A 72,089-nucleotide genomic window follows, 5' to 3' on the forward strand; every position below is an offset into this window, starting at 1 on the left:
TGATAACCATCCTGGAATCTCTCTGCAATAAAGTCGCTCGATCTACTGACTGTCTTTCAACAGTGCTTTACATATGCTTTTTATTACATTAGTATTCTATTGGTTGATCACATTTCTTTCTTCTTCTAAAATTCTGGCTCTCTGGAGATAAAACATATGTGTTCATCTTTATATTTTCTCCAGAGACAAAGCATGGTGATAAAAGTTCAGATAAACTAGTTTTCATTAGGTGTATTAACAGGTGAAAAGATAGATAATAGAGAGATAGATAAAGACTAGATGAGAGAAACACAAATTGAGACTGGAAGTTTTGAGGGCAAATTGTTTCCGTAGATATGGGGAGCATAAGGAGAGTAATTAATCCTCTTATTGATTGGGAGAAGAAGGAGGGTAAGTTGTGAGAAAAGGAAAAGAATTAAAGTCTTTTATATGTGTCATCATTTGTTAGCCAATTTATATGTAAAATTTATATGTAATTTTATATAATACCAGGAAAAATTGATACAGATGTTTATTCTTCTATTTTAGAGAAAGGAAATGAAACTGGCAAGGCAAAATTGTACATACACATTCAAAATTCAAAGCCAAATTTACTAACTTCAAAATCCATTAAACCATTTTTTATTAAACCATAGACCATTCGAGAAATCAGGCTTATGAGAGAAGTTAAACACTGTGATATTCTTCCTTGAAAATGAAAGAACAGTTTCTATTATATACTAGTATGTGACTTAGAGAAAGTATAGAGATGAGAAATAAGTAAAACACAGAACAATGTCCTTATGGCTTATTTAAAGAATATTTGTGGAGTCAATCAGTATAAAAATATGAACGGATGTCCATACATATTAGTTTTGTGCATACCTCCATGTGCTGGTGGATGTAGAGAGGAGTTTTAGAATGGGAACGTAATCGAAAGATGACCAAAAATTAGATATCAACTATCTTCTCTTATTTGAAATGTATCTCATAAAGGACAAAAAGATAATATGGGATGATATGAGGGGTTAGGAGGAAAGGAAATTCATTTCAGTTCATTATGCTACTGGAAAAATTGTTTCCAATGGAATAGGGATATGTAGGCAGGAGAAGGAGAAGGCTTTCTCTCCAGCTCACATAAGCCCATGCACTCTGGAACAAGTTATCGGACAAAGCTCAGTGCCTAGTTTTATCAAGATTTTCTCCGTACTACCTACTAACGAGAAGAGTAGGCTAGTGCTTTATAGCACCAGTTGTCCACCTGACAGGTCAGGCAGAAGGTAACATCTATCAGTTCACATACAGAAAGCTAGATTGAATGACTTGGATAAGATCCACCCAACTAAATAATGTAGTGATCCAAAGGACAGGATCACTGCTTACTGGCATCAGTAAAGTATAGACCAATCTCCACCTTCTTCTATTCATTTCTCAACACTGAAATCTATTCTTTCCACAATCTGGAACCCTGTCACAACAGATCCAGGCCATATTAATCTGAAACTTCGCCTCCACTTTACGGCTGGATCTTAACATTTGACTCAATAATGAGGTATGGTTGATATAGATCAGTAAGTTACATATGCAAGCACCATCTCCTTTTTCTGCCTCGAGTGTGAGTTTCTTAAAGGTTTGGAAATGCCTGATTTTCTTCTCTTAGTACTAGCTACATAAAGGAGGATATGGAATAACACAAATCTTTAATTATTGTTGACTGATTTCTAAATGATCTTGACCACAGGCAGAGAGTTATGAGTTCTATCCCTTTTTCTCTTCCTTCCTCCCATTCCCTCATGTCCTCATTTTTCTGTCTCAATTTCTTCAAGGCTCCATCACACTCCTCTGTTTCTTCATCCTACCTTATTTTATAGTTTCCATCACTTCACTGATCTTCTCTTTCCCTCTTTCTCCTAGCATTTCTCACTTTAATCCCTTCCCTTCTGTCCCAACCCACTAATGTATTATTCTTACCTGCTCAAATCATCAGGAAATAGCACCGACTTCTCTTCAGTCCCACCACAGAGCAGGAACTAAGCCAGCTCCCAAGAGTGGGGGCTTTATAGGAAGATTAGTAGAGTCACCAGGCAACAGAGGGCTGGTGAACAAACTGGTTGGATCAAGAGTTATGGCGCCCATAAGACTATGTTCCTCTCCAACAGCTCAGACACATCTCCCTGACATGCTTCCAACCCTGCTCCCAGGCCCAGGCAAATTCCATATATCAGGGGCTGTAAGCAAATCCTTGGCCCTGGGGGCTGACAGTAATGGGTGTCTTCAAAATCTGCCTGCCTGGGTCAGAAAACTGCAACCATTCCTCTTCACTCTGCCTTAGGCTACAGATTCTTAGCCCGGGATGCTCCCTGATGTCAGAGCAGGCTCGGGAGAGTACAGAGTCATCTCTATGTTCTCAGCTCCTATACGTACTCTTTCTAACAAATCTTGTTGCCCTCCTTGTCATTCCTGTGTTCCTCCTCTTTCTCAGGATCCCTTTCAAAGAAGCCATCTTATTATCTGAATCACATCTACAGCCCACCTACCATTCTAAGCATAATTAAACTAGCATTTGATGAGCTCATAACACTTGCCAAAAATAATGCTAACACTTGAAACACATTGTTGTATTTATTTATTATCTTGCTTATGGGTTAAGTATTATTCCCTGTTATTCTGCAGTTGATGAAATTGAAACTCAAAGAGGTTTTGAATAACTGTAAAAGTTAGCTAGTTACAGAACTGGTATTCACCCATGTCTATCTTACTATAAAGCTGTTAATCTTAAACAATATGCTATACTGTCTTCTCTGGTCAACCGCTTCCACTGATATTTCAGAAAATGCGATTGTAATACATGGTTCTCGATCTATCCATTCAATAGATTGCTTGATTCTCAACTATGTGCTTATAGCTCATTATAGCCTCATTTTGACGAGAATCTGTTTCTCCATAGTAGGCAGTAAATTAATAATTCTTACCATATCTAACGGGCTTCCCAGGTGGTGCTAGTGGTAAAGAACCCACCTGACAATGTAGGATACTTAAAAGACATGGGTTTGATCCGTGGGTCAGGAAGATGCCCTGTAGGAGGGCTTGGCAACCCACTTCTTGCCTGGACAATTCCATGGACGGTGGAGCCTGGTGGGCTACAGTCCATAGGGTCCCTAAGAGTCAGGAACAACTGAAGTGACTTAGCATGTGTGCACCATATCTAATAATTCTTGACTTTTTATCCTTCTTGAAACATTTTTCCAACAATGACACACTGGGCAACGATGGAGATACCTACCCCCATGTATATCTAGAGAGATTAAGTTATAGCATAAACTTTTTATACAGCAAGTAATGTTTAGATTTATATGTAAATACCATCCTTTTCCACTGGCTCTTCTCAGCAAAAATGAGTGATTCTGGAAATTTCAAATGAGACTTACTAAAATTAAATGAGACAGAGAAGTTAGGCAGCATGAAATCAATCTTGATAAAACAGAGTTTTCACTCATTCATTAATTTACAAAGAAAATATCTTATGAACTATATTAGGTACATACTTGAGATAGACAGATGTAGTATAAAAAGGGTCTCTCATGGTATGGTTCTTATGAAGTATGTAGAATAGCAGGAACACATGCTATTAGGTAATTAGAACATAGATACTGTGAGAAATTCTAACATAATAAAGGGCATGTCAGAAAAGTCTTCTGGACAGAAATAAAGTTGAAATTTATATCAAAAATTTATACAGAGTTCCCTATTATTCTAGCTCATTGAATTCATCATACTTTTTACTTGCTATTTTATTTTTAATATATTTCTCTCCTGCTTCCAACCCATTATATATGCCTACACTGTTTTTATGAAATATATTTACAGAACATATAAATAAACACTAAAGACAAAAGAAGACATATCCTATATTCATATCATATATTCAATATATGTCAGCATGTTTACAATGGAGCAAAAACAATCTGAGAATTTTTCTTAAATTAGTTGTTAAAGATTGGCATGCAATGGAATACTAGTCAGCAATAAAAAGAAATAAACTACAAAGACCCACAACAACATGAGTGAATCTCAAATGCATTACACTATGAAGCCAGACATGGAAGACTATGTGCTGAAGGGCCCATGGCATTCTGGAAGAACAAGAATTATATGCATGGAAACAAATTAGAGCTTGTCAGGGTTGGGCATAGGTACAGGGGTTGACTAAAGGGGCAGCATGAGGTAGTTTGAGAGAGTGATATAATTTTTCTGTATCTAGGTATCAGTGGTGGTTGCATGACTATGCATCTTTGAAAACTTAATAGAACTATATACCAAAACCAGTAAATTTTATTGTATATAAATATTGAAAAGTTACTATACACCATTTTGAGAAAGAAACATTCATATTTGTATCAAGTTAAATTTTTGCTTTCATCAAAACTACTATGCAATGGCATATAAAACCTATTAGGTGCTTCTCACCACATGTGACTATTTAAATCTTCATTTCATTTATTAGAATTGAATATAACTTAAAAATTCAGCTCCTTGGTTGCACTAGCTAAGTATCAGGTGCTCAGTAGCCTTGTGTGGCTAGTGGTTACTATATTAGCAACAGAGACTTTTAACATCACTGCAGGAATTCCTATCGGACAGTGCTGTACTTGATAATCTTCTCTGACTCAATTGTGTTTGCACAAAAGTCCTAAGAGCCCACCCTACCCCCACGGAACACTTGGACAATCCACTGATGGGCCTGCTTGGTCCTAACACTGTATACAATCTGACTGAGCAGAGGAGGCAGTTGCAGGTAGGTACTGGCAATGACTGTGTGTACTATGGGTGACAAATGCTTCCCGAAGCAGTGAATCACAGTCATACCAATGAGAGGTACATAGAAGAGCCGCACGGCACAGATATGAGAGAGGCAGGTATTGAGAGCCTTGAGTGTCTCTTCCCAGGAAGCAATGTACAATACTGCCTGGAAGATTAGAAAGGAAGAGGCCAAGAGGAGCAAGGCATCTACCACAATGACGAAGATCACCTCCAGGAGGCCATAGATGCTGTTGACACGGGTGTCAGCACAGGCAAGCCTCATGGCATCCTGATGGAGGCAGTATGCATGGGAGAGGGTGTTGGAGTGGCAGAAAGGTAACTTTTGATGAGGAGAGTCACAGGGAGCACAATCCCCACACTCCGCAGCAGGACTGCTGCTCCAATCCTGTCAATGACTCCATGAGTGAGAACGGTAGCGTAGTGCAGAGGAAAGCGAATAGCCATAAAGCGGTCAAAGGCCATGGCCACTAGAACACCCGATTCCACTCCCCCAAAGGTGTGGATGAAGACAATTTCAGTGATGCAGGCATCAAGGGCTACTGAGCACCAGCTGAGCCAGTGAACACTGATCGTGGTGGGCACGGAAGACAATGGAGGCTGAGGTCAGTGGCAACTAGCATTGCCAGAAAATAATACATGGGCTCATGGAGATGTTGTTCAACTTTGATGACAGCTAGGATGGTGACATTACCCAGGAATGTGAAACTGTAAAGAAGACAGAGGGACAGGGCCAACCAGAAGTCCTTCTCTGGCATTCCTAGAATCCCAGTAAGGGTGAAGTTCTGATGGTTATTAATAGTTTGGTTGAATGATAGCATTGTGGATCAAAGGTTTGACTAGGCAAAAAGAGAAGAACTCATTAAGCCAATCAGCTTCAATTAGAATCACTAAGTTTTGAGATGGTAACATGAGAGGCAGTGATAAATATTTTATGTTCACAGTCTGATAAAGAAACTGATATCCCCACCCCCGTGAAGCAGTTCTATTACTGACCACCATATGCTAAAATATCTAGGAGAACAACAACAAAAAACTTTAATCAACACCTAAGCTAACTGGAATACAATTCACCTAGAAATATGGAGTAGTTGCTTGCCTCCTTCCTCAGGAAAAAATGATGCTGTTCATTTATCTGGGTCCTAAAAACTGATGCAAATAACCAGAAAAGAAATATTATCAGGCACAAACAAGACATAAACAGTGTTCATGAACACAAATATGAAGACCTGTATGTATCTTAATTATGATCTTAAATTGTTGTGATTTAGACAAAATCCTCATTGAGACTCAAGTTTTCCACTTGCATGACATGGGACAGAATAAGAAAGATAATCTTCAAGGACTAAACTTCTGACTATCTGCATTCCTAGTAGTGTATGGGTACTAAAAGGACCTGAGATTACAGCAGGTGATGAAGGAAGGAATTATTTGGCTTTCCTCAGAATTTTATAAGGACCCACTATGATAGACAGAATAACCGTCTCTAAGGATATTCACCTCCTAATTCTGGAAACCTGTGAACATAGTGGCTTGCATGGCCAAAGAAACTTTGAAGATGTCATTAAAGTTAATGGCTTCAGATGGAAGTTTATCCTGGATTACCCAGATAGGTCAAATTTGATCATATGAGTCCTCAAAAGTGAAGAAAATTCCCCAGCTGCAGAAAACCAGAGAGACAACTTGAGAAAGACTCAGCAGTACTTGTGAAGAAGAAGGAGGGGGACCAAGAGCCAAGGAATGTGAGTAGCCCCTAGATGCTGGAATAGGCAAGGGAGTGGAATTTTCCCTGGAGTCCTCTGAAAGGAATGCAGACTTGGTGACACCTTGATTTTAGCCCTGTAAGAACCGTGTTGTTCTTCTGACATGCAGAACTGTAAGATAATAAATATATGTATGCTGAGTCACTACATTCACGGTAATTTGTTGTGGGAGAAGAAGAAAACTAATATCCAGAGGAGCCAGAAGAGAGTTGCTTTAACCCCTTTTCAGAAATATTTGCAATCTTCCCATTCAGTCTCATTTACTCAGACTCTGTCCCTTTTTCTTCATGGAAGTTAGACTTCTCTGTCCTAAGGTATACTCGGAAAAGAATTCTGAGATCCATTTCTGTGTTACACCTAAGAGAACAGAATGTCGGATAGAACTTGCAATGAGTTTTACAGCCAACAACTGATCCAGTCAGGTGAAACCCATCTCTGGAGAATCTCCCAAAAGATAGATTCAAACATTACTCAGATTGATGAAGTCATTGGCCTTGGTGTTGAGAACACAGTTGGACTTAGTTTCCCTGTTCTTGCATTAAGATCTCTCATTCTATGCATTCTCACTACTGTGCAGCTACTTTAGTAATCTCCTTGAGTTTCCAGCAGCTCTATTTCCTATTGTAATTCTGAGTAAGACCTGCTGCTGCTGCTGCTAAGTCGCTTCAGTCGTGTCCGACTCTGTGCGACCACATAGACGGCAGCCCACCAGGCTCCCCCATCCCTGGGATTCTCTGGGCAAGAATACTGGAGTGGGTTGCCATTTCCTTCTCCAATGCATGAAAGTGAAAAGTGAAAGTGAAGTCATTCACTCGTGTCCGACTCTTAGAGACCCCATGGGGTGCAGCCCACCAGGCTCCTCCATCCATGGGGTTTTCCAGGCAAGAGTACTGTAGTGGGGTGCCATTGCCTTCTCCGGAGTAAGACCTAGATGAACTTAAAAATCATTCTAGATGTTAGTGTCTAACGGTTGCAGTAACAAAGATCAGTATTAAAATATTGGTGTCATACAATTAAATATCTTCTATTTCAATTACTTGTTATCTTTAGGAAGATGTATCCAAATGTACAGCTGAGATATCACTTTTGGGGGTCAGTCTAGCCACAAATGATAAGAATTCAAGATTGAACGAAAAAACAGTGCTATAATGGCTCTTAACCGTGTGTTATGATCCTTATTGAGCATCTCATAATAAGTTTCTCAAATAAAAGTGTTCATATATACACATAGTGGAGAAGGCAATGGCACCCCACTCCAGTACTCTTGCCTGGAAAATCCCATGGATGGAGGTGCCTGGTAGGCTGCAGTCCATGGGGTCGCTAAGAGTCAGATACGACTGAGCGACTTCACTTTCACTTTTCACTTTTATGCACTGGAGAAAGAAATGGCAACCCACTCCAGTGTTCTTGCCTGGAGAATCCCAGGGACAGGGGAGCCTGGTGAGCTGCCGTCTATGGGGTCGCACAGAGTCGGACATGACTGAAGTGACTTAACTTATATACACATACATGAATACAAGCAAAATTCTGCATAGAAATTAAGTGAATTCATGTATTACTGAAGCCAATCTCAGGATCCATATTAAAGAAAATGGAACAGAAGCCTGAGTCACAGAAAGAGCAAAGTCATTAGACAAAATCCAGGGTTGGCTACAAAGGGCAGAAAACTCTGGATGCTTGGGAATAAATGCAGACAGGAAAAAGTTGCTCCAAGTCGATAGCTTAGTGCTGCACTGTCCACTCTGGTAGCCACTAGAGACCTGTGGTCATTTATCTTTATATTAATTAAGCTAATTACATCATCAATACCTTAGTTACCCTTGCTGTGTTTCAAGTATTCAGTAGCTACATGTTGCCAGTGACTGCTGTATTTGAAAAGAACAGAGGCAGAATATTTTCATCATTCCAAAAAATTCTATTAAGATTTGAAAAATTAATGATGCAGACTGCAGATTTAGAGAATACCAACATTCTAGGTGACCTCTTGCCAAATCTTCGCTCCAAGTGGATTTAAGAGTCTTTCATACTGCATAACCTCTACCTCCCTTTACCTATCTCTCTGTCTTTGTCTCTTTTTGGGGGAAATTAAATAGGAAAGTACCACTAAATCTGAAGATTCTGGAGAGAAACCACCTGGGTTTGAATCAAAGTTCTATTTCCTTAGATAAGTTACTTAAGAATCTCTGTGATTTATTCCTCACCTTTTAAAAATGAGTGGGATAGTTAAGAGTATTCACTGGCGATATTGGGCATTTTGTTAAGCACCAGACAAATTAACACTCAAAATTTAGCTATAATTAATCAGCATCTTTTTTTCTCTGATCTTTGTCATATTTGGCTGTGAACATTAATCTCAAAAATATCAATAGGCTGTGGAATTTATTTACACACTGATAGATATATCTACCTACCCATATATTACTGATGCATTTTAATCAAATTCTATATTATCTAAATCTTTGTATCCATCAGTGAATTTAGTCCATCACTCAGTACCAGTGGCTTGCATGCAGTGACTGTTGCAGCGCTCAAGATCATGAACTCTACTGATCTGTGCTCAGTGACTCTTCACTTAATCATGAATGCTTATTGTGAAGAATTTATTGGAAGCAGATCCTAGATAAAATAGAGATGAAAGGATAATACACTAGTAGAAATCATAGGTAGTGAAAATCAGTAAGAGGAAGAGAGGAATAAAGAACATTGATTCTGAGGGACTAGGAGTACAAAACAAACTCTGCACTGACCATCCGAGGAGATTCATCACAGAGATTAACACAAAGTAAAAGTGAAGTCGCTCAGTCTTGTCCGACTCTTTGCGACCCCGTGGACTGTACCCCATCAAGCTCCTCCAGCCATGGGATTCTCCAGGCAAGAATACTGGAGTGGGTTGCCATTTCCTTCTCCAGGGGACCTTCCCAACCCAGGGATCGAACCCGGGTCTCCCACATTGCAGGCAGACGCTTTAACCTCTGAGCCACCAGGGAAGCAAAAAATTCAACATGAGGTTTGCACGTTAGTCTGCTGATTCCTTAAGATCTGATGAACCCAGGAAAAGTTTTCATGTTTAGCTAATTTACTGATAAATCACTTTGTTGAATGCCTACTAAGTTCTAGACAAGTCATCATAATCAGAGTCTCAAAATGAGATTTTTTTTTTTTTGCCTTCCAAGACCCTTAGCAAAGAACACATGAAAAACAAGATCAGAAAGAGGAGTAGAATGTGTGCCTGGGGTTGAATAAAAACAAGCTTTACAGATGGGTCAATATGTTCACCTTGTTCACCTATGTATCCTCAACTGGACTCAAATTAACTCTGCCTCCCTCAGTACTAGTGACAGACAATGAAGATCAAACATAAACTTTCCTCACAGCAAAAGGACAGAAACTTTATGGCTTAAGAAGAGTATGTGGGGAAGTGGAGGAGAAGAAGGAAATGAGATTTTTCCCTTTTCTACTCACAACATTGAAGAACGCTGAAGTAGCATTCAATGTTCTTTACCACCCAGGCAGTCAGGGAGAACTATTCCCTGAAAGACTGACTGAGAAATCTATACTCTTATAGTGTTTGAGCTGCAGGCTGAAACAGAGTTCTGGTACCTTGGAATTGTCTTCTGAAGAATCATAGATTAGTCTTTCACTTTGAGAAGAAATGTATTTGCTATTGGCCTTGAGCTGGAACTTAGAAGGGAAGGGCAAAATCTGGGGGGATCTTGTTACTTTTCTAATTGGCCTTTGGTAAAATGACACACTCTCCATCTAATTCTCTCATTTATAGATATGTGTTATTTCTATACTAATTATAAATATATCAGTTCAGTTCAGTTCAGTCTCTCAGTCGTGTCCGACTATTTGTGACCCCATGAATCACAGCACGCCAGGCCTCCCTGTCCATCACCAACTCCCAGAGTTCCTCAAACTCATGTACATTGTGTCAGTGATGCCATCCAGCCATCTCACCCTCTGTCGCCCCATCTCCTCCTGCCCCCAATCCTTCCCAGCGTCAGGGTCTTTTCCAATGAGTCAACTCTTCACATGAGCTGGCCAAAGTATTGGAGTTTCAGCTTTAGCATCAGTTCTTCCAAAGAAATCCCAGGGTTGATCTCCTTTAGGATAGACTGGTTGGATCTCTTTGTAGTCCAGGGGACTCTCAAGAGTCTTCTCCAACACCACAGTCCAAAAGCATCAATTCTTCAGCGCTCAGCCTTCTTCACAGTCCACCTCTCACATCCATACATGTCCACTGGAAAAACCATAGCCTTGACCAGATGGACATTTGTTGACAAAGTAATGTCTCTGCTTTTGAATATGCTATCTAGGTTGGTCATAACTTTTCTTCCAAGGAGTAAGCGTCTTTTAATTTCATGGCTGCAGTCACCACGTGCAGTGATTTTGGAGCCCAAAAAATAAAGTCTGACACTGTTTCCACTCTTTCCCCATCTACTTCCCATGAAGTGATTGGACTAGATGCCGTGATCTTTGTTTTCTGAATGTTGAGCTTTAAGCCAACTTTTCACTCTCCTCTTTCACTTTGAATCTGCCTTCTAATCCAAGGTATAAAGGTTTAATCCCTGGTCAGGGAATGAAGATCCCACATGCCACTGGGCAACTACTGAGCCCATGTGCCACAACTAGAGAGAAGTCCATGTGCCTCAACTAAGACCCAACAGCCAAAAAAAAAAAAAAACTTAAAAAAGAAGAAAAAAAATAGAAGGAAGTGAAATAGATAATTCTTGCTGAGACTCTTGATTCTAGGCTTTTTATAGAAATAGACATCACAAGCAATAGATTTATAGTGTAGACAGACAACAGACAATGGAAGGGATAATGGGCAGACATTTTAAATTAAATCATTTAATAATAAAAGCATCTAAAATTTGCTAAGTGCTTATTTATGTTCCAGGTTTTCATATGTTCTACATTCAAATGATCATGAAAACTTAATGGAAAATTGCTGTTTATTATAGCCACTGCATGCATGAATGAAAAATAGGGTCAGGCAAGTTAATTAACTTGACCCAAATCCCAAAAGTAAAAGCTACATTGGGGTGCTCTGACAATTTTTCTTTTAAGTTCTATTTGATCTTAAAAAAAGAGGATAAACTTTTAACCACAGAGAAAGTTTCTGTCATCAAATTCAAATTCAAGAATGAACAGTAGATTGGCCTCAATAGATCTGACTTCCTTCACTCCTACCATTAATCAGTTCAGTTCAGTTCAGTCGCTCAGTCGTGTCTGACTCTTTGCAACCCCATGGACTGCAGCACGCCAGGCCTCCCTGTCCATCACCAACTCCCAGAGTTTACTCAAACTCATGTCCATCTAGTCGGTGATGCCATTCAGCCATTTCATCCTCGGTCGTCCCCTTCTCCTCCTGCCCCAAATCCCTCCCAGCGTCAGAGTCTTTTCCAATGAGTCAACTCTTCGCATGAGGTAGCCAAAGTATTAGAGTTTCAGCCTCAGCATCAGTCCTTCCAACGAACACCCAGGAATGATCTCCTTTAGGATGGACTGGTTGGGTCTCCTTGCAGTACAAGGGACTCTCAAGAGTCTTCTCCAACACCACAGTTCAAAAGCATCAATTCTTCAGTGCTCAGCTTTCTTCACAGTCCAACTCTCACATCCATACATGACCACTGGAAAAACCATAGCCTTCACTAGATTGATCTTTGTTGACAAAGTAATATCTCTGCTTTTTAATATGCTGTTAAGGTTAGTCATAACTTTTCTTCCAAGGAGTAAGCGTCTTTTAATTACATGGCTGCAATCACCGTCTGCAGTGATTTTAGAGTCCCCCCAAAATAGTCTGACACTGTTTCCACTGTTTCCCCATCTATTTCCCATGAAGTTAGGGGACCGGATGCCACGATCTTCGTTTTGTGAATGTTGAACTTTAAGCCAACTTTTTGACTCTCGTCTTTCACTTTCATCAAGAAGCTCTTTAGTTCTTCTTCACTCTGCCATAAGGGTGTTGTCATCTGCATATCTGAGGTTATTGATATTTCTCCCAGCAATCTTGATTCCAGCTTGTGCTTCTTCCAGCCCAGCATTTCTCATGAGGTACTCTGCATATAAATTAAATAAGCAGGGTGACAATATACAGCCTTGACGTACTTCTTTTCCTATTTGGAACCAGTCTGTTGTTCCATGTCCAGTTCTAACTGTTGCTTCCTGACCTGCATATAGGTTTCTCAAGAGGCAGGTGAGGTGGTCTTGTATTCCCATCTCTTTCAGAATCTTCCACAGTTTATTGTGATCCACACAGTCAAAGGCTTTAGCATAGTCAATAAAGCAAAAATAGATGTTTTTCTGGAACTCTCTTGCTTTATCGATGATCCAGCAGATGTAGGCAATTTGATCTCTGGTTCCTCTGCCTTTTCTAAAACCAGCTTGAACATCTGTAAGTTCACTGACCTTTTTTTTTTCTCCCTAAAAACCGTATATACTACAGTTCCCTGCATTCTGTGACAGCATTCTAGAAAAAGTACCACCCAAATCTTGGTCTCCAACTTACTGAAAATCTAGTCTAGGAAATGAGAATCACTTCTGATGCTGACTGACAGCCACAGCAGTAAAACTGGGATGATAAACTAGCAGCATCTAGTCTAGAATCCCCTCTGGGGTGATCCTCTGGAGACAAGAGTATCAGTCTTGCTGAAGATGTGCCCAGGGGCATAGACCATATAGACCCAGGCTTCTGGGCATATTGGACCTAATTTTCCCTAATACAAACCTGTGATGACAATCATTCAAATACAGAATCAATCTGAATCTCATATGAATGGTACTTCACCAACTGTATCAAATTACAGATATACTTTACTGCCTAATCTTTACAATTCAGTCAAAAAAAATAAAATAAAAGAGGGGAGGGAGGGTCGAATGCATGGAGAGAGAGGAAGGAAGGAAAGAAGAGAGAAAGGGAAAGAAACTAAAAGAAAATGTGGAGCTCAGTCTTGCATCCACCTACTATCTTGTTTCTTTTTTCTGCTTCATGATTGTAAAGCCTTTCAATACTGTGATCTGTGGCCCCTCTTCCCACTTGTTTCCCATTTTCTCCTCAGTCAGCTTCAGTGAGAGTTCTTTCCCACTCCTCTGACACTATCTTTGTGTATTTCACCAATGGTCTGCTTATTGTCAAACATTCCCCATCTTACTTTCCTTTTAAGCAAAATCCAATACAGTGGAAAATTGCCTTGATGTTGAATTGCTTTCTTTTCTGCTTTTCTCATTGTTTGTTTTCTTTTTTATGTGTGTGACACCATGTTTTTCTCCAGCTTTAATGTCCACTCTTCAATATCCTGTGATGGCTTATCTTCTTCCTACATCACTAAATGTTAATGTATCTCTTATTAGGTCCATTCTCCTACTGAAGGATATTATCAAGTCCCATTGCTTCACATACCATCTATATATTGATTTAGTTCTGCCTTAATCTCCAAGATCAGCTTTCTACTTGATAATTCCACTTGGAATCAAATAGGAAGCTAAAAATTAGCATGATGAATACTGTAACCTTTTTTGCTGATTAATTTTAAGAAATCAGACTAACCATACAATTCACTCAGCTGCTCAAATCAAAACTACAGATTTTCTCCCCTTCTTCCTTCTATCATTGCCAAATCCTATTAAGTACAAACCAAAATATTTTCCACATACTTCAAATTCTCTTCCTCTTGATCTCTGTCATTTTAGCAAATTCACCATGACCCCTCATCTGTAATATAACAATAGCCTCCTAATTATTGATGTTTTCATTTTCTTACTTATTTGTTTTGTTGTGGTATAACTTATGGACCATAGAATTTATCCATTTTAGATGTACAATTTAAAGAGTTTCAGTAAATCTAAACAGCTGTGAAACTCTCATACCAAACTGATTTTAAGACTTTCATCACATAAAAATATTCCCTAATGATGGTTTGTCAGTCCTGGGCCTGTCTCTAGCTCCAGGAAACCACTGATACACTTTCTATCTATATAATTTGCCTTTACTAGAAATTTCACGTAAATGGAGTCATATTACTACAATATATTATTCTTTATGTCTATCTTCCTTCAAGTAATGCAATGTTACGAGTTTTACTCCTGTTGCTGAATATATTCATAATTCATTCCTTTTCTTTAATGAAAAGTATGTCACTGTACAAATAAAGCATATTTATTTATCCAATCACTAGTTGATATATATTTGGATCGTGTACAGATTTGACTGTTATAATAATGCCACTAAAAACATTAACAGACAGTCTTTGTGTTGGCATGTTTGGGTACATATCAGGGAAAGGAATTACTGGATAGTATGACAGGTGTTGGTCTAATTTTGAAGATGTCAAACTGTTTACCAGTGTGCTGAATCATTTTACATTCATATCAACCAGTTTTCAAATCCCACTTTACTTTCACTTTCCAGCAGAATCTTTGGTTGCCAACTTACATTTTTCTTTGATGAAACAGAAAGATACATCTGGACATCTGAGAAGCTCCAAGACTCAGTAAGTCTCCCGGTGTGGATCCAGGTAAACTTGTCTTTTGAGCACGAAGTGTTATTTGGGCATTTTGCCAGTTGGTTCTGACATGTATCTGACACCAAAGACAGTTTGTGAGCACTGAGTGTCATTTGGGCATTTTGTCAATTGGTTCTGATGTGTATCTGACATCAAGGACCATCTGTGAGCATGAAGTACTATTTGGACATTTTTGCCAATTGATCTGACATGTGTCTACCATTGAGGGTCAGTTTGTGAATGCTGAGTGTTATTTGGGCATTTTGCCAACTGATCTGACCTGTGTCATGTCAGGAACTGTTTGTTTTGGGCAAGTGTTTATTTGGTCATCTTCCTGGGGGACTTGTGACAGTTCTGTCTTCTGGTGTGTGAGTATATATTCCATTTGTGTGACTGGTGTCATTGTTGTCTTTTGTAAAAGGGGAACTACAGGGTCAATTCATTAGAAAAAAATTAGCCATGAAATCATGAATAAATTAATCATCGTATGGCAACAGTATCCTTTAGACTCCAAAGAAATTTGGTTAAGGTGAAGCTCTTTTGAAATTTAAAAACTTATACTTTTTGCATACACAGTTAGAGAAAGCTAGCTTGACAAAATACCATTTTCAGAATCTGACCCTGTGAGAACAAAAATATGCTTAAGAAAAAGCTTGAAGTAAACTCTTACCGTGTCCTTGAAATACACGGCAACCCGATTTGCTTGAAACCTCAGCAGTGGGTTAATTAGTAGAACTTTAAAATATATTTGGGTTCATTAAACACACATCTTGTACTACATCAAAGGGAAATTGTGGTATAAGAAAAATGTATGTTTTTAGAGGCTATGGAATATGTTCTTAAGTTTACCAATGAGAAAATACTGATATAACATGTTTCTTGGTTTTGTTGCTGCTGCTGCTGCTGCTGCTGCTAAGTTGCTTCAGTCATGTCCGACTCTGTGCAACCCCATAGATGGCAGCACACCAGGCTCCCCCATAAATTAAACCTACTTAAATGATAGGGGAAACATTTCAGTTTGTTAAGCATTAGGATATGTGTTGCCAGTGAGAGAAAGTATAAAGACCAGTGATATTTTTATTGAGGAAAGAAAAGGAAAATAATTTTGTCCTAGAGCTGGTTGCTTATGTATATAAGGATAATAAGGGACAAATTAATTTGGATCCAGAAAGTTAGAAAAAGTCTGTGAAAAAGGAAATTTAAGAAAAGAACTTTGTACATTGTCAGGATTAAAATTAGATTGAATTTAATTAGATAAATGAACTTTTTGTTAATAGTAAGCTGGTACAAGACTTTATTGATTTCAGAGTGGTAAGCAGCTAGGCCTCACTTTTGGGTAACACTGCTGCCAGGTTTGCTGATAGCTGACAAAGCTTCAGATTTTTTTCCCTCCATCTCAAGTTGACTCTGTACTCTCTGAGAGCATAGCAGTTGGCTTTGAGCCAGCTCCAACCTGGTGAAACTACTGTTTTAAAAATTTGCTTATTAAATCAGTTGTGAAGGAATGTGTCCTTACCTGAAGCTGTAAAAGGTTTTCAAATATGTTTCTCAATCTGTTGTTTGACTTTGGTCAACTTCTAGAACCTTAGAATCTTTTGTTGTTATATTTTAAAAAATAATTTATCCAGGTTTATGCATTTCTTTCTTTTCTTTTTTTTCTCTGAGGAGAGTATTCACCATCCTCTTCCTTTTAAAGTAGCCAGAAATCCATCTTTTCCTAATTTTTTTTCTAGAGATTTTACATTAAAGGGAAGCAAAGAAATGAGACAATACCAGTGGAACACTTTCTTTCTGATGAAAAATATCACATCACGTATGATATTGATAAAAATAACCAACCAGAGGGTAAAAACTTTATGATAAAAAGGTGATAAAAAGGTGTCTAAATGATGTTTCTGAGTAAATGATAAGGACAGGATCTAGTACAAAAATGGAAGGATTGGTTTTAGAAAGGAGGATGAATAGTTCATCTAATTTATACAAGGTAACAAAGAAATCAGCATATATTTGACCCTGTTAACAGACGAGTAAATGTGGTCGGGGCACTGGATGTTGTTTTCTGATAATTCAACTTTCTTGATGATGTAGGAAATAAAGTCATCAACAAAGAATAAGAATTTGGAAAGATGTAATGGAATAGAAGAGACATAAAAAAATTATAATTTGAAAGCTGTGAGGGAGTACATGAGGTCTTTGGTGATACATTTAAGGTAAGAATACAGTACTCAACATTGTTGTATGATCTCCTCTAAGTGTATTGGGCTCATCAATGCAGATGGAGAGGAGAGGCAACAGCTGGACTTAAACAGTAGATGTTGTTTAGTAATAGATAACAGGGAAATGTTGATTGAATAAAAAAATTAATAACTTTCTCTAAGATCAATCTTCCAGAAAATTAAAATGGTGATTTCAAGCAAGGTGTATCTGATTTCACAGACTCTACTCTTTCTGTTGAATTTTACCATTTTGGGTCTGGAAAGGCATACCCTTCATAAAGCAGAACTCCAGATATTAGGAAATTCTGTTAGAATAATGTGAGGGCTTTTCTGAATGAAGATATTCTAAAGGGGACATCAGTTTTCGTAGATATGGATGAGGCAAGTCCTGATGTTTGCAGAGGAGCCCAAGTCATCCATTAAACACTCAGATCAAGCTTTTTGTGTTTGTATATTTCTGTCTCTAACAGCACTTTAAGAGAGATTGGGAAGCATTAAATATTCTCAGAGATTAGAAACTCCTTAAGGATAAGGATTTCATCCTTTAACTCCTTACACATAATGGCAAGGGATGCTTAAAGAAATGTAAATCTTTATATATATATACTATATATAGTATATATAGTAATATATATCTAGAGATACATAGAGACACACATACATATATATAGCCCACATAAATCATTATGTAAAATATAAATATACAGAAAATTATAGATCTCTAGATGTAGTCACATTCTCATGGTAAAAAATATACAGAAATATCTATTGTAAAACACCAACCCTTCACATTTATGATAAAGTTAGTCTCCTGAAGATTATAATACACATATTTCTTATTAGGTTTAAATTAAAAATTTAAACCCAAATTAAACTTAAACCCAATTTAAAGTGAAAAACCAAACATGAACCCCCCTCCCACCTCCCTCCTCATAACATCTCTGTGGGTCATCCCCATGCACCAGCCCCAAGCATGCTGTATCCTGCGTCAGACATAGACTGGTGATTCAATTCTTACATGATAGTATACATGATAGAATGCCATTCTCCCAAATCATCCCACCCTCTCCCTCTCCCTCTGAGTCCAAAAGTCCATTATACACAGCTGTGTCTTTTTTCCTGTCTTGCATACAGGGTCATCATTGCCATCTTTCTAAATTCCATATATATGTGTTAGTATACTGTATTGGTGTTTTTCTTTCTGACTTACTTCACTCTGTATAATCAGCTCCAGTTTCATCCATCTCATCAGAACTAATTCAAATGAATTCTTTTTAACGGCTGAGTAATACTCCATTGTGTATATGTACCACAGCTTTCTTATCCATTCATCTGCTGATGGACATCTAGGTTGTTTCCATGTCCTGGCTATTATAAACAGTGCTGCGATGAACATTGGGGTACATGTGTCTCTTTCAATTCTGGTTTCCTCGGTGTGTATGCCCAGCACATGTAAGAATTAAAGATTTTAAAATTTAAAAAAAATAAATAAATAAAAATAAAGATAAAAAAAATAAAGTGAAAAACCCAAATTAAAAATAAATAGATAAACTTCTTCCATACATTCTCTATCATACCTGAAAATAAGTATCTTCATAAGAATTGTTTATATCTGGCTTTTGTTTTCTGCTGTTAAAAATGTAAATATGGCAGAAGCACATTAGTCTGCTTTATTTAAGAAAATTCTATGAAAACCATTTTAACCTTTAAACCATAACAAATAGTTTAGCATATACTTTTGACTGAAGAGGAATAGGAAATTTTATTTGTTCTAGAGAATATTTAGCTTGTTCTAGAGTAGAGACCCCTCAGAATTTTTTTCCCATATTTTGTGATTTTTTTGCAGTTTATTTTATTTATTTTTTAACATAAATTTATTTATTTTAATTGGAAGCTAATTACTTTACTATATTGTATTGGTTTTGCCATACATCAACATGAATCCGCCAAGGGTGTACACATGTTCCCCATGCTGAACCCCCCTCCCACATCCCTCTCCATACCATCACTCTGGGTCATTGGGTCATCCCAGTGCACCAGCCCCAGGCATCCTGTATCCTGCATTGAACCTGGACTGGTGATTCGTTTCATATATGATATTATACATGTTTCAATGCCATTCTCCCAAATCATCCCACCCTCTCCCTCTCCCTCAGAGTCCAAAAGACTGTTCTATACATCTGTGTCTCTTTTGCTGTCTTGCATACAGGGTTATCGTTACCTTCGTTCTAAATTCCATATATATGCATTAGTATACTGTATTGATGTTTTTCTTTCTGGCTTACTTCATTCTGTATAATAGGCTCCAGTTTCATCCACCTCATTAGAACTGATTCAAATGTATTCTTTTTAATGGCTGAGTAATACTCCATTGTGTAACACTCTGGGCTTCAAGAAAAATATTCAAAACAAAGCACAAAAGATCTATATCTACGAAACTACCATATTATCCAGCAATTCCACTCCAGGACATATATCCTTAGAAAACTATAATCCAAAAAGAAACAAGCATCCCAATGTTCAGTAGAGCACCATTTACAGCAGCCAAGACATGGAAGCAATTAAATGTCCATTGACAGAGGAATAAAGAAGATGTAGTACATAAATGCCATGGGATATTACTCAGCCACACAAAAAGAAAATGAAATAATGCTATTTGCAGCAACATGAACAGACCCAGAGACTATCATACTCATTAAGTCAGACAGAGAAAGACAAGTATTGTAAGATAGAGAGTTTATATGTGGAATCTTAAAAAAGCTATAAATGAACTTATTTACAAAACAGAAATAAAACCACAGATGTAGAAAACAAACTTATGGTTATCAGGAGGAGGTGGAGGCGAGGGATGAACTGAGAAATTAGGATTGACATATACACACTACTATTTATAAAAGAAATAACTAATAAGGACCTACTGTACACCACTGGAAACTCTACTCAATACTCTATAATGATGTATATGGTTATAGAGTGGATATATTTGTTATGTAACTGATTCATTTGCTGTATAGCAGAAATTAACACAAATTTGTAAATCAACTACTCTCCAATAAAATTTTTAAAGATGTAAATATGCCTATGAAGGTAAAGAAATGGTATCAAAAGAGACATGAAGAAGTGGTGGAAAGGGTTTGTGGACATTTTAATGACTGACCACACAAAGGCACACACTGATGGAATAACGAGCTGTTTCCACAATCCTAAGAATTACCTCATTGATGAAAAAATATTATTATAGAAAAATGCATAAAAACAAATGAAAGAAATTATATTTATGATATTGGAATAACAGTGCAGAAAACCAAAGAAGTCCAACAAATTTAAAGAACTCTGTCTTCTTTGTTCCTAATGGAAATTCCAAGCAATTCTTCTCTCTATCCAAAACAACAATAGACTTCAGTGCTATTTCAAGGTAAATCTCAGCACTATATTAGCAATGAGACTGAAACTGGTTTTGGAATCAGAAGCTCTAGGGAAAAATTAGGATGGAATTCTAGGACTTCTTTAGTAATATTATATATATATATAATATTATATATATATATATATATATATATATACACACACACACACATACATACACACAGCCATACACACATATATGTATAAAGTATGTGTGTGTGTGTTTGGGAGAAGTAGATCCTTATTCCTTCCTCAGTCTTGGCTGAGAGGACACAAATAAAATCAAAATGAAGGAAATTTTGAAACAGGTGTTGGTAGAAGAAAGGGCAATTTTACAGATGAAGGAGCAGCTTGGAGTTCTTTGGGAATTCACGATGGAATAGGTCAGGCAGCACGACATAACAGGCCTCAAAGGATTTCTCCAGAGGAATTAAGGAGCATACAGAACCGTGATGGCTGAGACACCTCCAGAAGTTTGAGGAGACTTCATAGGTACTCTGTTGACTAGTCTCAGGGAAGGAAAGAAGCCAAATTAATTCTGAACAAGAGCACAGAGGTTGATACAGGTAATAAATTTATCTTAAAATCTTTTGGCATGACTTCTACATACCAAGCTCTGTGTAGGATTATTTATGCACATTATTTCATCAAATCTTCATAAAAATTCTGGTGAGGAAAATGACAAAGGCAGATGAGAAGCACCTAGAGAGTGTCCAGTGTCATGGGGTTGCTGGAAGACAAAGAAAAGATGAGAAAAAAAGTAAAATGTAGGTAATGTTATTAGGAGTAAAATAAGAGATACACTGTGAGGGAGGGTCTATCATATAGAAAAAAAAATGAAACAAAAAGTGGATGGAAGAGTAAATGAGAAGTGAATTGGAAGCTAGGGAAAATAAGGGTCTGAAAAATCAGGGAGAATGGAAAAGAGATGAAGACTAGGGATAGAAATGAGATTGTTTAAAAAGGAGAAGATGGGGTAAAACATATTCAGGTAAAGAAAAACAGAGTCAAAGGCACATAAAAGAAAGGGGGAAATAAAATAAGCAATGTATGGCAAAACCAATACAGTACTGTAAAGTAAAATAAAGTAAAAATAAAAATTAAAATTAAAAGAAAATAATCAATTTCCATAGAACAGCAGTGCTTTAGCAGGCCCTGGGGGCTTGATCGGAGACTATCAAATATTGTATAAGTTTTTCCAAGAAAAATATCTAATAGGGATGAGCCAACTGATTCCTCTCAAGTAAAAGCTGTCATTAATTTCTTGAGAAGAGGGACCAGCCAACTGAAGGGCTCTCACTTAACCTATAAAGTATAAAAATGTCCCTTCCTCAAAGTGCTCCAGAGGGTTAGCTGGGCAGCACAGAGTGCTTTGTTTAGATCTGAGCATTGTGATTTATTTGGAGAGACATCTGGATTCTGTTCTCAACACACAGCACAACCTTTGTAAGAAGGCTACAGAATCTTTCAAAGACCTCCTGTGTCAGATCATAATCTGCAAAATAACTTCTCTGTAGTATTGTACCCCAACCACAAACTCTCCTCTCACAGCAGGGAAACAGATGGAAAAATGAGCCTGGAAGCCCACCTGGTCTTGTGTGCCTGTCAACACCACCACCTCCCATCCCCAACTCTCCCAGAAACACTCATTGATTTTTTTTTCTCCTTTCTCACAATCAGTACTTGAATGATACCAACAACAACAAAATTTAATTCCTCCCAAAGACCTTTCATTTAAGCTTTTGTGCCCTGTTAGAAAAAGAGATTTTTCTCGAGATCAATGATTTGCAACCCACTCCAGTATTCTTGCCTGGAGAATGCCATGGATGGAAGAGCCAGGTAGATTAAAGTCCACCGGGTTGCAAAGATTAGGACACGACTGAGCGACTTCACTTTCTTTCACTTTTTCTTTCTATTTGAGGATAGATAGGCTTTGATTAGGCAAAGAGGAACTTTATAGAAGGTGAAGGAAAACAGGAAGGGACACGTGAAATCCCATATCCAAAAGTTTCTTAGTGAGATCCAGGAACTTAAAGACTGCAGATTTGGCTGGATTGAAGAGACCAAAGTGGGGGGAGGGGTGGGGAATGGTGCGAATTGGCACTAGAGAGGTAGACATGGGCTGAATTGTGCTGTGGCTGAAGGAAATGATAAAGATTTAGGACTCTGTTCTAAGTACAATAGAAGATCTTGAGATACCTTTTGCTTTTGGTGAATAAATGATTTTCTAAATATTCAAAGTGCATTCTGACTGCAGAAAGGAATTTTTGAAAGGGGGCACTCATGGGTGGAGGATGATAAGTTAGGGTGCCTGCAAGAAATGAACTATGCTATTTTTGACTACACAAAAGGAAGAAAGGAAATAATTATTTTGTATGTTTTGGAGACAAATTTGAAATTCATTAAGTTTGGTTTAATGAAAGAAGAGGTTTCAAGAATGGCCTCAGGTTTTTGGAGTGTTAGAAGACCCTTGAGATAAAGATTTTGTGAATGGCTACTCTCATATCATATATGTGGTTGCTTCTGGGTCAATAGCCCCTATTCTTTATCCCTTGATATTTTAAAATGAGGTTATGGAAACTTAAAAGTTAAAACTTGTGAAGATTAATTGGAACAGTTATGTCCACTAATGTGTCTATTTACAAATGTATGTACGTGCTCAGTGGTTCGGTCCTGTCTGACTCTTTGTGACCCCAGAAATGAACTCCACCAGGCTCCTCTGTCCATAGAATTTTTCAGGCAAGAATATTGGAGTGGTTTGCCATTTCCTACTCTGGGGCATCTTCCTGACCAAGAGATTGAACCCAAATTGGCAGGAAGATTCTTTACCGCTTAGCCACCATTATAAAAACAGTGAAATAGATGTTTAGGCATGTGCAAGAATATATACACACATATATATGTGTGTGTAAGAGAATATATGAATATGTATACATATATACATGCATACACATGGATTTATATAGATGGGGGATGTAGGTTTGAATGGTGATGAAATTTTGTGTAGGTGTTTTGTGGTGATGATACTGTGAGTTCTGTTCTTTGATTATTTAGCAAAATTCTCAATGTTATTAGGTCCTTGGATGTTGCTGCTTCTTTTCTGCCAAATACTCAGTGCTGTTAAGGGAAGATATCAAAATTTTCTTCTGTCTAAACACTAGTTGTTTCATCTTACCTCCCTTTTAAAGATAAGCAAATTAAATTAAAGTGAGTGCAGGTCATCGCATGTGATCCCACGTTGAAGGTCAGGAACGGCAGCAGTAAGGAGATACTCCTCTTCCAAGATAAGGAGCAGCAGCTGTGCTTTGCTGGAGAAGACGTGAAGAGATATCCCATGCCCAAGGTAAGAGAAATCCAAGTAAGATAGATGTTGCAAGAGGGCATCAGGGGGCAGACACACTGAAACCATACTAACAGAAAACTAGTCAATCTAATCACACTAGGACCACAGCCTTGTCTAACTCAATGAAACCAAGCCATGCCTGCAGGGCAACCCAAGACGGGCGGGTCATGATGGAGAGGTCTGACAGAATGTGGTCCACTGGAGAAGGGAATGGCAAGCCACTTCAGTATTCTTGCCTTGAGAACCCCATGAACAGTATGAAAATGCAAAATGATAGGATACCAAAAGAGGAAATCCCCAGGTCATTAGGTGCCCAATATGCTACTGGAGATCAGTGGAGAAATAACTCCAGAAAAAATAAAGGGATGGAGCCAAAGCAAAAACAATATACAGTTGTGGATGTGACTGGTGATAGCAGCAAGATCCCATGCTGTAAAGAGCAATATTGCATAGGAACCTGGAATGTCAGGTCCATGAATCAAGGCAAATTGGAAGTGGTCAAACAAAAGATGGCAAGAGTGAACATCAACATTCTAGGATCAGCGAACTAAAATGGACTGGAATGGGTGAATTTAACTCAGATAACCATTATATCTACTACTGCGGGCAGGAATCCCTCAGAAGAAATGGAGTAGCCATCATGGTCAACAAAAGAGTCCGAAATGCAGTACTTGGATGCAATCTCAAAAATGACAGAATGATTTCTGTTTGTCTCCAAGGCAAACCATTCAGTATCACAGTTATCCAAGTATATGCCCCAACCAGTAATGCTGAAGAAACTGAAGTTGACGGTTTTATGAAGACCTACAAGACCTTTTAGAACTAACACCCAAAAAAGATGTCTTTTTCATTTTAGGGGAATGGAATGCAAAACTAGGAAGTCAACAAACACTTGGAGTAACAGGCAAATTTGGCCTTGGAATGCGGAATGAAGCAGGGCAAAGACTAATAGAGTTTTGCCAAGAAAATGCACTGGTCATAGCAAACACCCTCTTCCAACAACACAAGAGAAGACTCTACACATGGACATCACCAGATGGTCAACACTGAAATCAAATTGATTATATTCTTTGCAGCCAAAGATGGAGAAACTCTGTACAGTCAGCAAAAAACAAGACCAGGAGCTGACTGTGGCTCAGATCATGAACTCCTTCTTGCCAAATTCAGACTCAAACTGAAGAAAGTAGGGAAAACCGCTAGACCATTCAGGTGTGACCTAAATCAAATCCCTTATGATTATACAGTAGAAGTGAGAAATAGATTTAAGGGCCTAGATCTGATAGATAGAGTGCCTGATGAACTATGGAATGAGGTTCGTGACATTGTACAGGAGACAGGGATCAAGACCATCCCCATGGAAAAGAAATGCAAAAAAGCAAAATGGCTGTCTGGGGAGGCCTTACAAATAGCTGTCAAAAGAAGAGAAGTGAAACAAAAAGGAGAAAAAGGAAGATATAAGCATCTGAATGCAGAGTTCCAAAGAATAGCAAGAAGAGATAAGAAAGCCTTCTTCAGTGATCAATGCAAAGAAATAGAGGAAAAGAACAGAATGGGAAAGACAAGAGATCTCTTCAAGAAAACTAGAGATACCAAGGGAATATTTCATGTAAAGATGGGCTTGATAAAGGACAGAAATGGTATGGACCTAACAGAAGCAGAAGATATTAAGAAGAGGTGGCAAGAATACACGGAAGAACTGTACAAAAAAGAGCTTCACAACCCAGATAATCATGATGATGTGATCACTCATCTAGAGCCAGACATCTTGGAAAGTGAAGTCAAGTGGGCCTTAGAAAGCATCACTACGAACAAAGCTAGTGGAGGTGATGGAATTCCACTTGAGCTATTTCAAATCCTGAAAGATGATGCTGTAAAAGTGTTGCACTCAATATGCCAGCAAGTTTGGAAAACTCAGCAGTGGCCACAGGACTGGAAAAGGTCAGTTTTCATTCCAATCCCAAAGAAAGATAATGCCAAAGAATTCTCAAGCTACAGCACAATTGCACTCATTTCACATGCTTGTAAAGTAATGCTCAAAATTCTCCAAGCCAGACTTCAGCAATATGTGAACCATGAACTCCCTGATGTCCAAGCTGGTTTTAGAAAAGGCAGAGGAACCAGAGATCAAATTGCCAACATCCACTGGATCATGGGAAAAGCAAGAGAGTCCCAGAAAAGCATCCATTTCTGCTTTATTGACTATTCCAAAGCCTTTGACTCTGTGGATCACAATAAACTGTGGAAAATTCTTCAAGAAATGGGAATACTAGACCACCTGACCTGCCTCTTGAGAAATCTGTATGCAGGTCAGGAAGCAACAGTTAGAACTGGACATGGAACAACAGACTGGTTCCAAATAGGAAAAGGAGTATGTCAAGGCTGTATATTGTCACCCTGCTTATTTAACTTATATGCAGAATACATCATGAGAAACTCTGGACTGGAAGAAACACAAGCTGGAATCAAGATTGCTGACAGAAATATCAAGAACCTCAGATATGCAGATGACACCACCCGTGTGGCAGAAAGTGAAGAGGAACTCAAAAGCCTCTTGATGAAAGTGAAAGAGGAGAGCGAAAAAGTTGGCTTCAAGCTCAACATTCAGAAAACGAAGATCATGGCATCCGGTCCCATCACTTCATGGGAAATAGATGGGGTAACTGTAGAAACAGTGTCAGACTTTATTTTTTGGGGCTCCAAAATCACTGCAAATGGTGACTGCAGCCATGAAATTAAAAGACGCTTACTCCTTGGAAGAAAAGTTATTACCAACCTAGATGGCATATTCAAAAGCAGAGACATTACTTTGTCGACTAAGGTCCGTCTAGTCAAGGCTATGGTTTTCCCTGCGGTCATGTATGGATGTGAGTGTTGGACTGTGAAGAAGGCTGAGACCCAAAGAATTGATGCTTTTGAACTGTGGTGTTGGAGAAGACTCTTGAAAGTCCCTTGGACTGCAAGGAGATCCAACCATCCATTCTGAAGGAGATCAGCTCTGGGATTTCTTTGGAAGGAATGATGCTAAAGCTGAAGCTCCAGAACTTTGGCCACCTCATGTGAAGAGTTGACTCACTGGAAAAGACTCTGATGCTGGGAGGGATTGGAGGCAGGAGGAGAAGGGGACGATAGAGGATGAGATGGCTGGATGGGATCACGGACTCTATGGACGTGTGTCTGAGTGAACTCTGGGAGTTGGTGATGGACAGGGAGGCCTGGCGTGCTGCAGTTCATGGGGTCGCAGAGTCGGACACGACTGAGCGATTGAACTGAACTAAACTGAGGAAGTAAAAAGATGCAAAAACCTCTCAGACACTGATTTAAACATAGTTTTCCCCTCTGTTGTTCCACTTCTACATCCATAAAGCCATTTACCTATCTAAAAACCTTTTTTCAGTTTAGGAGCTGGAAGCCAGGTGGGAGAGTTCAGCCTCAATCAGTGGTAAGAACATCATGATGAACAGTAGCTCATCACATGTCAACCACCATAGCTTCATTTTGACAGGTATCCCAGGAATGCCAGATAAAAACCCATGGATGGCTTTTCCCCTGGGATTTCTCTACACCATGACTCTCCTGGGAAATGGTGCCGTCCTAGCCATCATCAAGGCAGATCAGAGTCTCCATGAGCCTATGTACTACTTCCTCTCTATTTTGGCTCTGGCTGATGTTGGTCTCTCCATGTCCACCCTGCCCTCCATGCTCAGCGTCTTCTGGTTTAATGCCCCTGAGGTTGCCTTTGATGCATGCATCACACAGATGTTCTTCATCCACAGTTTTGGAGGGGTAGAATCAGGAGTATTAGTGTCTATGGCCTTCGACAGATTTGTGGCCATCCGACACCCGCTGCACTATGCTTCCATCCTCACCCATGGCATCATTGGCAAGATTGGAACAGCTGTCATCATCCGGGCAGTCTGTGTGGTCTTCCCTGTGCCCTTTCTTATAAAGCGGCTACCCTTCTGCCATTCCAATGTCTTGTCTCATTCGTACTGTCTCCACCAAGATGCAATGCGGTTAGCCTGTGCCAGCACTCGTGTCAACAGCCTCTATGGCCTCATAGCGGTCATGTTCACTTTGGGGTTTGATGCCCTCATCATTCTCTTTTCTTATGTGCTCATCCTGAAGACAGTACTGGGTATCGCTTCCAGAGCTGAAAGGCTCAAAGCGCTCAACACCTGCCTCTCCCACGTCTGCGCTGTGCTCCTTTTTTATGTCCCTCTCATTGGTGTCACCATAATCCACAGGTTTGGGAAACATCTGTCACCAGTGGTACACACATTCATGGCCAATACCTATCTGTTACTGCCTCCTTTACTAAACCCTGTTGTCTATAGTGTGAAAACCAAGCAGATACGGAGGAGGATCATCCATGTGTTCCAGAGGCGAAAGAACAGGGTCTAGGGTAGCGGAATCAAATGTAATATGGAGAACAAGTAGCATTTTGAGCAACTATAATGCAATCAAATTATGCACATCTGGGAAAATCAAAAGTGGGCAAGGCTGGTAGGTGAAATCTTTCTTGTTCTGTACAAGCTCCATTTTGGAATACATTTTTTTTGATATCTGGTGTTACTTGAAAAATCTAATGTAATTAATACAATTATTCTTCTCTAAAACTGGAGATGAGCATCAGTGAAGACATAAATCATCACCTGTTTATCCAGGTAACACTTTGGGGTGTTTATTCATATAATGTTAAGTAATATTGCTCTATAGTTATTAATTAAATAATTAGATAAGGAAAGATTCAAAATGCTGTGTAGCACTGCTGAAAGGTCTGAGATATTTTTTCTTAATATGGGGAAAGAAAATTGTTCAATAATCAAACAGCATGTATTTTGTTGTTTCAGTGTTTATTGGGTAAAGAGTGCCTATGTTAAAATTAAAACAAACACATGTGTAGTTATTCAATATGTGCCTTTTCATTTAAGGGTTATTACTTCTTTACAGTTCTAGTTTTCAAACATGTATTTAGTAGAATAACAGGTGCTCTGCCTTTACCCTTTAAACCCAGCAGGAGTGAACTCTATTTTGCTGTGTACAAAGGACCCAGTGAAACTTTATCAAGTTAAAGTACTGCCGTGCTTTGTATAAGGACAAGTGAACACTTGCAGCACTGAGAAGTTTAAGAAAGCAGGGTACCCATGTGTGGGGATGAGTATGTCAAAGGCAATGTGTCTGCACTGAAGCTCATACCTGCTGTATGTATTTTGTTAATCATTACACAGTCAAGTTGCTAGAGGGATGACTTATTAAACAAATGTACATTTAACACTAATGAAATGCCAGTCGTGATGCTGGACCCTGCATGTGGGTTCAATCACTCAGTTGTATCCAACTCTTTGTGACCCCATGAACCATAGCCCACCAGGCTCCTCAGTCCATGGGATTTTCCAGGCAAGAATTCTGGAGTGGATTGCCATTCCCTGCTCCAGGGGAATCTTCCTAATCCAGGGATCAAACCCAAGTTTCCTGAATCTCCTGCATTGGCAGGCAGATTCTTTACCACTGTTCCATCTGGGAAGCCTTCCGGTCCCTGAAGAAACAGAGAAAAATGCACCAACTTTCTGCACAGTTTCTGGCATATTTCTCTGCAAGGAAATATGTATACAAGTCAAGTAGGTATTACATTACAACATCACATTTAATTTGCTATACCAGTAGTTTTAGTTGCCTTTATATATTCTCTCAGTGAATTCTCCCAACAATTTTTGAGAATAATGTTATCACATTTTATACATGAGGAAATGAGGTTTAAAGAAGTTAAGTAACTTACTCAAAATCATGCAGCTTCTAAGTGGAAGAACTCGATTCAAGTTTAGATCTGTTGATTCTAAAACCTGTAAATTGAGACTTGACACATGTCTCAGGGTTTTCTAGACTTACAAGAAAACTTGAGGGGGAGGGAAAGAACCAGTGATGCTAAGATGTGATGTGTGAGAGATGTTAGTAATCAATATTATAGAAATGTTATTTCAGGTCAGTTCAGTTCAGTGGCTCAGTTGTGTCTGACTCTTTGCAACCCCATAGACTGTGGCACACCAGGCCCCCTGTTCATCACCGACTCCCAGAGTTTGCTCAAACTCATGTCCATCGACAGTGATGCCATCCAGCCATCTCATCCTCTCTCGTCCCCTTCTGCTCCTGCCTTCAATCTTTCCCAGCATCATGGTCTTTTCCAATGAGTCAGTTCTTCTCATCAGGTAACCAAAGTATTGTGAGCTTCAGCTTCAGCATCAGTTCTACCAATGAATGACTGATTCCCTTTAGGAATGACTGATTTGATCTCCTGGCAGTCCAAGGGACTCTCAAGAGTCTTCTCCAACATATCAGTTCAAAAGCATCAATTCTTTGGCACTCAGCTTTCTCTATAGTCCAGCTCACATCCATATGACTACTGGAAAAACCATAGATTTGACTAGATGGACCTTTGTTGACAAAGTAATGTCTCTGCTTTTTAAATATGCTGTCTAGGTTGGTCAGAGCTTTTTCTTCGAAGGAGTAAGCGTCTTTTAATTTCATGGCTGCAGTCACCATCTGCAGTGATTTTGGAGCCCAAGAAAATAAAGAGAGGCTGAGTCAGACTAAATTTGCAAGACTGATTTGGAGTTTACATTTTCAATGTTACAAAATTGCTTGAGATTTGTTAGTCTGTGCAGAATGCAAACATCATCCAAGGCCTCACTATAGACAGATGCTATCTAAATGGAAAACATGAATCCCAAACAAAGCATATTATAGTCAATTGGCCTATAAGGAGAAAATAGTAGATCTTTTATTTTCAGTTAAATTTATCTCATCTTTAAAAAATGTTCATTTTTCTTAATGTGTTATCATATACAAGTTAGTAAAGTCTGCTTATATATAATATTTGACTGAATAAACATAAAATATAAACATATCAATGTATAGCAAAAACCACTACAATATTGTAATGTAATTAGCCTCAATTAAAATAAATTAATTCATTACAAAACATATTAAGAAGTGTCTTTTTTTTTTCTTAAACAATTACATAACCAAAATTTGAAATCCTTAAATTAGAGATAAAAGCCAACCACCATGGATTATGTTTACAGTGTTCAAATACTGTAATAACAGAGGCAATTAGGAGAAAGTGCCCATTTATCTTTGATTCTCTGATGGAGCCATGTAGTGGCAAGATCAAAAGTCTAATTTTTGTTACTGGCAATACACACACAAACTCCACATCCTTACTGTACACTCTCTTTTCTAGCTCCTGCAGTCTAACTTGGTTTCCATTGCTAGATGAAAGCTGTTCCCATGACTCAGATTTATTCTGAAATAGCAAGTCAAATGTTTCCCCTCAATCCTCCTTCAACTTGATGTATTTGAGTAGATTATAAATATTTACAGTCCCCTCCCTTTTAGTCTTCTTTCTGGTTTCATGGCATTCTATTGCATCTTCTACTTCCACCTTCTTTGTTTCCTAACCTACCTCCTTTCACGTCTTCCTCTCACACATGATGTGAGTATTTCTCCAAGTTCTCCCCTTTCCATTCAGTAACCTCGGTAAATTTCTTTCTTCATGATACCAGTCATGCTAGCAGCTTTAAAATAGAGCCCACATGCGTCTTTCTTTCCCTCTCCTTCTCCTCCCCCTCTCTTAAGATTGAACTCTTAATTTTTAACTACCTTTGCACAATCTCTACGTGGAGTTTTCTGTATACCTCTGTCTCACACAAGCCATACTTAACTCTTGCTTTTCCCCACAATAATCACTTTCCATTTCTTTGAAGGTATAAATTCTCCATTCATGTAACATTCAAAAACATACAGGCACATATCTGGAAACTGTCCTTCTGTCTTTGATTTGCCTCTGTCATCCATGTTTGCTTCCCAGGTGGCATAGTGGTGAAGAATCCACCTGTCAATGCAGGAGACACAAGAATATGGGTCCAGTCTCTGGGTCAGGAAGATTCCCTGGAGGAGGAAATGCCAACCCACTGTAACACTCTTGCCTAGAAAAATCCATGGACAGAGGAGCCTTGTGGGCTACAGTCCATGGGGTTGCAGAGTCAGACATGATTGAGGGATTGAGCACACAAACATCCATGTCCATGGTAATCACTCTAGTTTAGTGCTCTTACAAATGTAAGATACATATTTGTATCTTGCCAAGATGAAACCAGAAATAGAGACAGAGTCAGAATAAATTTTCAAGTTTGACTTGGAGTTTACATTTTCAATGTTACAAAATTAATTGAGAATTGTTAGTTTGTGCAGAATGCAATCACCCCAAGGCCTCAATATAGACAGATCCTATCTAAATAGAAAACATGAATCACCTCAGAATTTGGAGGTGATATGGAATGAGGGGGAACTTTTCTCAGAGGGAAGAAAACAACCAGCACAGGAGACAATATGTGGCTCAGACGGTAAAGTGTCTGCCTACAATATGGGAGACCTGAGTTTGATCCCTGGGTGGGGAAGATCCTCTGGAGAAGGAAATGGCAACCCACTCCAGTACTCTTGCCTGGAAAATCCCATGGGAGGATGCTGGTAGGCTACAGTCCATGGGGAGGCGGACACGACTGAGCGACTTCACTTCACTTCAGATGTTAAAAGAAGATATCTTAGAAAAACATATCTTGAATATACGACCAAGTTTATTACCTGTGCCTGTTTTAGATACGCTTCTTAGCCAGGAGACTTGGTCCCATGCTATTATTGCATGAAACCTTTTTTCAGTCTTAAGAAAAGCTGACCCTGAGACCTTGAGAAACGAGAGCTGAGGGAGAAGCCAGTATGAAAGACTTCAGATAAAACTGGAGCTACTCTGTGCTGTTTTCCAACATTGCAAAGAGCAGAACTCAGGCTTTTTAACATTGTAAAGGGAAGCTGTAGTCTATTTAGATTCCTGAAAGTGGTAAAGAGAGAGAAATTGAAATTACATTGTGTGGCCCTATGAATTTAGCCTTGAGGGTCCAGTCATGACACTAAATGAAACCAGTGTTGGTTTCATTATTTTTATTGTGCAGCTCTGTGCCTAAAATAACTATAGGTAACTCAACTGACTGAAAGAAAATGAAATATCCTCCCTTCTTTTTAAATAAATCTTTGTTTCTCAAGCCTGTATATGGTAAATTCACTTTGAGTTTTGTTTATTTCTCCAGTTTATCTGGAACAAATACAACGTTATTATTCTGAGTTTGTACACAAAACTGTGTGTTTCAGTGTCACTGCAAAGTCAAACTGTTATGCTGATTTTCAAATGCTCTCCCTCTCTGTACTTGCCTCATCACACAGATACATACTAGACCGTTCCCAGACAAGCACCAGTACATGCTTCTGGTGTGCTGGTGTTGCAGTAGGTCAACGATAGTGTTGATTTCAATAGTGTTGTAGTAGATCACCCCCTTCTTTAGTTTTTCTCCTTGATCTCTCTTTTGGAATGAAAATCTTATAATTGTGAGAGACCAGATTATACTTCCTCTTTTGTATGGAGATTACACAGTTCTTTCCTCATGACACCAGGGAGAGGACATTAAGAATGTGAGGGAGGGGGTACAAATGAGACCCAGTAGGAATCAGCATGGATTTGAGAGCTAGATGTGGTTTCAAATTGTAGCTCTTCTATTTTATTGCTGTGTGAACTTGATCAAGCTATACAAACCCTCTACACTTTAGTATATTTCATTTTAATTAAAAATAATAATATCAACTGACATTTATTGAATGCTCATTATTTCTAGGCCCTGGGAATTTACATCCATTAACTCCTTTAATCTTTATAACTCTATAAAATAAGCACTAGTCTTGTCCTGATTTTGTGGACTAGAACAATTAGCATTGAATAAACTAGGTATCTTATCCATATTACGCAGATGGCAAGTGGCACAGCCAGGATTTAAACCCAAGCCCTTCCTCTCAATATATTCACTTGTAGAGTTGATCTGGGAGTAATGAGACCATACCTAAAATACCTGTTATTGTGGTTCTTATTTAGTAGATGGTATTGCACGTATTACTATTACTGCTGATGCTGCAGTTGTTGTGGCAATCATCATCTTCATCTTTAAAGGAGAAATGTGAAGGAGACACAAACTACATAGAGGGAAGCTCAAAAACTCCTTCACCAATACACTTGTTTCTGGGGTCAGCTTTTAAGTATTTACAGCACCAAAGACGACAGTTATGGAGAGCATTTCCACCTGTCTCTGAAATGTAGAGTGTGATTTAGAAATTTGGTGCATCAATTAAATGTCAAGCACTGCATTGAGTGAAAACAACCAAGAGCTGAAGGTCCTCAAAGAGATTTGCTCATCTCAAGGATATTGGTCACTGCACTGCTACTAGGACCTTTGCTCTCATATTGGAACAAGCAAATAGAGACCTATCTTTTTAACAACGGTATTGGTGGTGGTTTAGTTACTAAGTCAAATCTGACTTGCAACCCCATGGACTGTAGCCCTCCAGGCTCCACTGTCTGTGGGATTTCCCAGGCAAGAATAGTGGAGTGGGTTGCCATTTCCTTTTCCAGGGGCTCTTCCCAACCCAGGGATTGAACCCAGATTTCCTGCACTGCACGGAGATTCTTTACCAAGTCACCAGGGAAATCCCTTCTTAACAATAACCCCTAGCAATTCCTGTTCCAAGCTTAGGACTGTGATAGTATTGGTGAACTCTTAGCAAGCCCTTCCAGAGGGGATAGGACTCAGTCTCCCCACAAATCCCAGATGGTTTAAATGATATTTCCTACTCATTTTATTAAATGTCAGCAATGTGCCTTTGTTTTTTAATAGAGTTAAGAAAAATTTTTGTTGTGAACCTATCTAAAATTAATTCAGAAAGACTGGTGAACCTGAAAGCAGTATTAAAATGGGAATAAGCTTTCCTGTACACAGTATTATTAAATTTGTCTTAGCTAGGCTGGTGTCTGTTCTGACAGACTTATAAAGTAGCTACTGATTTGAGTAATAGGTAACTACATACCATGAAGGACCCAAAGAATCTTTTGTGTTAGATGTTTTTTTCTTTTTTCTTTTTCTTTATTTTTCCTTTTTTTTTTTTTTAACTTTACATTACTGTATTTTTTTTTTTGCCATACATCAATATGAATCCACCATGGGTGTACATAAGTTCCCACTCCTGAACCCCCCTCCCACCTCCCTCCCCATACCATCCCTCTGGGTTATTTTTAAAAGTCAAATAAAAACTTGAGCAAAAGTCATGTGGATCATGTAAAAGAATGTAAGTCGCTCATTAGTATACATTGTATATGCGTGCTTTTGTTCTTCTTCTTCATATATTGAGTTGGCCAAAATGTTTATTTGGGTTTTTCCATAACATCTTAAGGATAAATCCAAATTAATGTTTTGACCAATCTGATACTTTGTCTTCAAATTAAATCTGTCGTAATTCTTTAACCTTCTACCCTGAGTGTCATCCCCGCCCTGACCAACCCATTTTATCTGTCTCCCACAATACAGATAGTTCAGCATTCCCCAGAAAACCTGCCTGACTGAGCCTTGGCCAACACATGAACTGCTTTGGAAACAGCGTACAACACTGTCCCCCATAGGGATGCTGTAGTTATCCAATATGACAGCATGTAAAAGGCTCTGGTACTGTCTTTTGCTTAGTGGACAGTCTGTAAGTACTTTTATTTTCTTACATTCAATATTCTTGAACACTTCCTATAATTGCACAACCCTTCATAGTTTACAAATACTTGTCCTTATATGATTAAATTTAATTTCATAGCCACACTGCTTGTTAAGTGATAATATTTCCAGCTTCAAAATGAAGAAATTGCCATTAGAGATAGGGAAGGGAACATCCAATGTCACACATGGAAGAGTTAAAACTCACCCTTCATCTGTTGATCTCAAGTTATACAATGTGGTTGGCCCCTGCTCAGTTATACACATTTATATTCTTAATCCTAAAATTTAACCATCTTTCTAATCCATGTTTTATTTAGCAATGTATTATCCCCAGGTGTTGTCTTATTATTTAATGAGTATAGTTCATTTCTCCCCTATTAAGCTAATAGAGGCCATTCCTAACTCTTGAGCTAGAATGTTAAATCAACTCAATGATCTTTAATTTAAAAGACATTAGGCTTGTGGCTTATTTCTGCTCAAAAGAGTTATTACAGAATGGAATTAGCAATATTCCCCTTTCATTTTTTCTGGGCCAACTCTAATGCAAGGCCACAGGAAAGTACATGGAACAGTTCTTATAAATGCCACTCTTTATATACTGCACAAAGGACAATTTAGTACACGAAGAGGAAAGTATGTTCTGAGAGCAGGGAAATATCTCTGCCCAATTCAAATCACACCGAAAATGTGAAAAAATAACAACTATTTTTTATAGTCATAATTGAGCCTTTACAGAAGAGATTTTTCCTCTCTTAAACTGGCAGACCCTAACCCTCTGCAGTGACCTTGGCTGGAACAAATATCTGGATGAGCTTCCTCCGTATCTCTTTGGTCTTCGTAGTATAGACAATGGGGTTTAGCACAGGGGGAATAAGAAGATAGGCATTAGCCATGAGGGCATGGGTCAGTGGTGAAAGGTGCTTTCCAAAACGATGAATGACAGACACCCCAATGAGCGGCACGTAGAAGATGAGAACAGCACAGACGTGGGAAACACAGGTGTTGAGTGCCTTCAGCCGGCCCTCCCCTGAGGCAATGGCCATCACTGTTCGAAATATGAATGCATAGGAGAGAAGAATGGAGAGGGAGTCAGAGCCCTTGGTGAAGATAACCGCAATGAGGCCGTAGAGACTGTTGACCCGGATGCTGGCACAGGCAAGGCTCATGACATCCTGGTGGAGGCAGAAGGAGTGGGAGAGGATATTGGAGCGGTAGAAGGGGAGCCGCTTGATGAGGAAAGGCACCGGGAAGACCACACAGATGGCTCTTGTCAAGATGACTGCCCCTGTTCTGCAGACCACGCCATTGGTGAGGATGGTGCTGTACCTGAGGGGTTTCCAGATTGCCACAACCCGATCAAAGGCCATGGCCACCAGCACGCCAGACTCAATGGCTGAGAAGGTATGGATGAAGTACATCTGAACAAGGCAGGCATCAAAGGCGATGGACTTGTAGTTAAACCAAAATATGCCTAGCATGGAGGGCATAGTACAAAGGGCAAGTCCCGTGTCTGCCAGTGCCAGCATACACAGAAAGTAACACATGGGGATGTGCAGGGACAGTTCGGACTTGATGGTGGAGATGATGACACCATTGCCAAAGAGGGCAATGACATATATAGCACCCAGTGGGAATGCCATCCAGTAATACTTTAGTTCAAGCCCTGGAATTCCAGTTAAGACAAAGTAGAGGTGTTGGAAGCGAGAGTGGTTATTATCTGCCATGAAGTCAACGTAACACAGAAGGGAAATTTTGAGATCCTGATGTGTGTCTTCCTAAGAATACAGTGACAAGTATTAACAATATATTAGAATCTGATCTTCCTCAGAGCAGAACCATTTTATTTTTTACATAGGTGAGAGAGAGTTTAAGGGAGGGCTGAGTCCCTGAAATTACTCTTCCAAGATATATCCTGTGGAGGAAACTTCTACTGTCCCAATGAAAAAGTTTCATCCAGTCAAATAAGTCACATTAAATCACACTGCATTAGAGGAAATATTTTGCTTTCTGCAGTCCATTTCTCCCTCTTTCTCATCCATATCTTACAAGCTGTTGAGTCAGAGGCTGAGGACACAATAACTAAGACAGAATCAGTATAAAACAAGAATTAGTTGACTGCTCACAAAGGATGTCATTTCCACCCATCACTCTCCTTATGCCCAGTAATGGAACTCTCATGAAGGCAATGAGTCTTGTATGTGAGGCAGGGATGGACATGCCCAGGGCACATGCCTGTGCTTGCATCTGAGCATGACCACCTTCATTTCCCCTGAGCCTGGATGTGGACTCCATCATTTTCAACCCAGGAACCTCAGACAGCAACTTCTGATCATAGAAAATGAAATGTATTTGTCATCTCTAATCTAATGAAATCTAGAAAGGGGAGTAAGTTATATTTAGGAAAGCAACAGCAGCAATTCTTTTTTCAGACTAACTCATTTTGTCCAAAAGGAAGTCAGGCTCCTCTGAAGCCTTTTTTAGCATCAGGATCATCTGGAAATTGTATTACTAAAGGCACAGTGATCATTCACATAATGCCATTTATACTCTCAGAGGGCCAGTATAGAGGTCCTAGCAGAGATCTGGAAGAAACATGCTGATATTTCCAGAATCAGTAACTATGTTTTTTCCAAAATGCCTCCTGATGGGGTCATTCAACTTTAGACATGAATACCAGTTAGAGGTACTGCATACTCTCTTTGAGAAGCTCTCTCAACCTTAAGACACACATCAGATGCCTTCATCAATTGAAGAGAACCAAGGTGACAAAAGGCAAGGCAATGTAAACTCCAGATTCACACATCTTCTAATCAGATTCTGGTTTCCCTTGCTCCTCATATATGGCCTCATATATGTAGCACACGGACAATAATGCCTATGCTAAGGGGCAGTATCAGGGTTACAAAAGATCTTTCCATTGGTAAAAAAAAAAAAAAAAAGGAAAATATGTGCTTTTAATTATGAGACCTTGGAACAAAAAAGTTCTTCTCTTCACATGTTCTCAATATCAGTGTTGATATTGAGTTTTCTTTTTTTAATTTCTTGTTTTTTGTTTTATCTCTCTGATTTGGATTTTTCAGCCAGAGATCTTTGCAGCTGACTGAAGTGAAATTGATAGATGCTCTTCTATCAGCAAAGGATTACATTTAATTTTGTGTCTCTTGTAATCTTTGAATAATTTACCCTCTAACTCTGCAAACATGTGTCTGAACTCCAGGCTATGTATACATCTCTGACTGATGCATACTCCTGATGAATCAAAAACATATTGTAGAGTTTTGAAATCTCTCTCCTCAAAGATCTTCTTTGAAAGATTTCTGACACAGATTCCCCCAGCCTTATTTAGGGTATATTCTCTGTTTCTGTAAAATATTCATGTCTTTCCATTGCTCCTATGAAAGACAGCTAGCCTTTTGTTCAACAGACTCTGGCTTTTTAGATAACATATATTTTCTACTCTTTCAACAAACTTATTTTGGTTTTTTGTTTGTTTTCGGACTTTTGAGAAAGAAAATATTTATTAAGCTTTTCAAATAATTGTAATAGAATGGAAATTAAAGGAATTTTTAAGAGGTAAACAAATGAGAGGAATAGAATAGAAGGTGAGAGAAAGAAAGAGAGAAAAGGAATGAAAAAAGAAAAGCATAAATCCAAAGAACAGCAGGTGCTTCCCAGGTGGCGCTAGTGGCAGAGAGCCCACCTGCCAAAGCAGGAGACATAAGAGATGTGGGTTTGATCCCTGGGTTGAGAAGATCACCTGGAGGAGAGTATGGCAACCCACTTCACTGGTGGGCCTCAGTCCATAGGGCCGCACATATTTGGACACGACTGAAGTGATTTACACACACACAAAGAAAAGCAGAAGTAAATGTCGAACTATTTCATATTTTATTATTAAAGAAATCGAAGCATAAATAAAGAAAATAACTTGCTCTGAGTCGAATACATAGTCAGTGGGAAAAAAAAAAAAGAAAAACAGATGAGAAAAGGAGGGAAAGAAAGTTACAACTAAATATACTAGAAGCTTGAGGGTTCAGCCAGCAAAGACAAAGTTTTTAAAAAGGCATCTCTTGGCTACGTTGCTTATTCCTTAAAATGTGTCCTTGATTTTGTCCATAATTATATTGCCCAGGATATACTAAACAGGTGAAGATCCGTTTCTTAGATGCCAAGTTCTTCTGAAAGTTTCACCTAACCTGACCCTCTACTGACCATGAAAGCTGCCTCATTTATGGAAAAAGGTTGTGTAAGTGTTTTATATCTGCCCCATAGGCTGCCACGGAGTGGATTGCCATTTCCTTTTCCAATGCATGAAAGTGAAAAGTGAAAGTGAAGTTGCTCAGTCGTGTCTGACCCTCAGCAACCCCATGGACTGCAGCCCACCAGGCTCCTCCATCCATGGGATTTTCCAGGCAAAAGTACTGGAGTGGGGTGCCATTGCCTTCTCCGATGACCTCATTAGAGATCTTTGATTGACTAGTGGACAATAAAATTGCAAATTTTCTCTACTGAGAACAAAAACACTTCTATTTCACTAAGTACTAGAAAGTGGTTGAGGGACAATTGGAAACTTTCATAACATTGTCTTAAGATATTCTGTTGATAGCACAACTTTATCCTCTGATTTTGCTCTAAAACTTACCTTGTTGCTTAGGGTACCCCTAGCTGGAAGAGGATTCACCAGCTGCCTGAGGCTCACTTGGCAAAACCATTTCTCCTCACATGAAGACTTTTATTTCCTGAGCTGCTCCCAAACTCCTCCCCATACCAGACCACGGAGAATTTCACAGATTGGTAAACAGGGTTATTCCCTGGGGCTCCCAAGATTGAGGCGGTCTCTCCAGGATTGTGAAATCAAGCCCTAGATTCTCATGTCTGAAAAAATGAGATAGTATTGAGGAGGATATTAGCAAAAAGTGCATGTGTGTGTGTGTGTGTGTGTGTGTGTGTGTGTGTGTGTGTGTGTATTTGGGTGGAGGATTCACAGGCTGGTCAGTATTCAATCACATTCTCTTAGAGCCATCTTGGGCACCTCACTCTTCCATGCACTGAAATGAAAACAGTTGCCCTTATTTTTCTCAAAACACAGCAAAACTAATAAAACTCTCCTAAAGAAATATGACCTACAAGACCTTTTAGAACTAACACCCAAAAAAGATGTCTTTAGCATTATAGGGAAATGGAATGCAAAAGTAGGAAGTCAACAAACACTTGGAGTAACAGCCAAATTTGGCCTTGGAATGCAGAATGAAGCAGGGCAAAGACTAATAGAGTTTTGCCAAGAAAATGCACTGGTCATAGCAAACACCCTCTTCCAACAACACAAGAGCAGACTCTACACATAGACATCACCAGATGGTCTACACCAAAATCAAATTGATTATATTCTTTGCAGCCAAAGATGGAGAAACTCTATACAGTCGGCAAAAAACAAGACCAGGAGCTGACTGTGGCTCAGATCATGAACTCCTTCTTGCCAAATTCAGACTCAGATTGAAGAAAGTAGGGAAAACAGCTAGACCATTCAGGTATGACCTAAATCAAATCCCTTATGATTATACAGTGGAAGTGAGAAATAGATTTAAGGGCCTAGATCTGATAGATAGAGTGCCTGATGAACTATGGAATGAGGTTCGTGACATTGTACAGGAGACAGGGATCAAGACCATCCCCATGGAAAAGAAATGCAAAAAAGCAAAATGGCTTTCTGGCGAGGCCTTACAAATAGCTGTGTAAAGAAGAGAAGTGAAAAGCAAAGGAGAAAAGGAAAGATATAAGCATTTGAATGCAGAGTTCCAAAGAATAGCAAGAAGAGATAAGAAAGCCTTCTTCAGTGATCAATGCAAAGAAATAGAGGAAAAGAACAGAATGGGAAAGACTAGAGATCTCTTCAAGAAAATTAGAGATACCAAGGGAACATTTCATGCAAAGATGGGCTCGATAAAGGACAGAAATGGTATGGACCTAACAGAAGCAGAAGATATTAAGAAGAGGTGGCAAGAATACATGGAAGAACTGTACAAAAAAGATCTTCACGACACGGATAATCACGATGGTGTGATCACTCATCTAGAGCCAGAACCTGGAATGTTAAGTCAAGTGGGCCTTAGAAAGCATCACTATGAACAAAGTTAGTGGAGGTGATGGCATTCCAGTTGAGCTATTTCAAATCCTGAAAGATGATGCTGTGAAAGTGTTGCACTCAATATGCCAGCAAATTTGGAAAACTCAGCAGTGGCCACAGGACTGGAAAAGGTCAGTTTTCATTCCAATCCCAAAAAAGCAATGGCAAAGAATGTTCAAACTCTTGCACAGTTGCACTCCTCTCACTCACTAGTAAAGAAATGCTCAAAATTCTCCAAGCCAGGCTTCAGCAATACATGAGCCGTGAAATCCCTGATGTTCAAGCTGGTTTTAGAAAAGGCAGAGGAACCAGAGATCAAATTGCCAACATCCGCTGGATCATGGAAAAAGCAAGAAAGTTCCAGAAAAAAAACATCTATTTCTGCGTTATTGACTATGCCAAAGCCTTTGACTGTGGATTACAATAAACTGTGGAAAATTCTGAAAGAGATGGGAATACCAGACCACCTGACCTGCCTCTTGAGAAATCTGTATGCAGGTCAGGAAGCAAGAGTTAGAACTAGGCATGGAACAACAGACTGGTTCCAAATAGGAAAAGGAGTACGTCAAGGCTGTATATTGTCACCCTGCTTATTTAACATCTGTGCAGAGTACATCGTGAGAAACGCTGGACTGGAAGAAACACAAGCTGGAATCAAGATTGCTGGGAGAAATATCAATAACCTCAAATATACAGATGACACCACCCTTATGGCAGAAAGTGAAGAGGAGCTCAAAAGCCTCTTAATGAAAGTGAAAGAGGAGAGTGAAAAAGTTGGCTTAAAGCTCAGCATTCAGAAAATGAAAATCATGGCATGTGGTCCCATCATTTCATGGGAAATAGATGGGGTAACTGTAGAAACAGTGTCAGACTTTATTTTGGGGGGCTCCAAAATCACTGCAGATGGTGACTGCAGCCATGAAATTAAAAGACACTTACTCCTTTGAAGAAAAGTTATGACCAACCTAGACATCATATTAAAAAGCAGAGACGTTACTTTGCCGACTAAGGTCCGTCTAGTCAAGGCTATGGTTTTTCCAGCGGTCATGTATGGATGTGAGAGTTGGACTGTAAAGAAGGCTGAGTGCCGAAGAATTGATGCTTTCGAACTGTGGTGTTGGAGAAGACTCTTGAGAATCCATTGGACTGCAAGGAGATCCAACCAGTCCATTCTAAAGAAGATCAGCCCTGGGATATCTTTGGAAAGAATGATGCTAAAGCTGAAACTCCAGTACTTTGACCACCTCATGCGAAGAGTTGACTCATTGGGAAAGACTCTGATGCTGGGAGGGATTGGGGGCAGGAGGAGAAGGGAACGACAGAGGATGAGATGGCTGGATGGCATCACTGACTCGATGGACGTGAATTTGAATGAACTCTGGAAGTTGGTGATGGACAGGGAGGCCTGGCGTGCTGCGATTCATGGTGTCACAAAGAGTCGGACACGATTGAGTGACTGAACTGAACTGAAAGAAATATGGTTCTAAAGTTGAAATGATTCTCTAATGAATAAATTTTTCTTCATAATTCACCTGCATTTTTCAGTTTTCAATATCAAACTTATCATGCTCTGAGCAAAAGGAAAGCAAGAAGCCATTTAGGAAGTCATTAATAAATGCAGGAGGCAATGAATAATCCAAAATATCCAACTATCATCTTTAGAAATTGCTGCTGTCTTTACCTGCCTCTGAATAACAATAATAATATCATAAGTAGCATTAATAATAATGATAATAGCATCTAATATTAATTCTGAAGATTATCAGTTATATAATTTTATCATATTTTATCATGTTTGCTTTGCAATTCACCATTATAATCTTCATGACCTTAATACTCCTTTGAAAAGAGGATCACACTGGGAATTGGCCCAGTAAGAATTTAACTGTAGAAATTACTCAGGATAGAAATAACAGGGCAGGGACTCTCACTGCCCCAGGTGGACCTGGACGTCCTGGATCCTGGAGGACACCAGGACTAGGTAAGGGAGAAATGCTCATAGAGAACAAGATCATGTACTAAGCTCTAAGTCACTGAACATATATCTACATGATAATCCTGGACTAAGTTAATATCAGCGCAGATTACTCTTCAAATACTATAGACTCTAAAAGTAATGAGTTCCTTAACTCAGGTGAAATTCACCTCTGATTCATAATCATTCTTTTAATATTTTTGAAGTAGTTAAAATGTGAAATTGTTCTGCTTTCAATAGCTTAACCTCCTCTTTAACCTTACTCCAGTGCTCACTATAAATGTGTCATCTTGCTGCTCAGTTTTGCTCCTATTTTTAATTTTCTTCTATATTGAAAATAGGGTTTTTGAGTAATTGAATCATTATAATTTCATTCCAGCTCCTCAGATAACAGCTTTTTGTTGTTGTTTTTGTTACTTATACAGGTTGAATATTTGCATCCCACATACACTAATATGAGAAAATAGAGAAATTATGTATTCTGATTTTCTGTCATAAACTGCCAGCGTGAGTATAAAACTAAACAAATGATACCATCTTTTTTTTATTATTTTAACATAAAAATAAAAGTATCTAACTCCTGTAGACTGTAGCCTGCCAGGCTCCTCTGATCATGGGATTCTCCAGGCAAGAATACTGGAGTGGGTTGCCACTTCCTTCTCCAGGGGATCTTCCAGACCCAGGATTCAAACCCAAGTCTCCTGCATTGCAGGCATGTGCTTTACCAACTGAGCTCTGAGGGAAGCCCTATTTTTTAACATTAGTTCAATTCAGTTATTCAGTTGTGTCCGACTCTTTGCAACACCATGAATCGCAGAACGCCAAGCCTCCCTGTCCATCACCATCTCAGAGTTCACTCAGACTTACATCCATCAAGTCCATGATGCCATCCAGGCATCACATTCTCAGTCATCCCCTTCTCCTCCTGCCCCCAATCCTTCCCAGCATCAGTCTTTTCCAGTGAGTCAACTCTTCACATCAGGTGGCTGAAGTATTGGAGTTTCAGCTTTAGCATCACTACTTCCAAAGAACACCCAGGACTAATCTCCTTTAGGATGGACTGGTTGGATCTCCTTGCAGTCCAAGGGACTCTCAAGAGTCTTCTCCAACACCACAGTTCAAAAGCATCAATTCTTCAGTGCTCAGCTTTCTTCACAGTCCAACTCTCACATCCATACATGACCACAGGAAAAACCATAGCCTTGACTAGATGGACCTTAGTCGGCAAAGTAATGTCTCTGCTTTTGAATATGCTATCTAGCTGGGTCATAATTTTTCTTCCAAGGAGTAAGTGTCTTTTAATTTCATGGCTGCAGTCACCATCTGCAGTGATTTTGGAGCCCCCAAAAATAAAGTCTGACACTGTTTCTACTGTTTCCCCATCTATTTCCCATGAAGTGATGGGACCGGATGCCATGATCTTCATTTTCTGAATGTTGAGCTTTAAGCCAACTTTTTCACTCTCCTCTTTCACTTTCATTAAGAGGCTTTTGAGCTCCTCTTCACTTTCTGCCATAAGGGTGGTGTCATCTGTATATCTGAGGTTATTGATATTTCTCCCAGCAATCTTGATTCCAGCTTGTGTTTCTTCCAGTCCAGCGTTTCTCACGATGTACTCTGCACAGATGTTAAATAAGCAGGGTGACAATATACAGCCTTGACGTACTCCTTTTCCTATTTGGAACCAGTCTGTTGTTCCATGCCTAGTTCTAACTCTTGCTTCCTGACCTGCATACAGATTTCTCAAGAGGCAGGTCAGGTGGTCTGGTATTCCCATCTCTTTCAGAATTTTCCACAGTTTATTGTGATCCACAGTCAAAGGCTTTGGCATAGTCAATAACGCAGAAATAGATGTTTTTCTGGAACTCTCTTGCTTTTTCCATGAACCAGCAGATGTTGGCAATTTGATCTCTGGTTCCTCTGCCTTTTCTAAAACCAGCTTGAACATCAGGGATTTCACGGCTCATGTATTGCTGAAGCCTGGCTTGGAGAATTTTGAGCATTACTTTACTAGCATGTGAGATGAGTGCAATTGTGCTGTACTTTGAGCATTCTTTGGCATTGCCTTTCTTTGGAATTGGAATGAAAACTGACCTTTTCCAGTCCTGTGGCCACTGCTGAGTTTTCCAAATTTGCTGGCATATTAAGTGCAGCACTTTCACAGCATCATCTTTCAGGATTTGAAACAGCTCAACTGGAATGCCATCACCTCCACTAGCTTTATTCATAGTGATGCTTTCTAAGGCCCACTTGACTTTACATTCCAGAATGTCTGGCTCTAGATGAGTGATCACACCATCATGGTTGTCCAGGTCAAGAAGTTCTTTTTTGTACAGTTCTTCTGTGTGTTCTTGCCACCTCTTCTTAATATCTTCTGCTTCTGTTAGGTCCATACCACTTCTGTCCTTTATCGAGCCCATCTTTGCATGAAATGTTCCCTTAGTATCTCTAATTTTCTTGAAGAGATCTCTAGTCTTTCCCATTCTGTTCTTTTCCTCTATTTCTTTGCATTGATCGCTGAAGAAGGCTTTCTTATCTCTTCTTGCTATTCTTTGGAACTCTGCATTCAGATGCTTATATCTTTCCTTTTCTCCTTTGCTTTTCGCTTCTCTTCTTTACACAGCTATTTGTAAGGCCTCGCCAGAAAGCCATTTTGCTTTTTTGCATTTCTTTTCCATGGGGATGGTCTTGATCCTGTCTCCTGTACAATGTCACGAACCTCATTCCATAGTTCATCAGGCACTCTATCTATCAAATCTAGGCCCTTAAATCTATTTCTCACTTCCATTGTATAATCATAAGGGATTTGATTTAGGTCATACCTGAATGGTCTAGCTGTTTTCCCTACTTTCTTCAATCTGAGTCTGAATTTGGCAAGAAGGAGTTCATGATCTGAGCCACAGTCAGCTCCTGGTCTTGTTTTTTGCTGACTGTATAGAGTTTCTCCATCTTTGGCTGCAAAGAATATAATCAATTTGATTTCGGTGTTGACCATCTGGTGATGTCCATGTGTAGAGTCTTCTCTTGTGTTGTTGGAAGAGGGTGTTTGCTATGACCAGTGCATTTTCTTGGCAAAACTCTATTAGTCTTTGCCCTGCTTCATTCTGCATTCCAAGGCCAATTTTGCCTGTTACTCCAGGTGTTTCTTGACTTCCTACTTTTGCATTCCAGTCCCCTATAATGAAAAGGACATCTTTTTTTTTTTTTTTTGGTGTTAGTTCTAAAAGGTCTTGTAGGTCTTCATAAAACCATTCAACTTCAGTTTCTTCATCATTACTGGTTGGTTTCTTCATCATTACTGGTTGGGGCATAGACTTGAATTACCATGATATTGAATGGTTTGCCTTCAAGATGAACAGAGATCATTCTGTCGTTTTAGAGATTGCATCCAAGTACTGCATTTTGGACTCTTTTGTTGACCATGATGGCTACTCCATTTCTTCTGAGGGATTCCTGCTTGCAGTAGTAGATATAATGGTCATCTGAGTTAAATTCACCCATTCCAGTCCATTTTAGTTCGCTGATTCCTAGAATGTTGATGTTCACCCTTGTCATCTCCTGTTTGACCACTTCCAGTTTACCTTGATTCATGGACCTGACATTCCAGGTTCCTATGCAATATTGCTCTTTACAGCATGGGATCTTGCTTCTATCATCTGTCACATCCACAGCTGGGTATTGTTTTTGCTTGGCTCCATCCCTTCATTCTTTCTGGAGTTATTTCTCCACTGATCTCCAGTAGCATATTGGGCACCTAATGACCTGGGGATTTCCTCTTTTGGTATCTTATCATTCTGCCCTTTCTACTCATGGGGTTCTCAAGGCAAGAATACTGAAATGGCTTGCCATTCCCTTCTCCAGTGGACCACATTCTGTCAGACCTCTCCGCCATGACCCGCCCATCTTGGGTTGTCCCACAAGCATGGCTTGGTTTCATTGAGTTAGACAAGGCTGTGGTCCTAGTGTGATTAGATTGACTAGTTTTCTGTTAGTATGGTTTCAGTGTGTCTGCCCTCTGATGCCCCCTTGCAACACCTACCATCTTACTTGGATTTCTCTTACCTTGGGCATGGGGTATCTCTTCACGGCTGCTCCAGCAAAGCACAGCCTCTGCTCCTTACCTTGGACAAGGGGTATCTCCTTTCCGCCGTTCCTGACCTTCAACGTGGGATAGCTCCTCTAGGCCCTCCTGTTCCTGCGCAGCCGCCGCTCCTGGGTTGCTCCTCTAGCTGCCGGCCCTGGCCTCGGGCTCCGGGTGGTTTCTCCCGGCCGCCCCTGACCTCGGACTCGGGGTGTCTGCTCCCGGCGGCCACTGACCTTGAACGTGGGGTAGCTCCTCTCAGCTGCCGCCCTTGACCTCGGACGTCAGGTGTCTCCTCCCGGCCGCCGCCCGTGACCTTGGACGCAGGATAGCTCCTCCCGGCTGCCACTGACCCCGGACGCAGGGTAGCTCCTCTCAGCTGCCACCCCGACCTCAGACGCAGGGTAGCTCCTCTCGGCCGTTCCTGCACCATCGCAGCCTGGCACTCTAGGCCGCTGCCCCTGACCTCGGATGTGGGTCAGCTCTTCTGCCACGCTTAGTGCGCTGGCTGGCAGCCGCCTGCGCTTAGAGCGCCGGCTCGCAGCCTCCTGCGACATAGCCAAAGTTAAAAATGCAGAGGAGATTGATTATGCAATAGATCAGACTCTATTGTCCTATATATTTAGAGAATCTATTTTTCATTAATTTTCCCTTGATTGGATACTAACCCCTTTTTTATCAAATGCCCTCCTCTCTTAGCTACTTCTTTTTAATTAATTAGTTAATTTAATGGAAAAAATGGCAACCCACTCCAGTGTTCTTGCCTGGAGAATCCCAGGAACAGGGGAGCCTGGCGGGCTGCCATCTATGGGGTCGCACAGAGTCGGACCCGACTGAAGCAACTTAGCAGCAGCAGCATAGTTGATTTACAATAGTATATTATTTTCAGGTGTACAGCATAATGATTCAGTATTTTTGCAGATTGCACTCCATTATAAGTTACTAAAAGATAATGAGTATAGTTTCCTGTGTTACACAATATATCCTTGTTGTTTATCTCTTAGCCACTTCTTGAAATACATCCACACCCATCTTTTCCTTCTTAGCATTTCAGTAAACTGCCCCTTCCCAGGTTCAATAGTAACCCCATACACCACTCCCAGTGAAGTGACTCTCTCTCTCTCTCTCGTCATTGTTCACTTGGTTAATTGTGCCCTCTTCTTTGTGACCCTGTGGACTGAAGCATGCCAGGCTTCCCTGTCCTTCACCACCTCCTGGAGTTTGCTCAAACTTATGTCCATTGAGTCGGTGAGGCCATCCAACCATCTCATCCTCTGCCTCCCCTTCTCCTCCTTCCTTCAATCTTTCGTAACATTGGGCTCTTTTCTAGATGCTCTCTCTCTATATATATATAGAGAGAGAGAGATCTACATCTCTGATACTGAGCTTTATGATGAGTTCAAGATAATAATATGTCATCTGCCTGGTGGCCATTGGAGGAGTGGAAAACTTTTCCCTTCTTCCCTTCTAGATCCTTTCCCTGGCCTAATAATTAAATCAACATAAAATAAATTAAGAAGATTTAATCTGCATGTATAGGAGTTCATAAAATAACATAAGACTCAAAGAACTGACCAAAGCAGACAACCTTTGTACCTTTTAGACAAGGATACAATGCATTTGTGAAGAATTGACAATACAGAGGGGATTTGGGCTTGGGTTATTAAATTAGTGAAGAAGTAACAAGATTTAGGAAAATATAATCATCCAACAAATCATAAGTCCCAAGTATTTGATCTCTTAAATATTTCTATTATTCCTCTTTTCTTTCCATATGTAACAATATTATACAATTCCAGAGTCTCTATTTTTGCTATGTGGACTTCCTCAGTAACATTTTAAGTTTCTTATTCACATAAAAATAAATCACTCTGCTTCTTTTTTTTCCCCTGTTCCTTGTTTCTTTTACTTTGAATGAGAAATCATTTTCTCTTATGTCTTGTCAGCTTCTTTAGAAAATATTAGCCTAATAATACTTAGCACTAACCAAATTTGAATTAGACAAATCTCTTATTGCCTCTAGTTAAATGATTTAATTGCCACATAAATTTGATATTTATGAAAGCCATATGAAAAATCATAATCATGAACAGCCAAAAGTACATTTGAAATAATCTGTAAGCCTGTATAATGCATCTTGTCTATCCTTAAGCGGTTTTCATACTGTCAAGATAATTTTCAGCATTCATGAGTGTATTTTTCCCAAAACATATTCTTTCTTATTGACTCATTCTTAATATGTTTCTGAGGCCTTTCATAAAAGATAGAGTAGCTTAATATTTACTCTTTGGACGGTATGTTCCTTTTGACTACAAACTATCTCCTTAGCTAGTAGCAAAAAGTACAATCTAATTTTGGAATTTGGCAGTGTCATTAAAGATTTCCAGATGACAATTCAGAAGAAAGGATATAAAGTACAGTTGCCTTTCTGTTCTAGAACATTGACTTCACCTTTTCTTTCAACATGGCTTTTTGCTCTCTGGGAGGAAGATGGTGGGAGAGTAATTGCTGCTTTGGTTGGCAGGTTAGTTATATCACATCATCAGATAGGGAAAGTGTGACTCAACAGAAGTCAGAGTGCCTGACTCTTTGCCTTTAAATGCTGATGTGCAAACAAAATGGTTGAAAATTATTTTAAAGGAGAATTCACAGCTAGGTAACAAACAAAACTTGCATTTGTGCATGCTAGGAGTGAAAGACCCTCAAAAAAAGGGACAAAAGTCAAATTCAAAATGAAAGGAGATAGTTTGTGGTCAAAAGGAACATACACTCCAAAGAATAAATATTAAGCTACTTAAATATTAAGCTACTTTTGCTAAACTGAAATGATTTGTTTTTCTGACTTGCAGTTATCTTGCTTAAAATATTTGAATGATAAATTTTAGATATGTCTTTCTATCATAATTTAGCAGCTGCATTGCATTATCAGGTCTATATTGGTCAAAACAGTGAAAAACAAGATATATTAAACTTGTGGATTATCTAGTTATTAATATCTCTGTCCCATTGCACTGAGCAATTAAAAATAATAATCGTGTATAAATAGACTATACTATTTCTTTTTCATTAATACTAACTCCACTCTGTGGGTACCAATGGAATAAAAATAGAGCTTTGTGGTTTTGCAACTATATCATATGTTCGTTTTGTTTGTTCAGTTTTGATTTATTTTAGCAGATATGGTCAATATTTTTCAAAGCTCTTCATTTCATTCATGTAAAACAAATTAACATTGGGTTGAACTTTGTTTTCAAAAGCTTTCTATATAACCATGTGTAACTTTACCACCAAATTGTTTAAGACTTTTTAAAAGATATGTATATATAGAAAAAAATATGATCAAGAGTAACTACTAATCCCTTTAATGATAAAATCTTTGAGTATCTATATGGAATATGTCATCAGCTTTTTCTTAAATCAGTGGCTAAAGTTCAGGTATTTAATCCTGTAAATCTTCATTTTTCGGGAAAAAAGATACATTTTGATGTATCGTTAATAAATGAACATCACTAAAAATACTAGCCCTTTTACTACTGTAATACTCATATGAAGTATCAAAAGTAGTCAAAATCATAGAAACAGAAAATAGAATGGTGGTTACCTAGAGCTTTAGGAAAGGAAAAAAAGAAGCTACTGTTTAACGGTTACAGAGTTTCAGATTCAGAAGACAAAATGTTATGGAAATCTATTTCACAACAATGGAAATATACTTAGTACCACTAAACTGTATACTTAAAAGTGGTTAACATGGTAGATTTCCTTATATGTTTTCTATCAAAATAATAGATTTAGAAATGAAATAAATATTAAAAGACATATAAGAAAAGTTAAATGTGTTATGTACTGTACAAGGAGCTCAAATCAAGATAAGGCTTTTAAAATCAGGAGGATCACTGTTAGCTGGTAGAGTGTGGAAAAGACTGAGGAAATTTAATGTATGAAGTGAAATTTAATTTAATAGTGTGTGTATGTTAATCCCCAAACTCCTAATTTATCTCTCCCCCAACCTTTTTCCCTTTGGTAACCTTTTTCTTTTTTTTTTTTTTTTGTATCTGAGTCTGCTACTGTTTTTTAAAGAAATTAATTTGTATTCTTTTTTTTTTTTTCTATTCCACATACATGTGGTATCTTCTGATAATCTTAAATGGTCTTCCTGCTTCCACTTTTGCCTGCTAAATCCATTCCTACTCTACATGGCAGGTAGATGTAACTTTTTTAAATCACAAATCATATCTTTACATTTCTCTACTTTGAAAACATCCAAGGGTATTTCCTTGGACTTCAAACAAAAACTTTGTCTTACCTCACCGCTTGAGAATTTGCCTGAAACATGCTTTGTCCATATCAGCACACGGCTATTTCATTCTCAATATTTAGATCTCAGTTTAATATAACCTTCAGAAATATCACACTTTCTGTAGTATTCAGCCACTCTCCATCCATTATTCCATGATCCTTTTCTGTTTGTTTTATAGACCTTAGATACAGCCATCTGGAATTGTCTGAACTGTTTATTCATTTATTGTCTATCAGTCTCCCCACTGGAAGATCCGTGAAACAAGAAACCTGACTATTCGTGTTTACTCCCTTGTTTACTGCTGTAGCCTATAATAATATCTGGTATATATCAGGTGCTCATAACTCATCTTTGAGAGAAAACCACTTTGGACAACAAAGAGGGAAGATTGGTGACCTGATGTTGATGGGCACATACAGCAAATAACAGGAGTTATGCATATTCTGGACACTTCACTAACCTTACATACAAACCCTTTTTACTGATGAGGGAACTGAAGCTTGGAGATGTGAAGGGGCTTGTCCTGTATTATAGATAGAAAGTAGCAAAGCAAGGATTTTCGCCTAAATAGGTCTAAATATGAAAGTCATAATGCCATATTGTGAGCTCCTGAAATTAGACAGCAGATGACAGACATGTTGATCTGAGATAAAGAAGTATCCATGAACGGTTTAATTATGTCCCTTCCTTCAACCTATTAGGTCAGAATCACTTATCACAGAAAATAGTTATCCTGAACATTAGGAAGATCAGAGTACAGAGATATGGGACCATTTCTATGGTTTAGAGATGAGAGAAGAGACAACTCTGGATCCCAAAGGCATGAAAGTATAGGGAATGGTACATTGAATTGAACAGGGAACCTGTGATAGGACTGGCTATGGGACTATGGGTGTTCTGAGGAGGTAAAACTGACTTTATCAAGATCCTAGTCCCAATCCCCAGGGATTAAAAAAAGCTTCAGTTGGAGAATTTGAGGGCAGCCTCCAGGTACAATAGATCACACCTATTGGAATTTGCTGGGAGAAAATGGGAGGAAGGATGCAGTAACTTGAATCTAGGAGAAACTTAGTTGTACCCTGGGGATAAAGACATTAATGCACAATCTCTTCAAGAGGAGTAAAAGTAACAGGGATTAGCCAGGATAAACCCACAAGCTGGAATCTAGTTACCTAGGTCTACCTTAGGGATTATAGGAACAAAAACATCCCTGAAAGTTTTCAGGTAGGGGAGGAGCGGTGGGTGGCATGACACACATGAGTCCCTAGGTTCTTTACAGAGATTTGGGCTAATTATGTCCAAGGTGTGAAGGAAAAGCCGCAAGCTGGTGTGGGGAGTGGGAGTGTCTGATACTTGATCCACCGGACAACAGGACATTTGTAAAGAATGAGAAATGGCAAGGAGAATGAGAAAGGGCAAATATAGGGAAGAGAGAGAAAAAGAGTGAGCCCAAATGACTTGATTTAGGCCAGAGGAGAGAGGGGATCCAGTCAAGCTCACTGCTGTATTTCAGAGAGATCTGACTTTATGTGTAGCAGAGTGAGTGTGGTTGGGGATGAGCATCAAACCATAACAAGGATAAAAGGTCATTCAACAGCCCTCTTTGAATGAATTATTTGAATTGATTCAGCCCTTAGCCTAAAGTTACAAAGCAAAGTGAGTAAGTGATCTTTGGAGAGATGGAACCTGCACCCTTAGAGCCACTAGCACCCTGTTGTACTCCACTGAGCTCATGGCAATTAGTCAAAACAAAGACAAGCAACAAATCCAGGTGTCCCTATGGTCTAAACCTGGGATACTCTCTGGGGCTCATTATGTGCTCTTTGAAAAAAAGGTTTGGGAGAGGTTGTAAACTGCCAACGAGCAGAAAGGCCAGGACAAAACAGGGCATCAGAACCTAGTGGGCCTATGAGCTCAGGGTTAGTGTGGGGTGGAAAGAGACTTGTTTTACAGGCTGTGACAGCAGGAATTTATGCTGGGGATGGAAGGATTCTTCCCTTCCAGCTACAGTTCAAAAGTTATTGTGATGCTTCTCTGGGCAGAACCACAGACCCTTAACTAACTACAGCATTCTCAGGATCCCCATGGGGCTCTGGCAACAAGAGACTGGACACCTGTGCTCTACTTTCATGTAGCGCACACCCCACCCACTCCCCCAGAAGCTGTACAACAAGGGTAGCATAATGAATACATCTGAGGCAGTACAACGTGTGTGAGGGTCACTGGAAGAACCAAGTGAGTGAACTGCACAAAGGGAGAAGCAGGTGTGAAAAAGGACCATAAGATTCGAGGTAAGAGTGATAAAGTAAATGGGGAGAGGGTAGTAATTGGGGAGATGAAACAAGAATAAGGAAAGCAGAAGGAGAAATAGGTGTGAAAGTTACTGTTTCTGAGCCTGAGAGGGCAGAAAGAAGATAGGGTAAAGAATTTGGCCACTTGCAGAAAGTTACTTCCGTTTTTGAAGCATGGAAATGTAGATGTGGGTTGGAGAACTGGAATGGAGCAGTAGAAAGTTTAGAAAAGCATAATTCCATTTACAAGGAGCTATGGGCTCAGAATCTGGACAATGAGAGCAATTTTTATATAAGCAGACTTTAAAACAGCTCATGGAATTCAACAAATATATTTCATGTACAATGGAAAGATACCATTATTATAGAAATGAAAAATATAAAAGATAATATGTCTTTATACAGCTCATAGAGTAGCAGGAAGGCATGGAAAGTGTTATAATAGTGCACTAGTTTATGCTAGAGGGATTCACAGAGTTAAGAGAATAATAAGCGATTTGTTTGCAGGGAGTAACATATTAACATTAGCAGGTCTATGGGAACCAGTAGCAGATGAGTTCTTGTAAGAGTAAATTGTTTCCTAAGATGGATAATTGAGTGAAGATAGAAATAACTGTCCATGCAAAGACATGGATTCTGAACCAGCATGCAGTATTCAGGATTGGGTTAAAATCTTGGAGACTAGGCATAAAGGACTCTAACAGTTGCCACCATAATTTAGAGAAAAGAAGTCACTTGAAGCAGACTTTGAAGATCAAGTATATCACTGAGAGATGTCTTAAAATTAATATAGTATAATTCTTAAAATGTATAACCCACAAGGACCTACTATATAGCACAAGGAACTCTGCTCAATATTATGTGGCAGGCTGGATAGTAGGGGAGTTTGGAGGAGAATGGATACATGTACAGGTATGGCTCAGTCTCTTTGCTATCCACCTGAAACTATCACAACATTGTTAATCAGCTATACTCCAATAGAAACTAAAGAGTTATTGGAAAAATTAATATAGTATAGTTCTAAGGTTCAGTTCAGTTCAGTTTAGTTCAGTTCATTTACTCAGTCATGTCCGATTCTTTGCAACCCCATGAATCACAGCACGCCAGGCCTCCCTGTCCATCACCAACTCCTGGAGTTCACTGAGACTCACGTTCATTGAGTTGGTGATGCCATCCAGCCATCTCATCCTCTGTCGTCCCCTTCTCCTCCTGGCCCCCAATTCCTCTCAGCATCAGGGTCTTTTCCAATGAGTCAACTCTTTGCATGAGGTGGCCAAAGTACTGGAGTTTCAGCTTTAACATCGGTTCTTCCAGTGAACACCCAGGACTGATCTCCTTTAAAATGGACAGGTTAGATCTCCTTACAGTTCGAGGGACTCTCGAGTCTTCTCCAACACCACAGTTCAAAAGCATCAATTCTTCGGCACTCAGCTTTCTTCACAGTCCAACTCTCACATCCATACATGACCACTAGAAAAACCATAGCCTTGACTAGATGGACCTTTGTTGACAAAGTAATGTCTCTGCTTTTGAATATGCTATCTAGGTTGGTCATAACTTTCCTTCCAAGGAGTAAGCATCTTTTAATTTCATGGCTGCAATCACCATCTGCAGAGCCTTTGGAGCCCCCAAAAGTAAAGTCTGACACTGTTTCCACTGTTTCCCCATCTATTTCCCTTACTGGTGGGAAGCTTGGGGAATCTTGAAAATTCAGTAGCAGTATCTGCTATTCCCTGTGGGCTGGCTTTCTGCCTACCTTACACTCCTGATAAGATTAGCAGGGGTCCTTTTCCCCAGATTCTTCAGAGCAAAGCTAAATTCCATGGGTGTTCTCACAAAGGCAGAGTGTGAGAGAGAATCTGAATATATGGAGTAGCAGAACTGATCCCTGCCTTGTATTTCAACTAGCCACAGATTTGAGATCAAAAATAGAGAGCTTATTACCAAAAATTAGACTCTATAATTTACCAAATCATTTTTGTTCCCTCGTTGTTTTATTTCTCAATCCCGCATGTGATGCCCTTTTTAAAATGTTTCTTATATGCCTAGGTCTCTTGCATATTCAAATTTCATAACTTATCTGATTTGATCTCTTACTTTGTCCTATGGATATACCACCTGCCTCCAGCAGATTCATTAGTTCTTGGCTCTGTAAATATCTCTTTCAGTACAGTCAAGGTTAATATGGAGACAAACAGAGGTCTCTCAGGAAATGGAGGAGCAATCATCACCTTGGAGAAAAGTCCAATCCCTTAGCCATTTCTTCCTACTGTGACTTATCCCCTATGACCTAACTTAGCAATTTCTCAAATTGGCCACTTCTAATTCTGTAGCATTCATGTGCAACTGAAGACCCTGTCTGATGCGTAAATTTTTCGATGCTGGCCTGGTAAGTAGCACTGAGAATTTTAATGAGAGCCCCATAGCCAGTCTTGGTCTGGACGCAACTGTAAATTGAGAGGATTTGTTCATCATACTTTGCCATCTCTGTATGGCTGCTCCACTCTCCCCATTGCACCAGCTGCAAATCTTCCCTATAACCAAATATCTCATGTTCTATCTCTTTAGTAACCTGAGCGACTTTTATTTCAAATGGCAGGGAAATAAGCCAGTAATGAGTGAAACTTGTCCTCTCACCAAAAACATCATTAAGTATTTATACACGTCTTTTGTTGATAATGTCCCCACTTTCCGTTTTGAACCACAGAAATAAATCTATAGAAAGAAAGATTTCAGTATGAGAAAAATGGAGCTTATACTTGTCTTTGTAATAATCTATCAGATATTTGAAGTAAAATATGGATAAAAAATGCCCTAAGTAAAATATTGATAAAAATGAGTGATGTGAGATGTGATTATTAGATACACGTTTATGATCGCCTGCCTTTCTGATGGGTGCAGATGTATGTTTGTGTGCTGCATACTGAGGGAAGTTTCTGAACATCTGAGGAATATGTGTATGTGAAGAGGTAGACTTACTCATGGTCTGCAGGTGTGTTTATGAAAAATGATTGAGTCTTTGTATTTGCTTGGCTCTGATGGTGTCAAGCAGCAAAAGATTGGTTAAGGGCACTTGCCATTCACAATCTGTGCAGATGAGTGTATGTATGATAAGAATATACTAATACATGAATGTACGGGTGCTTTTGTTCCACATGTATTTTCATGTGAATAGGTGTATACGTATCAGTACATAGTCAGAAGTGCTTCCATCTAGGGAATGAGCATTTTGTATCTCTCCATGGTTGAGTGTTTGCATGAGTATGCATTATATTTTGTTTATATTTTGTTTACCAGTTGATATAATGCCGCTTTTCTAATTTTGCTTTTGTCACATGCACTTTTAGTGTCATACTCAAGAAATTATCACCAATTCCTATGTCATGACAGAGAAGGCAATGGCACCCCACTCCAGTACCCTTGCCTGGAAAATCCCATGGATGGAGGAGCCTGGAAGGCTGCAGTCCACGGGGTTGCTGAGGGTCGGACACGACTGAGTGACTTCACTTTCACTTTTCACTTTCATGCATTGGAAATAGAAATGGAAACCCATTCCAGTGTTCTTGCCTGGAGAATCCCAGGGACGGGGGAGCTTGGTAGGCTGCCGTGTATGGGGTCGCACAGAGTTGGACACGACTGAAGCGACTTAGCAGCAGTAGCAGCCTCTGTCATGAAGCTTTTCCCTTATATATTCATCTAGCAGTGCCAGGTCTTACGTTTAAATCGTTAAACCTTTTTGAGTTGATTTTTGTTTGCAGTATAAGAACCAAGTACAATGTAATATTTTGTATGTGAATACATTTGTTAAGATCTGATTTGGATTATTTGAATTTATAACGCTTATGACATCCAAGTAGAGACTTGGGTGAGCTAAATACAGAATTATCTGGGGATATATTTATGATTCATCAACTTATAAAGTTTAGTTGAAGTCAGGAGGAATGTCACTGAGGAAAAAGGAAATAGCCAAATAAAGATTCTCAAAAATACCAGTGTATCAATTGGATGGGAAAGGGCATGGAGAACTAAAAATATAAATTCTGAGAGGTGGAATTAAAAAGAAAAGGAGAAAGTGTTTCATAAGAGCCAAAGCTCATTGAGATATACATCAGTTTAGGAAATGTAAGTGCCCCTAGATTTGGTAATAAAGGAGTAATGGATGATGAATGAGAGCAGTTCAAGTGAATTGGAGTGTGTGTTGAGGAAGCACAGAGGTCAGATTGCCTGGGACTGGGAGGAGCAGAAGACATGTTCAGGGGCTTCCCTGGTGGTCCGGTGGCTAACACTCCATGCTCACAATGGTCAGGGAACTAGATCCCACATGCTGCAACTTAGTTTGCATGCTGCAACTAAGATCCTGCATAGACAAATACATTTAAAAAAGAAAAAAAGAAAATGTGCTCATAGGAGTATAGACCCTCTTATGGGTGTTTTCTGTTAAAGGAGGGAGCAAATTAGGAAAAAAGCTACAGTGAAAAACAGGGTTGAGGAAAATGGGAAAATAATTTAAAGAGAGAATCAGAGCTCTGTGGACAGCTATAGAAAATGCTCCAAGGCAAGGGATGACTATGGCATAGCTACTAGAATGAGTATGTGTATGTGTGCCTGGGGCAGGAGAGGGAGGGGGCAGGCAGTTTTAGAAAGCATTATGCAAATGTGTCATAGGTTAAATAAGTCTTTCTAATCCGTTTTCAGTTTCCCGAGTTCCCAGTGGGATCCTGAAGTATGTCAACATTCCTCACCCACTCAGCTCCCAATGCCAGCACTTCGATGGCCCCCACCTTCCTGTTGGTGGGCCTGCCAGGCGTATCGGCTGTACCCTCCTGGTGGGCAGTACCCCTCATCACTGTCTACCTTCTGTCTGCCCTGGGCAATGGTGCTATCCTCTGGATCATTGCCCTGGAGCCCACACTGCACCGCCCAATGTACTTCTTCCTCTTCCTGCTCAGCATGTCTGATGTTGGCTTGTCCACAGCCCTGATGCCCACCCTGCTGGGTCTTGCCTTTGCAAATACTCATGCTGTCTCTGCCTCAGCCTGCCTTATCCAGATGTTCTTTGTCCATGTCTTTTCTGTCATGGAGTCCTCTGTCTTACTTGCCATGGCTTTGGATCGGGCACTGGCCATTTGCCGCCCTCTCCACTACCCAACACTCCTCACCAATGGTGTCATCAGCAAGATCTGTGTGGCCATTGCTTTCTGATGCCTGGGTCTCCACCTGCCCCTGCCATTCCTCCTGGCCCACATGCCTTACTGCCATCCACAGGTCCTGACCCATTCTTACTGCTTGCACCCGGATATGGCCCATTTGGCTTGCCCCGGAGGTGGGGGAGCAGTGTACAGCCTCTCTGTGGTCCTGTCTGCCATGGGCTTGGACCCTCTGCTTATTTTCTTCTCCTATGGCCTAATTGGCAGGGTGTTGCAAGGTTTGGGATCCAGTGAGGATCGCTGGAAGGCTGGCCAAACCTGTGCTGCCCACCTCTCTGCTGTGCTTCTCTTCTATGTGCCAATGGTCCTCCTGGCTCTCATTGATCGTCTCAGGATGCCAATCCCTCAGCCTGCCCATACTCTTCTCTCCTATGTCCACTTCCTGCTTCCCCCATTGATAAACCCTATTCTCTATAGTGTCAAGATGAAGGCGATTAGAGAGAGAATCCATAAGAGATTGCAGCCCAGGAAGGTGGGTTGTGCTTATTGAGAAGGATGTTTCCTCCATATTTGGTGGTTACCTGACACAAAGCTTTCCATGACTGAGAACTCAGTTCATCATCATAAAATGTCATTCAGGTACACAAAAGTGCATGTACACAGATGTATATTTCTGTCCCTTGAAGTGTTCATGTACATACTGATGAAAGTTTATGAGCCCTAGAGAAGGGGAGTGGTCTATTGTGAGCCCCTATTAACATCACATCCATGGCCCAGAAACAGTCAGAATCTAAGTCTTGTCACAACCATTCAGGTGTGTTAGGAGGGTGCATTTTCTGCATGTCCACCAGAATTCCCTGTTACCATTATTGTCAAATTTTCGTCAATTTTATTAGTGATGAATTTTACTTTACATCAGATTTTCCTAATAGAAACAGTGTCTTTCACATATCTGTAGGCTATTTTGTTTCTTCCTCTATGAATAGTCTCTTCAAAAAGCCTTCATCCATTTTTCTACTGGATTGTTTACGGTTTTAAAAATAAATGTGCAAGAAATCCTTTATATAAAATCCTTTTTATACCTTTGCCAATATAGTATTTGCCTTTTTCACTATTTAAGCAACCAAATCTCAAGTAAATGCAGTTTTACATAATCAAATCCATTTTTATATATCTTTTTAATTTTTGTTTTTCATGTGTTGCTTTTAAAACAAGTGTCTTTAACCTGTTCTGTACATATTCTCTTAAGCCTTTTTAAAAGAACTGTTATAATGACTTTTCTAAATCCGATGTTATGTTGACAAGGTAATTATGTACTCGCGGTAGCATCATCTATTAAACACATTCTCTTTTTCTTACTGAAATAAAAAACTATGTATGTCATATTTTTGGATTCCTCGTGGCTGAGATGGTAAAGAATCTACCTGTAGTGCCGGAGACATGGTTCTATCCCTGGATTGGGAATATTCCCTGGTAAAGGGAATGGCAACCCACTCCAGGATTCTTGCCTGGAGAATCCCATGAATAGAGGAGCTTAGCACACTACAGTCCATGGGGTCGCAAAGACTCAGACATGACTGACTAAGCAGCATATATGTCATATTTTAGGTGTGTGTATGGATATGGACTTTGCTTTAGAAATCTTCTTATGGAATATGATATATATGTGAAATAGCTGGCTTAAACCTCAACATTCAAAAGATGAAGATCTTGGCATCTGGTCCCTTCACTTCATGGCAAATAGATGGGGAAACAATGGAAACAGTGAGAGACTTTCTTTCCTTGGGCTCCAAAATCACTGCAGATGGTGACTGCAGCCATGAAATTAAAAGACACTTGTTTCTTGGAAGAAAAGCTATGGTAAATCTAGACAGCATATTAAAAATCAGAGACACCACTTTGTCGACAAGGGTCTATATAATCAAAGCTATTGTTTTTCCAGTAGTCATATACAAATGTGAGAGTTGGACCATAAAGAAGGCTGAGTCATAAGGCAGTTCTATTTGCAATTGTTTAAGGAATCTCCACACTGTTCTCCATAGTGGCTGTACTAGTTTGCATTCCCACCAACAGTGTAGGAGGGTTCCCTTTTCTCCACACCCTCTCCAGCATTTATTGCTTGCAGACTTTTGGATCGCAGACATTCTGACTGCTGTGAAGTGGTACCTCATTGTGGCTTTGATTTTCATTTTTCTAATAATGAGTGATACTGAGCATCTTTTCATGTGTTTGTTCGCCATCCGTATGTCTTCTTTGGAGAAATGTCTGTTTAGTTCTTTGGCCCATTTTTGATTGGGTCGTTTATTTTTCTGGAATTGAGCTGCATCAGTTGCTTGTATATTTTTGAGATTAGTTGTTTGTCAGTTGTTTCATTTGCTATTATTTTCTCCCATTCAGAAGGCTGTCTTTTCACCTTGCTTATACACAGTAAAATAAAGTAAGAATAAAAATTTAATAAAAAAAAAAGAAGGCTGAGCACTGAAAAATGGATGCTTTCAAACCGTGGTGCTACAGAAGACTCTTGAGAGTCCCTTGGACAGCAAAGGAGGTCAAACCAGTCAATTCTAAAGGAAATCAACCCTGAATATTCATTGAAAGGACTGAGGCTGAAGCTCCAGTACTTTGGCCACCTGATGCAAACAGCTGACTCTTTGAAAATGACACTGATGCTGAGAAGGGGACGACAGAAGATGAGATGGTTGGATGGCAACATCAACTCAATGGACATGAGTTTGAGCAAACTCCAGGAGTCGGTGATGGACAGGGAGGCCTGGTGTGCTGCAGTCCATGGGGTCACAGAGTCAGAAAAAACTGAGCTGAACAACAATATATGTGTCATATATATTCACATATCACTGACCTACTAGACCAGCCTCATAGTGTGATTTGATTAATATGTGCTATAAAGTGATCCTCTTTCAAAAGCAATTAAAAACTCTGAAATTCTAACAAGAATTACATTCTTAGTAGATTAAATATAACCAAATCAGCATTCATGATAAGTTTCCACATCCAACAATTTATGTATTTCATTTATTAAGAACTTTTTTACACTTTTCAATACAATTATTCATTTTATTTAAATCTATTTCTATGTAGTTTTTAAAATGTATGACTGTGTTGCTATCATAAATAAAACATTACCCCATTTCTGTGTGTGGGTGTGTGTGTGCTCAGTCATGCTCAAGAACTGTTCCCCACCAGGCTCCTCTCTCCATGGGTTTCCCCAGGCAAGAATACTAGAGTGGGTTGTCATTTTCTTCTCCAGGGGATCTTCCCCACCCAGGAATCAAACCCATGTCTCTCAAGCCTCCTCCATTGACAGGCAGGTTCTTTATCACTAGCACCACCTAGGAAGCCCTTAACATGTAACCACCTTGGGTAATAAGGAGAAAAACTTTCTGTGGCCTGCCTGGGGATTGAACCCAGGACCTTGGTGTTAGCACCAAACTCTAATCAACTGAGATAACCAGCCATTTCTATCTCCACATATATATTGCTAGATTGAGAAAAAACATTTTTTATCTTGCATTAGTATGTACTTTACCAAATTATCACAAAATTTTAGAAGCATTTTAAAATTTTTATATTTTATTTGTATTTATTAACAGCATTCAGAAGTAAAAATAGATGATAAGTAATGTTCCCCTAATATTCATATAAATTATTTCATTTTCTTATTTTATTAAATTCACTGGAATCTCCAACCTGTTATGAAAGTTTAAGAGTGAACAAAAAATGTTGTTTCTCATTTTATTTAAATGCCATTAGTGTTTCATTTACTGGCACTGCTAGATGGTTGACTGCTAGATCTTTGAATAAACTTTATAACACTTAAATAGTTCATTTATATTGCATTTAAAAAAAATTTTAATAAGCTTACTTAATGAATCCTATTAAATGCATTTTCAGCATTCACTAACACAATAATAGCCTACTTTAATATGTTGAACAGATGAAACATCCTTGTTACTTGTGATTAAAGAAGAACACATTTTAAATGAAAAGTGAAAAAATCAAATTTTTTCAGATCAAATCCATTTAGTGACAAGATAAGAATACACAGTGATATATTAGAACATATTCTAGGAATACAGAAACAGTTATAGCCTCTTATTTTATCAAAATATTCTTTAAGATATACTGTATATTCTCTTAATAAACTAATTAGATGGCAGTCTGTCAATTTCATGGAGAAGGCAAAGACAACCCACTCCAGTACTCTTGCCTGGAAAATCCCATGGATGGAGGAGCCTGGTAGGCTGCAGTCCATGGGGTTGCTAAGAGTCGGACACGACTGAGCAACTTCACTTTCACTTTTCACTTTCATGCACTGGAGAAGGAAATGGCAACCCACTCCAGTATTCTTGCCTGGAAAATCCCAGGGACAGAGGAGCCTGGTAGGCTGCCATCTGTGGGGTCGCACAGAGTCAGACAAGACTGACGCGACCTAGCAGCAGCAGTAGCAGCAGCTCTCAGTTTCATGAATGAGAATACTGAGGGTGAGATTTTAAGAATGCCCCAGGTCTATCAAACTAGTTACTAAGCAGAATTTATTTTCAGATTTTTCTTAATTCAAAACCCTTGCTACAAAATACGCTTTTAAAATTATTGAATGGAGAAACAGCATGGTCTTGAAGAACAGCGATGAGGTCTCTGAGAAACTTTTTTTTTTTTTCCCAAAGCCCACTCTTTCCTCCTCCCTGGAACACCTACCCCCATCTTCCCATTTCTTTACCGAGACTAGAATGTTGTATAGAAAGAACTTGGAGTCACATTGGCCTGGCTTAGAATCCTCAGTCCATTATTCCTGAGTGATTTGGCACTAGCTGTTCCATGTTCATAAAATAGGTGTAATAAGGATTTCATGCAATCAAGTCTCTGTATCATACTGTCTGAACATATAAAATATTCAATAAATGATAGTTTTGTGGAATTAATCATGGAAATTAAAATAACTATATTTAAACTTCGTATGCATATTCAATCTGAATAAAGAACTTTACAGTTGGAAGTTTCTTTAATTTCCTGCCACTTCATTGTATACAGGAAACTACTGAAAGCATTTGAATGGCCCTTTGTAACTGGGTGGTAGATGAGCTAAATGCAGAATCACTGACTGCCTCCATGTTTTTATTACTTTACTAAGAGATGGGAGCAAAGAGCTCTTCATTTCACAGCAGGGCCTCAGCTGCTCTCCCCCGTCTCCTGACCACTGGCCACACCCACATCAATCCTGTAACATCTTTGGTTTTGAGTGCTCACTATTACCATTCATAGCACCGTTCTCTCTCTGAAAATCATTCCACACCAACTTGAATGATAAGTTTCAGGAAGAACTCAACTGTTCTTTCTCCTCTTAATAGCACATATGGGGATAGAGATATTAATAAGAACTTCTGGAACCATAATTTGTTCTCTAATGTTTATTACACTTCTTTATGCTAGCCATTTTACCCACACCCTTTCATTTAGACTATTCTTTTAGTTCAAATTGAGATACACCTGCCAAGCATATACAATGGATGAAGTAGTTCATCTTTTAGAGACTTTTAAATTTGAATCATTCACAACTCTTTCCTTGTGTAAATTCACAGTGTATCAATGAGAGAGACATACAAATGTTGATGATGTATATAGGTCTCCATCCTTTGTGTCCCAAGGATTTCCTCCTACACTTTCCCTCCAAATTGGCATTAGCAAAAGACACACTCTCTAGATTTCCTTTTCACATTATCCCAGGAAAGTATTTTGTATTTTTCAATCATTAATGTACACACCAACCACCTAGAATCTTGTTACAAGACAGATTCTAACTTAGTAGGCTCGAAGAAGGATGAGATCCTATGATTCTTATTATTTCCCAGATGCTGCTGAGGCACATCAGTGCACCACCCTTTGGTTAGCAAACCTAGTCACAATGGAAAGGATTTAATGTAAATCACAGGGAGGAATCAAATGCTGAGAGGCAAATATAAAGATGCTAAGCCTCTTGAGAAATCTGTATGCAGGCCAGGAAGCAACAGTTAGAATTGGATATGGAACAACAGACTGGTTCCAAATAGGAAAAGGAGTACGTCAAGGCTGTATATTGTCACCCTGCTTATGTAACTTATATGCAGAGTACATCATGAGAAACGCTGGACTGGAAGAAACACAAGCTGGAATCAAGATTGCCGGGAGAAATATCAATAACCTCAGATATGCAGATGACACCACCCTTATGGCAGAAAGTGAAGAGGAACTCAAAAGCCTCTTGATGAAAGTAAAAGAGGAGAGTGAAAAAGTTGGTTTAAAGCTCAACATTCAGAAAACGAAGATCATGGCATCTGGTCCCATCACTCCATGGGAAATAGATGGAGAAACAGTGGAAACAGTGTCAGACTTTATTTTTTGGGGCTCCAAAATCACTGCAGATGGTGATTGCAGCCATGAAATTAAAAGACACTTAATAGACGAAGCTGAGCTGGGGCCACAAATAAACCCGCATTTAGGGTACAGTAGGGCTCTTTTGGAATAAACCTGGTTGCAGAAGAGAAATTAACTTGGACTCACCTGGCATCTGCAGGCAAAGGGGCCACCCAGTAGAGGGAAGAGTTTGGGCTGGGTGTCGAGTCTTGGCCCCAGGCACTTGTGTTATACAAAAAGTCTCTCCAATTAAGCTGTACCACAAGGGGTTTGAAAGACTTCCCTCATAGCTCAGTTGGTAAAGAATATGCCTGCAATGCAGGAGACCTGGGTTCAATTCCTGGATTGGGAAGATCCCCACGAGAAGGAAATGGCAACCCACTCCAGTATTCTTTTGGAAAAGATTCTGATGCTGGAGAGATTGGGGGCAGGAGAAGAAGGGGACGACCCAGGATGAGGTAGCTGGATGGCATCACAGACTCGATGGACGTGAGTCTGAGTGAATTCCGGGAGATGGTGATGGACAGGGAGGCTTGGCGTGCTGCGATTCATGGGGTTGCAAAGAGTCGGACATGACTGAGCGACTGAACTGAACTGGACTACTCCTTGAAAGAAAAGTTATGACCAACCTAGATAGCATATTCAAAAGCAGAGACACTACTTTGCCGACTAAGGTCTGTCTAGTCAAGGCTATGGTTTTTCCAGTAGTCATGTATGGATGTGAGAGTTGGACTGTGAAGAAGGCTGAGCGCCAAAAAATTGATGCTTTTGAACTGTGGTGTTGGAGAAGACTCTTGAGAGTCCCTTGGACTGCAAGGAGATCCAACCAGTCCATTTTGAAGGAGATCAACCCTGGGATTTCTTTGGAAGGAATGATGCTAAAGCTGAAACTCCAGTACTTTGGCCACCTCATGCGAAGAGTTGACTCATTGGAAAAGACTTTGATGCTGGGAGGGATTGGGGGCAGGAGGAGAAGGGGACGACCCAGGATGAGATGGCTGGATGGCATCATGGACTCGATGGACGTGAGTCTGAGTGAACTCCAGGAGATGGTGATGGACAAGGAGGCCTGGCGTGCTGTGATTCATGGGGTCGCAAAGAGTCAGACAGAACTGAGCGACTGAACTGAAGTGAACTGAAATGATTCAAAACCTTGCAGAATTCTCCCAATTACAGTTCAACTCTTACAAGCTTCTCTGAGGTTAGATGTCTTCTTTACTCTTTTACCTGATAGATGGCCTCAGTCTCCCCCAATAACAACAACAGGATCACTACCTACTTTTTAAATTGTAAGCCTCTTCTTCCTTAATATCAAAAAGCTGTGGTGTGTGACATCCATGATATATATTAATTGATTACTTAATTAATTAGCTAATATAATTAAGGACTCTAAAGTAAATGGAAGCATCTCCTATTTGAAATAAACTTTGTCCTAGACTAAGACAATTTGATGTAGAGAAAATGGAACTTCCTTTGCCTCATCATTTAGACTTCAGACCCAGTTTTTCCAATTTTTCCAGAACCTTCCCTCTAATCTGCCGAGTTTTTACACAATACAAGATGGGATTCATCAAGGGTGGTGCCAGCAAGAATGCATCAGCCATCAGAATCATAGCAACAGGGAGTGTATGCTTGGGAAAGTGATGCATGATAGCCAAGGTAATGATGGGCACATAGAAGATGAGCACAGCACAGATGTGGGACATACAGGTGTTAAGAGCTTTAAGCCATTCCCTGTAGGATGCAATACCCAATACAGTCTTCAGAATAAACACATAAGAGACAACAATTAACATACTGTCTGACATCGTACAGAGTGCAACAAACAGACCGTAGTAGAAGTTAACTCTATTGTCAGAGCACGCCAGCTTCAGGATGTCCTGGTGGAGGCAGTAGGAGTGGGATAACAGGCGTTTATTACAGTGTTTGAGTCTCTTTAAAGTGAAAGGGAGGGGAAGAACTAGGAGAATGCTTTTAAAAGCAAATGCTAACCCAATGTGCAAAACTCTGGAGCTAGTAAGGATGGAGCGGTATCTCAGGGGGTTGCAAATGGCTACAAAGCGATCAAAAGACAAAGCGAGGACTCCATGTCTGTGAATCCGTGGATAAAAAATTCCTGAGCAATGCAGGCATCAACAGAAATCCCCATGGCATTGAACAAAAAGATCCTCAGCATGGTGGGAAGAGAAGAGAAAGACAGGCCCAGATCCGATAATGCCAGCATGGAGAGGAAATGGTACATGGGTTCATGCAGAGAAGGCTCTGTCCTGATGACAAATAGAATGATGCAGTTTCCCAGGACAGCCATGAAGTACATGAGGCAGATAGGGATGGAGATCCAAATGTACACACCCTCAAGCCCTGGGATCCCAATCAACAGGAATGTGGAGACTGCAGCTTCTGAGGCATTGAGAGGAAGCATCATAAATAGGTCTCTTACATACTGCTCCTGGTAGATAAATAATCAAATTATTCTCTTAGTTATGTTTACTGAACACAACTCACTTTAGTTGTCAGTTAAATTAAACACAGTTCACATTTAGGTATCAAGAAATAATGTTATATAACTTTTTCTATATAAAGAAAAATGAGTAATTTAAATAGACTCATTTTTATCTAAGACCTTTATACTCTTCAAGTCTATCTTTATTTCTTATTTACTTCTAAACAACTCTATAGAAGTGTGTCTGTGCATGCTAAGTCTCTTCAATCGTGTCTGACTCTTAGCAGCCCTTTGGACAATAGCATGCCAGGCTCCTCTGTCCATGGAATTCTCCAGGCAATAATACTGGAGTGGGTTACCATGCCCTTTTCCAGAGGATCTTCCCAATCCAAGGACTGAACCCGAGTGTCTTCTGTCTCTTTCATTGGCAGGTGGGTTCTTTACCACTAGCGCCATCTAAGAAGCCCATCTATAGAAGTAGTAGAGTGCTTTAGTAACTTTTCTTTTTTCTTCTTTTTAAGCCACCACGTTTGGAGGTTTATGAATCAAGTAAACTAAATTGTGGAAAATTCTGTAAGAGGTGGGAATACCAGACCACCTGACCTGCCTCTTGAGAAATCTGTATGCAGGTCAGGAAGCAACAGTTAGAACTGGACATGGAACAACAGACTGGTTCCAAATGGGAAAAGGAGTATGTCAAGGCTGTATATTGTCACCCTGCTTATGTAACTTATATGCAGAATACATCATGAGAAACGCTGGACTGGAAGAAACACAAGCTGGAATCAAGATCACCAGGAGAAATATCAATAACCTCAGATATGCAGATGACACCACCCTTATGGCAGAAAGTGAAGAGGAGCTAAAAAGCCTCTTGATGAAAGTGAAAGTGGAGAGTGAAAAAGTTGGCTTAAAGCTCAACATTCAGAAAACGAAGATCATGGCATCTGGTCCCATCACTTCATGGGAAATAGATGGGGAAACAATGGAAACAGTGGCTGACTTTACTTTGGGGGGCTCTAAAATCACTGCAGATGGTGACTGCAGCCATGAAATTAAAAGACGCTTACTCCTTAGAAGAAAAGTCATGACCAACCTAGACAGCATATTGAAAAGCAGAGACATTAATTTGCCAACAAAGGTCCACCTGGTCAAGACTATGGTTTTTCCAGTAGTCATATATAGGTGTGAGAGTTGGACTATAAAGAAAGCTGAGCACTGAAGGATTGATGCTTTTGAACTGCAGTGTTGGAGAAGACTCTTGAGAGTCCCTTGGACTGAAAGGAGATTCAACCAGTCCATCCTAAAGGAGATCAGTCCTGGGTATTCCTTGGAAGGACTGATGTGTGAAGCTGAAACTCCAGTACTTTGGCCACCTGATGCGAAGGGCTGACTCATTTGAAAAGACCCTGATGCTGGGAAAGATTGAGGGCAGGAAAGAAGAGGACAACAGAGGATGAGGTGGTTCGATGGCATCACTGACTCAATGTACATGAGTTTGGATGAACTTCAGGTGTTGGTGATGGACAGGTAGGCCTGGCGTGCTGCAGTTCATGGGGTCACAAAGAGTCAGACACGACTGAGTGACTGAACTGAACTGAAAACTAAATTGGAATATATTGCAATCTGGAAAAGCTATAACATCATGGAATGTGGTCAATGGTCATGTACTCAAACAAACCGCAGATGCGATAGTAACAGGAGTTAAAGGAGACCTAAACCTTATATTACTGTTCATGGAATATGTGTATGAAAATATAAAATCAATCTACCAGAGTCCTGAGTGTGCATTGTGTCTCAGCCTTTCAGATGTGGTTAATGTTCCCTTGGCATGCAGTACATACCACAGTAGTTATTTGTTGTTGCCTAAAGCCTCACATCCTTTCATGCAATTGCTACTGGTCCTGCTCATAAAAGCCACAGATATTGCTCTTTTCTTCCTCTTCCAAGTTATTTTCCCATTGTTCTTGGCTTCTCTGTGAATGCCCTTAGATTGGTGACTTGAAACTCAGATTCTTTTCTCCGCTGTTTAGACTTGGCCCTGCTCACACCCCTGGCATCAGCATCACCAACACCTTGAGTAACTCTCCTTTTAACAACTCTACACCAGAGAAGCACCAGTGGTGTAGCTGACAGTCTGCCTTTGTGGGCGAATGGAATTCAGAGGCACAGAGAAAAAGGATAATCCCTTGTCCATTCTTACTCAATGAGTCCCTTCAAAATGGGTCATTTCCAAAGTTCCATGTCTGAGGTTTTTATTGACAAGCTTCCAACCTAATTCAGGTAACTAAATAAATGAGCTGAAAGTGAAAAGGAAGTCGCTCAGTCCTGTCCGACTCTTTGCGACCCCGTGGACTGTAGCCTACCAGGTTTCTCTGTCCATGGGATTCTCTAGGCAAGAATACTGGAGTAGGTTATCATTTCCTTCTCCAGGGGATCTTCCCGACCCAGGGATCAAACCCGGGTCTCCCACATCGGAGGCAGACGCTTTAACCTCTGAGCCACCAGGGAAGCCAAATAAATGAGCTACTGTTGATAATATCATTTTTTCAACTGTTCATTATGCAAATACAAAGATGTACCCTGTCCCACTTATAGACCCTAATCTTTTCAGCCATCAACACTGTCCCAAACATAGCTTGATCCCCTGGCTGGAGAACCTGTGAGACATTTTTATCTCTAGCCCTCTGAAAAGCATTGGGTTGATGCCTATAAATTGCAGAGTTTTCCTTGGATAACATAAAATCATCTTAAGGAAATTTAGTTTGAGTCTTCAGGACACCTACCAAGCTCCTGGTTACCTTATCCCAGAACAAGGGTGGCAAGGTTTCAGGTTATTCAGGTTCGGCAGCTTCTTTGCTCCAGCCCCCTGCTGGGAATCACATCCTTTTTTATGCTCTCATATACTTCTCTAGGAAGCACAGGCACATCCTCATGAGAATGAACAGATACTATGCCCCTGGGAATACTGACTCCACTCTCTTGATCACTGTCTGTCAATAATAACCTCTCTTAAGAAAATGCAGAGAGCAAGTTTCTGTCTCATGGTCAGATTTAACTCCTGTGACCCTGTTCCCACATCGGGTGCAGGCTTTGGGAATGCCAGTCTCAGATATTGGTAAGGCAGCCCATATCCAGCTGTAGCTCCAAGATAAAGTATGTACCTTAGCAGACTCAATGTGAGACTATTACAGACCTTATGTAGAGTTCTGTCCACAAAACTCTATTTGGTCATCACAATGTTTAATTTTAGTTTTAATCCGAATGCATTTAAATAGCTTATGAACTCTCAAATTTATCATAGATTCCCGCTTTTTTCATTGTCTTCACATTTACTGGCAACCAAAGGCATTTAATCTCACAGAGCAGAAAGCCGAGGGTCACAAGTAGTCCTGGTATCTTGGACCCTCAAGTTTAGAAAAGAAAATCAATTTTTATCAAGCCCTCAACTTTGAAGATTGAAAGTAAATAAGAGGTGTAATTTTGATAATGTTTTATGGGATGACACGATTTTTCAGGCAGAGAGTAGAAAATAAGATCTAGTAAAGCATCTTACTCTTGAAAGAGTAAGAAGAGATGAATGAATCAGTTTTGATGAGCCAACAATGATGACTCTGTCTCCAGGTTAACAGAAGAGGGGATGTGCTGGCGATGGGGCTACA

The 72,089-nt window shown here is 39.6% G+C and overlaps 3 protein-coding genes and 2 pseudogenes across 3 annotated transcripts; 2 read left to right on the top strand and 3 right to left on the bottom strand.

The window, feature by feature from the left end:
* Positions 1-4,669: 4,669 nt before the first annotated feature.
* LOC138093185 (olfactory receptor 51H1-like) lies at positions 4,670-5,618 on the bottom strand (annotated as a pseudogene).
* Positions 5,619-27,481: 21,863 nt separating this feature from the next.
* On the top strand, positions 27,482-28,432 carry LOC138092947 (olfactory receptor 51H1-like). Its single transcript, XM_068989019.1, has one exon. It carries the CDS (start codon positions 27,482-27,484, stop codon positions 28,430-28,432), a length of 951 nt encoding a protein of 316 aa, XP_068845120.1.
* A 7,996-nt stretch (positions 28,433-36,428) lies between these two features.
* LOC138093201 (olfactory receptor 51H1-like) lies at positions 36,429-37,385 on the bottom strand. The gene has a single exon (XM_068989319.1). The coding sequence runs from the start codon at positions 37,383-37,385 to the stop codon at positions 36,429-36,431; it is 957 nt and encodes a 318-aa protein (XP_068845420.1).
* Positions 37,386-59,154: 21,769 nt separating this feature from the next.
* OR51S1 (olfactory receptor family 51 subfamily S member 1) lies at positions 59,155-60,126 on the top strand. Its single transcript, XM_068988026.1, is given in 1 exon segment — positions 59,155-60,126. A coding segment is annotated over 1 exon segment (972 nt).
* Positions 60,127-67,465: 7,339 nt separating this feature from the next.
* Positions 67,466-68,409, bottom strand: LOC138092949 (olfactory receptor 51A7-like; annotated as a pseudogene).
* Positions 68,410-72,089: the final 3,680 nt, after the last annotated feature.

This window comes from Capricornis sumatraensis, chromosome 16, assembly GCF_032405125.1.
Source record: "Capricornis sumatraensis isolate serow.1 chromosome 16, serow.2, whole genome shotgun sequence".
Classification (NCBI taxonomy): Eukaryota; Metazoa; Chordata; class Mammalia; order Artiodactyla; family Bovidae; genus Capricornis; species Capricornis sumatraensis.

Excerpts from the sequence above, each read along its gene's own strand:
- LOC138092947 (XM_068989019.1), top strand. The coding sequence starts at position 27,482 with ATGATGAACAGTAGCTCATCACATGTCAACCACCATAGCTTCATTTTG.
- LOC138093201 (XM_068989319.1), bottom strand. The coding sequence starts at position 37,385 with ATGGCAGATAATAACCACTCTCGCTTCCAACACCTCTACTTTGTCTTA.